Source organism: Bidens hawaiensis, unplaced genomic scaffold (genome assembly GCF_021521415.1).
Source record: "Bidens hawaiensis isolate Kalapana, Puna unplaced genomic scaffold, B.hawaiensis_p1.1 tig00047350_1, whole genome shotgun sequence".
In the NCBI taxonomy this organism is placed as follows: Eukaryota; Viridiplantae; Streptophyta; class Magnoliopsida; order Asterales; family Asteraceae; genus Bidens; species Bidens hawaiensis.
Window position 1 is genome coordinate 1 of NW_027498442.1, and position 67,197 is coordinate 67,197.

General features: G+C 36.1%; 2 protein-coding genes and 3 pseudogenes across 4 annotated transcripts; 4 read left to right on the forward strand and 1 right to left on the reverse strand.

The window, feature by feature from the left end:
* The first annotated feature begins 3,301 nt into the window (after positions 1-3,301).
* On the forward strand, positions 3,302-8,751 carry LOC143596891 (adenosine kinase 2-like). The gene is made up of 11 exons (XM_077075549.1): positions 3,302-3,437; positions 3,585-3,638; positions 3,960-4,006; positions 6,802-6,833; positions 6,919-7,020; positions 7,090-7,234; positions 7,325-7,422; positions 7,513-7,583; positions 8,112-8,178; positions 8,255-8,438; positions 8,510-8,751. Exons 1-11 carry the CDS (start codon positions 3,349-3,351, stop codon positions 8,650-8,652), a joined length of 1,032 nt encoding a protein of 343 aa, XP_076931664.1. The 5' UTR covers positions 3,302-3,348; the 3' UTR covers positions 8,653-8,751.
* A 6,749-nt stretch (positions 8,752-15,500) lies between these two features.
* On the forward strand, positions 15,501-18,748 carry LOC143596892 (adenosine kinase 2-like). The gene is made up of 11 exons (XM_077075550.1): positions 15,501-15,636; positions 15,784-15,837; positions 16,162-16,208; positions 16,799-16,830; positions 16,915-17,016; positions 17,086-17,230; positions 17,322-17,419; positions 17,510-17,580; positions 18,109-18,175; positions 18,252-18,435; positions 18,507-18,748. Exons 1-11 carry the CDS (start codon positions 15,548-15,550, stop codon positions 18,647-18,649), a joined length of 1,032 nt encoding a protein of 343 aa, XP_076931665.1. The 5' UTR covers positions 15,501-15,547; the 3' UTR covers positions 18,650-18,748.
* Positions 18,749-24,590: 5,842 nt separating this feature from the next.
* Positions 24,591-30,191, forward strand: LOC143596894 (AAA-ATPase At3g50940 pseudogene; annotated as a pseudogene).
* A 6,668-nt stretch (positions 30,192-36,859) lies between these two features.
* Positions 36,860-40,091, forward strand: LOC143596893 (AAA-ATPase At3g50940-like; annotated as a pseudogene). The gene is made up of 2 exons (XR_013146805.1): positions 36,860-38,016; positions 39,475-40,091. The product of XR_013146805.1 is annotated as an AAA-ATPase At3g50940-like (transcript).
* Positions 40,092-46,400: 6,309 nt separating this feature from the next.
* LOC143596890 (amino acid transporter AVT1C pseudogene) lies at positions 46,401-48,722 on the reverse strand (annotated as a pseudogene). The gene is made up of 3 exons (XR_013146804.1): positions 48,538-48,722; positions 47,738-48,042; positions 46,401-46,633 (listed from the first exon to the last, which is right to left on the reverse strand). The product of XR_013146804.1 is annotated as an amino acid transporter AVT1C pseudogene (transcript).
* Positions 48,723-67,197: the final 18,475 nt, after the last annotated feature.

Sequence of the window (67,197 nt, forward strand, 5' to 3'; positions counted from 1 at the left end):
GTTTAAACCGAAGTTTTAGGGCTTTTGTTCGGATAAAGGATATGAGTCGACTGATATAAAACTTATCTCGAAACAATGATCCAAACGATAAAACATCTATTGGATAAGTTTGAAACTCCAATTAATAAAACAAGTCACTTGAATCACCGTCTGGATAAGTTTTACATTAGTCGACTCGTATTCTTATTCCAACCAAAAGTCCTAAAACATCGATTTGAAATTCGGGAAAAAACTTAACGACGTTAAGTGTTTTTTTAACGAAGGTCTATTTAGACAAAAAAAATAGCTAAAAGGTTGGACCATTTATAGTGATTTTTAAATGTGAGATTATTATCGGACAATACACAAAATGTGAGATTATCTATATCGATTTTGCCTAATTTATAAAAGCGTTTGAAACCACCTTAATACTCGAGTGAGCCTTTCTAAAACAGGATGCTAACCGTCTATATTGATTTTGACGTTTCTGGCTTGACTTACCCAAAATCACAATAAAGAAGAATCACTCCAATGCTTGAGTGAGTTTTTTATAAGACGACATGTCAACCGTTTATATCGATTATGACGCTTCAAGTATGACACATCCAAGAATATTATCAAAGAGAAACACATCAATGTATAAAAACCCCACCAGTTAGTTTTACACATGAAATAATACGGGCATGTAAGATTAGGGATTCATATCTACTTTATTTTTTTTAGCTTGTTATTATAATAATCTTTTTGTAGTCACTAAGTTTTGGTATTCAAATGTATGTTAGTTAAACTTTCATATCCTTAGTGTCAGTACGAAGTGCAATGATCTAGCATTTAAGGTTTACTAGATCTGGTTCTTTGTGCTTACTAAGCATAATTCTATGGAAAAACAAAAGAAAGCGATTCATAATCAATTAATCACGTATGAACATATTGAATCATGTACTCCCAACTACAGCCTTATAAAATACTTTTTGTGCCACTGCCCCCCCCCCCCCCCCTCCTTTTGGGCCGGGTCTGCTTCATAATTGTCCAAACGGATGGCCTTTGTTGAAAAAGAAAACGAAGCTTCTTAAAGTGATTTTGGTAAATAACATGTTGGTGTCTTTGGCGTGCGGGAAACAAGAAGGTTTTCAATATGGAGTCTCCTTCGACAGTCTTAGAAGATATTAAGCCCTATAGTTTTCTTCGGGTGCAAAATAGAGCGAAAATTTTTGGTAGAATGATGTGGTTGGTATAATTTGAACTTTAACAACTCTTCCTTGTAATGTTTATTTGTTACTAGCTTTTTGCTAAGGTCCGTTTTATAACACATACCCATCCTTCTATAAAACAAATAACAATATTGAATGATAACTAAAAATAATAATTATTTTTTATAACTTTTATAGTTTTCCGATGAAATTTCATCGGGCTAATCTCCGAATAATCAAGTTTTGACCATGGTTTTGGAATCCCCAAAGGCCCAAATACTATCTCAAGATCTTGGGGTTTACACTTCTAAAAGTATAATAACCTTTGGTGAGATTTTGGTAAGGTGGTTAGAATGCAAAATATAAGGTTAAGAGTTTAATTTATATAGATGCTAACATTTAGTCGTTAAAAAAAAAAAGAAATTACCGGTATCAGTTCTTAAAAATATTTGATAATTTTATGTCCTTTGATTATCATTCATATATAAAGTTATCAAAAAATATATATGACTAAATATGTTTTACTGAATTCACATGACACCTTCTAGGCCGTTAAATCATATTTTTACAAGCTCCAAAATACAAGAATGGTTAGGCAAAAAGTATAATGTTAGGTATTACTGTATATAAGTGAACCTTTACCCCTAATTTCCTAGTGTTACTTATGATGTCACATTTAATGATTATGAAGCCACTCCAACAAAGTCAACCCATAACGAAGCATTGTGGGTTCCTACTTCCTACTTCCTCAAACATCACTTAGAGGTTTTGGTGTAATTGTCTAATGGCACTGTGATAGGCCTTAGGTTCGAAATTTAATTCAATGGAGTTTTTTCCCCACAATCAGATGTTTCATTCTTGACGGTGTTTCCGGGCGAGTCAGGTCTGTAGCATCAAAATCAGTATTGACGGTTGATATTCTATCTTAAAAAGGCTGTTAAAGTTTCTTTTGAGGTTTTGGTTGATTTGGCACGCACGTGAGTAACAACCCACACAATTAGTTTAGGATTTAAAAAAGAAATCTATAATGTTTGTCAACTATAATGAAATAAGGGTGGACATAGTGTTTACCAGAGGGTTGCGGTGCCATCGCAGTATTACGAGAACACCGCTCTTGAGCCTCATACTACTGAAATTAAATCCCAAGTGAGATCGTGATGCCGAACATCACAGTGCTCTAATGGTTATATGACCATTATTAACAGTCCTAATTTAAAATAAATAAACAAATAAATAAATTTTATCCTATAAATTAGTAAATCTTTAATTATTATTGTTTATAAGATATTTAATTGCTACATTCGTAGTTATGGGCCAAAGTCAACCTCTTTACCCAGATTTATTATTTAAGCCTATGTAATAAGTTTATACACTAACCGATTTAGCCCAATACAACTTCGAAAATCTATTCTTTCATTTTCACTTCATGTTATTTTAAGTTTTTGATTTTCGAATTGTTATAATATTTTTTTTTCCAAAAATATTACTTTTCCAACTTTAGATTAAATTAATGGACGTTTCACGCCGATAGATGGCGTTGTTAAGAACTTAAATAGATGCGTATGAAATCGCAGTTACTCAGTTTTCAATATCGGAAAACAAATAAAAAAGTACGTCAGAACGGTATATTTGAAAAACACGAAAAATTTGTGTCTTAAAAAGAGCACTAAGAAACACAAAAGTGAAAAATAAAAGAAAAGGAAGTCAAAATACATAAGGCCTTCAAACGCTGAGATGCTTTCTTGATTGGCTTGTTGACTAGCAGAAGTTTTTTTATAGTACTGTTGCGAACATAATCGATACCGACTTAATTTGCGACCACTTGCATGCTTTACCAAAAACATGCCGTTTAATATGTTTCTATTATTATTATTATTATTATTATTATTATTATTTTTGTTTTAAACGTTTTTCCATAAGTTATATGAATGCCGGTACTATTCTCAACATTCAATAATTTATTATTTTGATTTAGTGTCTTTATCATAACAAATAACAAATGTAATCGATATCAACCGAATTCGCGCGATGGTTTTTGACTTTTGATACCTAAAATAAAATGACAAATATATTTGTTACTACTCTTAAGTAAGCGGTGACAATTTTAAGGTGTTTGTTCAAGTCATCATCGTGTGGCTGTTTCATCAGATCGTGACGTAAACCCTGAAAAGATCAGAAAATGGGTGCAGATTATGAAGGAATACTTTTGGGTATGGGAAACCCTCTTCTTGACATCTCAGCAGTAGTCGACCAACACTTCCTCTCTAAGTATTAATCATTTTCTTTTCTTTTTAATGCATAGATAAATTCATAATTACCATTCATTTTGATCTATAAATTATTAATTTGTTCATATTTAATTATGCATGCCTAAATATATTATAATAAAAAAGTTTAATATATATCGATCATTAGGTATGATGTCAAGGTGAACAATGCTATCCTTGCTGAAGACAAGCATTTGCCTATGTAAGTGTTTTAATTCATCTTAATTAATTAATTTTTTTTTACACTAGTTTCTTATATATTATTGTAAAACGATTACAATAAAGTGGCAGACAAACGGGCAACAAGCTGCGCCGCAACCCCCTTTTGAATAGCAAAACCAATCATGCTAATTAATTATCACATAATTAGCTAGGGATAATAATGCTAATCACATTGATTTAGAATTATGGCATTTTTAAACAAAGCCTTTTTGTAACATTACACATGAGGTTAATGATCACATGCTGCATGTTTGTTATATTATTATTATTATTGATTTTGATGTTCTTATTTTGGTTTCAGGTATGATGAAATGTCTTCCAAATACAAAGTAGAGTATATTGCTGGAGGTGACTTTATATATAATTCTTATCATTTATATATAGCTTACACTCTTGTTATAAAATCCAAACCATTTTCGGTATGGATGTTCATGGTCTGGTTTGCCTGGTTATAATGGCAAAAATTGCGGGCTGAACCGCTGACTACGGTTTTAGTAAAAGACAAGCTACAATATATATACATAGTTTTATATTACCTCAATCCTTATCATTTTTAAAAAGTAACAAGGATTGTGATAAGGCTATTGATTTTATCCATACACGATTAACCTGACCTGAACAAACTCGTTACCAGAATACCCAGAAACTGATGGTGTCACACCCGGCCCTGAGCGGCGGAAACAGCCGGGCGCGCGCGAGTGGGGATTGATAATTAAGCACGGGCCATTGCAAACATTCAAAGATTTTCATTGCGCATGAAAAGTTTAATACAAATACATTACATTGTTTAAAAATTATAAAAACATCCAAGTATAAAAACTGTTGATTTCCACGCCATATCCCCTTGCGCGGCGGGAACAACCACGCGCATCGAAGGGATAGAACTAAAATCTTCCAAAAAGCTAGTTTTAGATGTTCAGCGTGAGGTGCTCTAAGTGTGACTCCATGCGCTACCTAGTTATCTCCTGAAAGACACGTAAAAACATTCGAATCAGTATAAACTGAGTGAGTTCACAAGTTTTAGTAACTTGATAAATCGTATTGCATCATAATCTTGATACAAATCATTCTGAAACATAATTCTGATATCATCATTAAAACACATGCTTGGTAAAACGTAGTTCTATCAACATATTCTGATAAAATCGTTCCGCGGTTTACGCGCGAACATTTCTGGGCACTGTGCTCGTCTGTGCAAAGTGGCGCTGCCACTACGAGCTAAAATGAGTAGTACCGTCCCGCGGATTACGCGCGAACGTTTCAGGAAAAATGTGCTCGTCCATGCAAAGTGGCGCTGCCACTACGAGCTAATCAATAATTCCGTCCCGCGGGTTACGCGCGGACGTTGTGCCGGAAAACAAGGCGCTCGTCCATGCAAAGAGGTGCGACCCCTACGAGCGGGCTCAAACCCATAGTACTGCCCCATGACCATACTAGGCACTCGTCCATGCAAAGAGGTGCGACCCCTACGAGTGGGTGGATCAAACCAGCAGTCCCTACCCTTAGAGTTCCAATGGTAAAGTGATCACTTACTCGAGTTCTAGCGCACATACATCGAAAACCTTAGATAACCGTTCGCATTGCTCATCATGAAATATAATTTAAACACATAATCGCTTGTATAGCTTGTAAGTATACCATGATAAAACATTATTTAAGTACGTGTCCCTCGCCCCGAAAACAGTTTAAAAACAGTGAAAACAGCGAGAATAGGGGCTGTGAGACTCACCTGTGGTTCTTGTTAAGGGATTAAATCGAGATTCGGGTTTTCTTGGTGTTGGCCTTGGAATTGAAGGTCTAGAATACGATTAAATAACAAGAAGTATATATATTAAGATCAAGAAATAGGAGAATATAAGGGTTGGAAAGTAGATCTCAAGGTTATATTCTCGGCTTACCTAGTAACAGGATCGGAAATGAAAACAACGGATGCTTGGGAGAGGATTAGTGCAAGTTTGCAGTTCTTTGAAGTGTGTTTTGGGTGATAATTTAGGTTACATATTTATAGGCAAACTCAAGGGAACACAATCCCTTGCTTTAGGGGATTGTAATCTTTTCATATCTAGGGGTAATGATGATAAAGTATGGAAATTATTATTATTTATTTAAGAGTGGAGTAGTGGATAAAAGATTTTGATTTGATTTGGTCAGGACATGCAGGTCTGGGGTTGGTGAGAATAGGGTGGCTGACAGTTGACTTTTCGTGTTACAGTGTGCTTTTTCAGGTACTTTTGTTAGTGTACAGTAAAAAGTGGAAAATCTCTGAAACACGCTACTGTTTCCTTTTGGGCGGGAGTAATCTCCTTACGTCTGGAGAATAGACTAAGTGTTCTGTGCGTATCACTTTGTGCGCATAGCTTTCTGCGTGAAGGACATTTCTTTGCTGCGGGTAGGTGCGTAACCTTCTCGCAGTTAGGACATTGAGTTTCATTTGTAGATTCTCCAGGTGGTCTTGGTATTTCAACATAGTGATCAGTTATGTTGAAGTCAATTCCATCTTGGAGCTTCAGACAAACTAGCTCTCAATGTTCCCGCCATGCGGGGAGGTTAGTTCCCTTCCGCACGCGCATAAACGATTTAGGATGCACCCGCCTTAGCATCATGCGGGATGGTCAACCCATTAGACAACATAACGTTAAGGTGCATGAAAACATAAAGCCAAAACATTCGCGCATGGCGCATATAACATATGCCCACGCTGGTTCTTAACATGGCGCGCTCGCGCAGGGCGCACATAACAAATGCACGCGCTGATTCTAACATAGCGCGTTCGCGCAGGGCGCACATAACATAATTACCTAATATTTAGGTTGATTACTTGGTTTAAGGGATTGGGAATTTACCGGGTGTCACAGATGGTCAAAATGGTTTGTTCTTGTCTTGAGTTGTATTAACTTCCTAAACAAATGGCTAGAATATTTTGGGGCAAAAGTGTAGTATGTAAGCCAAAATTCTATAAAATTTACAAATATGTACAAACCTGGACTACACGGCCCGACGAACCCGAATGAGATACGGGTCAGTTATCGTATACAATATCATACACAAAAAACCTGAATAATCAGAACCGAAACCCAAGTAATAAACCCGATCAACACCCCTAGATTGTGGTACCGGGCTCTAATTATCAGTATTTATTGCAGGCGCTACTCAGAATTCAATCCGAGTTGCGCAGGTAAGTAGTTGAAGTGTTGAACAACTGTTTTATACTTCCATTTGGATTTATATAAATAAAGAACCCTGGCTTATCCTTTTTGTAGTGGCTACTTCAAATACCGGGCGCAACAAGTTTTATTGGTTGTATTGGGAAGGACAAGTATGGGGAGGAGATGAAAAAGAACTCCAAAAGTGCTGGTGTTAATGTATGTACTTAGTAATCTTGTTTTTATTTAAATAAGTTACATGTTTTTCTAATGATTGATATTCTTTAGGTGCACTATTATAAGCATGAAACTGAACCAACGGGTACATGCGCTGTTTGTGTCGTTGGTGGCGAGAGGTCACTTGTTGCCAACCTGTCTGCTGCCAACTGCTACAAGCCCGATCACTTAAAACGTCCAGAAAATTGGGCTCTCGGTACTGATTCTGCACTTGAGTTTTTTTTTCCCTAACTTATTTCATGCATATTTTAAGGTTGCTAATTAAGATCAACTGTTTGATATATAGTTGAGAAGGCTAAGTACATTTATATTGCGGGCTTTTTCCTTACGGTGTCTCCCGAATCAATTCAGCTTGTAGGTCAGCATGTGGCTGCAACCAACAAGGTAACAATAATAATGTTTTCAAACCCGCAAACCAAACATGAAACACCCCTAAGTTTCTTATATTGGTTTTGATTTTTTTTTAACATGTAGGTTTTCATAATGAACTTATCTGCACCGTTCATCTGTGAATTCTTTAAGGATGCTCAAGATAAAGCCTTACCGTGAGTTTTATCTGTTGATTTATCAAGTTATTACTAGGGGTGTAAACTTACCTAGCCAAGCCAGGCCCAAGCTCAAGTTTCGCTCGTCTAACCTGAGCTCGGGCTTGAACTTGGTTCGTGAGTAGTTTACAAGCAAGAGCTTGGCTCGTTTATTTATTACTTTGTATATTTAAAACTATTTTATATATACATATACATGTATAAATTATACTTTTTATTTATACCCTTAATATGTATTATATAATTTTTTAATCATAATTTATATATAATAAGAATTATTGTATAAGTATATATTTATTGTTTTTATTGAAGTTTATATAAATAGTAGGCTCTTTAGGCTCGCGGGCCAGCTCGAGCTTAATAAGTTCAGGTTCTGCTCTGGTTCGTTTCTTAGGCTCGAGCTCGATTTAAGCTTCTAGCAAGACCATATCGATTAGCTCATGGGCAGCTAGGCTAGTTTACTCACCTAGTTATCAGTCCACATTAGAAAATTTCTTTTTAATTTTTTTCTGTTAAATAATAATGCAGGTATGTGGATTATGTTTTTGGAAACGAAACCGAAGCAAGAACATATTCAAAGGTTCATGGTTGGGAGGTTAGAACCATTTGTGGTTTAACACAATAGTATATGATTAAACACGAATATAGATATATAACTGCTCGTTTTTCAGACCGATAATGTGGAGGAGATTGCAATCAAAATCTCTCAATTACCAAAAGCATCCGGGGCCCACAAGCGGATCACTGTGATCACTCAAGGTGCCGATCCTGTTGTAGTTGCACAAGACGGAAAAGTTACAAAATATCCGGTGGTCTTCTTGCCAAAGGAGAAACTTGATGATACCAATGGAGCAGGTTTGAAAATTTTTATTAAATGTTTTACATGTTCACATATGAAACTTGTTGATACCAATGGTTATATTTAGGTGATGCATTTGTTGGGGGATTTTTGTCTCAAATGGTTCTTGAAAAGCCGATCGCGGAATGTGTGAGAGCCGGGTGCTATGCTTCCAATGTGATCATCCAAAGATCAGGATGCACATATCCAGAGAAGCCTGATTTTAACTAGATTTCAAACAGTTGTAGATTTTTAGGTTTTGAATTATGTCGTGTTTGGCCTCACAGCGTACCTTGAAGTTTATTATTTAAATCAATAATTGATTTCGGACTATTTAGTTTTTGTGTAACTGAATTTTTGGATTTGAATTATGTTTGTTAGGGATAACATGATGTTTAATGACTAGTGTTAAAATTTTCTAATTCTTTGGATTTTCTTTTTTGTTTTTCTATACTCTAAATTTTGAATTTTATATACAATATAGTCGGAATATTTTAGACTTGTTCGACTTAACATTAGAAATACGAGTTCAGACAATGATCTGATTTTCAAAATTTGTAGAAAGTTATAAAGACATGTTATATCAAAAAGAATTTAGTACGATAAACACACGTTTTTTTAATCGTACTCTTAAATCTACCTCTATACGATTGTATCGTGTATACCATTGTATAGATAACTTAACACTATTACGCTACAAGTGATTAGCTACTTGTTCAGGGGCGAAGTATAATGAGGGCCAGGGGTGGCCCCGCCCCCCCTGTTTTTTCGCGCTTTAGTGTAAATTTAGCCGTTTTTCGTCCGAAATATTTTATGCGTAGTGTAAATTTGTCGGTTTTCGACCAAAAATTTAAGTCCGCCCTCCCCTCATTTATGAAATTTTTTATACATTTTGAGTTCGCCCCCCCCTCCCCCGGCGTTCACGTCCAAGCTTCGCCACTGTACTTGTTATATCAAATGTCACTCTTTTTTAAACAAATGACTAACATCTATTTATTAATAATCATTCATATCAAATATTAGAACTCTTATCTATGATTCTATTCTACACCTATAAATTTGAGAACTTCTTTTCTCTTTCGAAATCCCCAAATATTCTGTTGTAATTTGGCCCAACTGGCGGGTCCAAACTCACTTATAGGTGGATTTGGTATTGACTTTTGAACACTCCTATATTTATAATTTTTTTCTCATTATTCTTATTTTAAATCTAGGATTTTCATTCAATGACGTGACTTGTCTGTTATTGAATTTTATAATTTTAACATAATCTTGTATTTTAGTTAAATAAGATAAACATAAGTAGTATAAAATGATTTCTTGATCATGACCCAACGCTAGAGAGAGAGTTGAAACCGAAATGAGAGAAAGAGGTATAGCGTATATGTAGTGAATATGTGTAAGTGTGTTCGGATATGCTATGAGAGTTCATTTTAGTTATAACATCACATTATTTATCACTAATGTAATTTTCGTACATGTACAATGCCGATTTTCGAGGAGGGCAAGTACGTGGTTGAGCGACACCGGCCTGACACCCCGCTAAACCCAAAATTTTAAAGAAAAGTTATATATTTCTTTGAAAAAATATGTATTTTTAATGTTTAAATCTAACTATTCAACTCATTTAAACTTATATTTATAAACAAAATTTTTTTACACAATCCAAATTATAAGCAAGTAAGCTTATTTAAAAACTTAATTGTTTAAATCCCCCAGAAAAATACCTTTTACTTAAGACCTAAATTTTTTTTTCACATGCAGCACAAAAAAATTTAACAATCCTCGAAGACGGCTCCTTATGCATGTATTAACACTTTTTATAATAATTTAAGAAAACATTTAAGAAAACGGGGTTAAGTGGTGGCCCAGGTCAACACGCGATATGATGGGTTGACCCATTTTAACCCATCCCACAACTCTACAAGTTTTAATTGTTTTTATCCAAACCCGTCAACCGACCTTTGCCCAACTCTTGCCTATTTTGCCAAGTCAGGTTATTATGCTTGTTGTATTAATATAATATTGACTATGAAATACAATTATACAGCTAAAAGTTTTTATATTTTGTTGTGATGTAGCCAACGTTTGTTTTTTCACGTAAATGTTTAAGATTGCGAGTGAAGTACACGAATCTGATGTTTATATTGGCATCCCAGTAGTCATCTTCAACAAGATGCTGGTGGATTGAAAGCTTGAAACGTACAGTCTCCAAGAAAAATAAATGGCATGGTCCATAGAATGTCTTTTTCAAATAATCTATCCTATATAATAAAGGAATCCATTTACTGTATCCTATATAATAAAGGAATCCATTTACTGTCATGCGTCAATCAAACAGTCCTCTATTTCTATGTTTTCCCATCTAAAATATTAGGATAATATTGTTTCAATATCATCATTTTAACTTTTTTATTTATCTTTTTTTAATCTTTTTACAAGGAATGTATTTATGTAAATTTTTTTTTGCTTAATTTTTTTTCTTTTTAAATTATTCAGACTCGTATAATACACGGGTTCTTAACCTATCTATCTATCCTATATAACAAAAGAATCCAACTTTTGTCAGGTGTCAATCTAGTATTTCTTTATTTCTACCTTTTTCCCAAAAAAAAAAACAAAAAACATTAGGATAATATTGTTATATCATCATTCTAACTTTTTTATTTATCCTTTTACCAGGAAATATACTCATATATACGTGAATTTAACTTTAAGGTATATATGTAATATTTATTTTTTTGATTTATCTTTTTTTCCTTTTAAATTATTCAGACCCGTGTAATACACGGGTTTTTAACCTAGTTAATTAATATAGTAAAACCAACCTCACGTTAATTGTAAATTCACATGTCATTTTCCTAGTTTTTGTGCAGCTATTTCAAAGCAATTGGCTGGTGATGCTAGTAATTTCAAAATTTATATTTTAGTCATGTTGATCTTTCAGCCTCAACTTGTTTTTTAGCTTAATTTCTCAACTTATAAATGTTTTGATACTTTTATCTCTATTTGGTTAGCCTCTTTGTATATAAGGCTATATATAGTGGGCGTGAGTTAGGGGTGAAAAGGGGCGAATTTGGGCGCGAACATCGCCCCCCCTGGCGATATGTGGGCGATTTGGGGCGGGGGCGGGGACGGGGTTTAAATATCGCCTAGAGGATATGAAGGTTATTATTATTATATTATATATTATTATTATTATATTACTATTGTATATATATGTATATGTATATGTATATATGTTGTGTGTGATATATATATATATATATATATATATGTATATGTATGTATTGTGTGTGTGTATATATATATATGTATATGTATATGTATACATGTTGTGTGTGATATATATATATATGTATATGTATATGTATATGTATATATGTTGTGTGTGTGTGTATATATGTATATGCAAAATGAATCCTAGAAACAACCCGAACCACCCATTCCGTCCTTTCGGTCAACACCATGGTTCGCAAAACCAACCGAACGTTACAATGGAACCCGATGAACCTAAACCAACCGAGCTATCCGTTTCAATTTTCCGACCCGAACCTAAACATGTACGCCAACCGAGCTATATGTTTTATTATATTTTTAGTTATGTATTTTTTTTGTATTTCTTTTTAATTTTAATGCATTTTTATTTAATTATTTGAAGAAATTGTTTTTATTTGATTAGTTTAATTATAAAAAGAAAATAATAAAAAAAGATACCATGGGCCCAATTTGTAGCCCCTACACCATTACACCCCAAAAACAAATTCGCCTCTTTTATTGACTGGGTGTCACGTGTCACAATTCGCCCCCCATTTGTATCCTCTCCACTACACATAGCCTAACAGATGACTGGTATTGATATTTATCTTATATTTGTGACTTCGAGAGAATTACCTTTTGACAGATATCTCAACCTTTGAAAGTCCCCAACCTATGGAATAGGTGGAGGACAATAATGTATAATAATGGTATAAACCATTATAAAACCTATTGATGATATAAATGATGTGGGTGATGTTGAGGTCCTGAGGAGCTAATTAATGCGATTAATTAAAAGTCCCTTAAAAATGGATGAACTTCCATCTTAAGAAAGCAGGTTATAAGAAAATTGGAACATACTTATCATCTGCTGTTCATAAACAAAATTTCCTGTCTGATCTCAAGGTAGGTTTCATTAATTAGCTAAGAGTGTGTATTTGTTACATCAGTAGGATGCAAAGCTTATGCTTACATGATTAATGTTCTAGCAACCGAACAGGTCGAACATGCAAGTAAGACCCCCCCCCCCCCGGCGGTATAATAATGTAATTCGCAACTTTATTTATCATTCTTTTATTACAGATCAAGTTGACTTATGTAATTGTTCAACCTGTTGTATACCTATTCGGGCGAGATTAAACGTCAAGAACAACAGGAAAACTTTCTTTTGTTCTGGAATCTATGAAAGTTTATGAACACTATGAATCAAACAGGTACAATCTATTTGTAAAGCAAAGTACAACATGAATGTTCCTTGTGTTCCTCACCCTTTGGTATTCAAATGTATGTTAGTTAAACTTTCATATCCTTAGTGTCAGTACGAAGTGCAATGATCTAGCATTTAAGGTTTACTAGATCTGGTTCTTTGTGCTTACTAAGCATAATTCTATGGAAAAACAAAAGAAAGCGATTCATAATCAATTAATCACGTATGAACATATTGAATCATGTACTCCCAACTACAGCCTTATAAAATACTTTTTGTGCCACTGCCCCCCCCCCCCCTCCTTTTGGGCCGGGTCTGCTTCATAATTGTCCAAACGGATGGCCTTTGTTGAAAAAGAAAACGAAGCTTCTTAAAGTGATTTTGGTAAATAACATGTTGGTGTCTTTGGCGTGCGGGAAACAAGAAGGTTTTCAATATGGAGTCTCCTTCGACAGTCTTAGAAGATATTAAGCCCTATAGTTTTCTTCGGGTGCAAAATAGAGCGAAAATTTTTGGTAGAATGATGTGGTTGGTATAATTTGAACTTTAACAACTCTTCCTTGTAATGTTTATTTGTTACTAGCTTTTTGCTAAGGTCCGTTTTATAACACATACCCATCGTTCTATAAAACAAATAACAATATTGAATGATAACTAAAAATAATAATTATTTTTTATAACTTTTATAGTTTTCCGATGAAATTTCATCGGGCTAATCTCCGAATAATCAAGTTTTGACCATGGTTTTGGAATCCCCAAAGGCCCAAATACTATCTCAAGATCTTGGGGTTTACACTTCTAAAAGTATAATAACCTTTGGTGAGATTTTGGTAAGGCGGTTAGAATGCAAAATATAAGGTTAAGAGTTTAATTTATATAGATGCTAACATTTAGTCGTTAAAAAAAAAAAAGAAATTACCGGTATCAGTTCTTAAAAATATTTGATAATTTTATGTCCTTTGATTATCATTCATATATAAAGTTATCAAAAAATACATATGACTAAATATGTTTTACTGAATTCACATGACACCTTCTAGGCCGTTAAATCATATTTTTACAAACTCCAAAATACAAGAATGGTTAGGCAAAAAGTATAATGTTAGGTATTACTGTATATAAGTGAACCTTTACCCCTAATTTCCTAGTGTTACTTATGATGTCACATTTAATGATTATGAAGCCACTCCAACAAAGTCAACCCATAACGAAGCATTGTGGGTTCCTACTTCCTACTTCCTCAAACATCACTTAGAGGTTTTGGTGTAATTGTCTAATGGCACTGTGATAGGCCTTAGGTTCGAAATTTAATTCAATGGAGTTTTTTCCCCACAATCAGATGTTTCATTCTTGACGGTGTTTCCGGGCGAGTCAGGTCTGTAGCATCAAAATCAGTATTGACGGTTGATATTCTATCTTAAAAAGGCTGTTAAAGTTTCTTTTGAGTTTTTGGTTGATTTGGCACGCACGTGAGTAACAACCCACACAATTAGTTTAGGATTTAAAAAAGAAATCTATAATGTTTGTCAACTATAATGAAATAAGGGTGGACATAGTGTTTACCAGAGGGTTGCGGTGCCATCGCAGTATTACGAGAACACCGCTCTTGAGCCTCATACTACTGAAATTAAATCCCAAGTGAGATCGTGATGCCGAACATCACAGTGCTCTAATGGTTATATGACCATTATTAACAGTCCTAATTTAAAATAAATAAACAAATAAATAAATTTTATCCTATAAATTAGTAAATCTTTAATTATTATTGTTTATAAGATATTTAATTGCTACATTCGTAGTTATGGGCCAAAGTCAACCTCTTTACCCAGATTTATTATTTAAGCCTATGTAATAAGTTTATACACTAACCGATTTAGCCCAATACAACTTCGAAAATCTATTCTTTCATTTTCACTTCATGTTATTTTAAGTTTTTGATTTTCGAATTGTTATAATATTTTTTTTTTCCAAAAATATTACTTTTCCAACTTTAGATTAAATTAATGGACGTTTCACGCCGATAGATGGCGTTGTTAAGAACTTAAAGAGATGCGTATGAAATCGCAGTTACTCAGTTTTCAATATCGGAACACAAATAAAAAAAGTACGTCACAACGGTATATTTGAAAAACACGAAAAATTTGTGTCTTAAAAAGAGCACTAAGAAACACAAAAGTGAAAAATAAAAGAAAAGGAAGTCAAAATACATAAGGCCTTCAAACGCTGAGATGCTTTCTTGATTGGCTTGTTGACTAGCAGAAGTTTTTTTATAGCACTATTGGGAACATAATCGATACCGACTTAATTTGCGACCACTTGCATGCTTTACCAAAAACATGCCGTTTAATATGTTTCTATTATTATTATTATTATTATTTTTGTTTTAAACGTTTTTCCATAAGTTATATGAATGCCGGTACTATTCTCAACATTCAATAATTTATTATTTTGATTTAGTGTCTTTATCATAACAAATAACAAATGTAATCGATATCAACCGAATTCGCGCGATGGTTTTTGACTTTTGATACCTAAAATAAAATGACAAATATATTTGTTACTACTCTTAAGTAAGCGGTGACAATTTTAAGGTGTTTGTTCAAGTCATCATCGTGTGGCTGTTTCATCAGATCGTGACGTAAACCCTGAAAAGATCAGAAAATGGGTGCAGATTATGAAGGAATACTTTTGGGTATGGGAAACCCTCTTCTTGACATCTCAGCAGTAGTCGACCAACACTTCCTCTCTAAGTATTAATCATTTTCTTTTCTTTTTAATGCATAGATAAATTCATAATTACCATTCATTTTGATCTATAAATTATTAATTTGTTCATATTTAATTATGCATGCCTAAATATATTATAATAAAAAAGTTTAATATATATCGATCATTAGGTATGATGTCAAGGTGAACAATGCTATCCTTGCTGAAGACAAGCATTTGCCTATGTAAGTGTTTTAATTCATCTTAATTAATTAATTTTTTTTTACACTAGTTTCTTATATATTATTATAAAACGATTACAATAAAGTGGCAGACAAACGGGCAACAAGCTGCGCCGCAACCCCCTTTTGAATAGCAAAACCAATCATGCTAATTAATTATCACATAATTAGCTAGGGATAATAATGCTAATCACATTGATTTAGAATTATGGCATTTTTAAACAAAGCCTTTTTGTAACATTACACATGAGGTTAATGATCACATGCTGCATGTTTGTTATATTATTATTATTATTATTGATTTTGATGTTCTTATTTTGGTTTCAGGTATGATGAAATGTCTTCCAAATACAAAGTAGAGTATATTGCTGGAGGTGACTTTATATATAATTCTTATCATTTATATATAGCTTACACTCTTGTTATAAAATCCAAACCATTTTCGGTATGGATGTTCATGGTCTGGTTTGCCTGGTTATAATGGCAAAAATTGCGGGCTGAACCGCTGACTACGGTTTTAGTAAAAGACAAGCTACAATATATATACATAGTTTTATATTACCTCAATCCTTATCATTTTTAAAAAGTAACAAGGATTGTGATAAGGCTATTGATTTTATCCATACACGATTAACCTGACCTGAACAAACTCGTTACCAGAATACCCAGAAACTGATGGTCAAAATGGTTTGTTCTTGTCTTGAGTTGTATTAACTTCCTAAACAAATGGCTAGAATATTTTGGGGCAAAAGTGTAGTATGTAAGCCAAAATTCTATAAAATTTACAAATATGTACAAACCTGGACTACATGGCTCGACGAACCCGAATGAGATACGGGTCAGTTATCGTATACAATATCATACACAAAAAACCTGAATAATCAGAACCGAAACCCAAGTAATAAACCCGATCAACACCCCTAGATTGTGGTACCCGGGCTCTAATTATCAGTATTTATTGCAGGCGCTACTCAGAATTCAATCCGAGTTGCGCAGGTAAGTAGTTGAAGTGTTGAACAACTGTTTTATACTTCCATTTGGATTTATATAAATAAGAACCCTGGCTTATCCTTTTTGTAGTGGCTACTTCAAATACCGGGCGCAACAAGTTTTATTGGTTGTATTGGGAAGGACAAGTATGGGGAGGAGATGAAAAAGAACTCCAAAAGTGCTGGTGTTAATGTATGTACTTAGTAATCTTGTTTTTATTTAAATAAGTTACATGTTTTTCTAATGATTGATATTCTTTAGGCGCACTATTATGAGCATGAAACTGCACCAACGGGTACATGCGCTGTTTGTGTCGTTGGTGGCGAGAGGTCACTTGTTGCCAACCTGTCTGCTGCCAACTGCTACAAGCCCGATCACTTAAAACGTCCAGAAAATTGGGCTCTCGGTACTGATTCTGCACTTGAGTTTTTTTTTTCCCTAACTTATTTCATGCATATTTTAAGGTTGCTAATTAAGATCAACTGTTTGATATATAGTTGAGAAGGCTAAGTACATTTATATTGCGGGCTTTTTCCTTACGGTGTCTCCCGAATCAATTCAGCTTGTAGGTCAGCATGTGGCTGCAACCAACAAGGTAACAATAATAATGTTTTCAAACCCGCAAACCAAACACGAAACACCCCTAAGTTTCTTATATTGGTTTTGATTTTTTTTTAACATGTAGGTTTTCATAATGAACTTATCTGCACCGTTCATCTGTGAATTCTTTAAGGATGCTCAAGATAAAGCCTTACCGTGAGTTTTATCTGTTGATTTATCAAGTTTTTACTAGGGGTGTAAACTTACCTAGCCAAGCCAGGCCCAAGCTCAAGTTTCGCTCGTCTAACCTGAGCTCGGGCTTGAACTTGGTTCGTGAGTAGTTTACAAGCAAGAGCTTGGCTCGTTTATTTATTACTTTGTATATTTAAAACTATTTTATATATACATATACATGTATAAATTATACTTTTTATTTATAACCTTAATATGTATTATATAATTTTTTAATCATAATTTATATATAATAAGAATTATTGTATAAGTATATATTTATTGTTTTTATTGAAGTTTATATAAATAGTAGGCTCTTTAGGCTCGCGGGCCAGCTCGAGCTTAATAAGTTCAGGTTCTGCTCTGGTTCGTTTCTTAGGCTCGAGCTCGATTTAAGCTTCTAGCAAGACCATATCGATTAGCTCATGGGCAGCTAGGCTAGTTTACTCACCTAGTTATCAGTCCACATTAGAAAATTTCTTTTTAATTTTTTTCTGTTAAATAATAATGCAGGTATGTGGATTATGTTTTTGGAAACGAAACCGAAGCAAGAACATATTCAAAGGTTCATGGTTGGGAGGTTAGAACCATTTGTGGTTTAACACAATAGTATATGATTAAACACGAATATAGATATATAACTGCTCGTTTTTCAGACCGATAATGTGGAGGAGATTGCAATCAAAATCTCTCAATTACCAAAAGCATCCGGGGCCCACAAGCGGATCACTGTGATCACTCAAGGTGCCGATCCTGTTGTAGTTGCACAAGACGGAAAAGTTACAAAATATCCGGTGGTCTTCTTGCCAAAGGAGAAACTTGATGATACCAATGGAGCAGGTTTGAAAATTTTTATTAAATGTTTTACATGTTCACATATGAAACTTGTTGATACCAATGGTTATATTTAGGTGATGCATTTGTTGGGGGATTTTTGTCTCAAATGGTTCTTGAAAAGCCGATCGCGGAATGTGTGAGAGCCGGGTGCTATGCTTCCAATGTGATCATCCAAAGATCAGGATGCACATATCCAGAGAAGCCTGATTTTAACTAGATTTCAAACAGTTGTAGATTTTTAGGTTTTGAATTATGTCGTGTTTGGCCTCATAGCGTACCTTGAAGTTTATTATTTAAATCAATAATTGATTTCGGACTATTTAGTTTTTGTGTAACTGAATTTTTGGATTTGAATTATGTTTGTTAGGGATAACATGATGTTTAATGACTAGTGTTAAAATTTTCTAATTCTTTGGATTTTCTTTTTTGTTTTTCTATACTCTAAATTTTGAATTTTATATACAATATAGTCGGAATATTTAAGACTTGTTCGACTTAGCATTAGAAATACGAGTTCAGACAATGATCTGATTTTCAAAATTTGTAGAAAGTTATAAAGACATGTTATATCAAAAAGAATTTAGTACGATAAACACACGTTTTTTTAATCGTACTCTTAAATCTACCTCTATACGATTGTATCGTGTATACCATTGTATAGATAACTTAACACTATTACGCTACAAGTGATTAGCTACTTGTTCAGGAGCGAAGTATAATGAGGGCCAGGGGTGGCCCCGCCCCCCCTGTTTTTTCGCGCTTTAGTGTAAATTTAGCCGTTTTTCGTCCGAAATATTTTATGCGTAGTGTAAATTTGTCGGTTTTCGACCAAAAATTTAAGTCCGCCCTCCCCTCATTTATGAAATTTTTTATACATTTTGAGTTCGCCCCCCCCTCCCCCGGCGTTCACGTCCAAGCTTCGCCACTGTACTTGTTATATCAAATGTCACTCTTTTTTAAACAAATGACTAACATCTATTTATTAATAATCATTCATATCAAATATTAGAACTCTTATCTATGATTCTATTCTACACCTATAAATTTGAGAACTTCTTTTCTCTTTCGAAATCCCCAAATATTCTGTTGTAATTTGGCCCAACTGGCGGGTCCAAACTCACTTATAGGTGGATTTGGTATTGACTTTTGAACACTCCTATATTTATAATTTTTTTCTCATTATTCTTATTTTAAATCTAGGATTTTCATTCAATGACGTGACTTGTCTGTTATTGAATTTTATAATTTTAACATAATCTTGTATTTTAGTTAAATAAGATAAACATAAGTAGTATAAAATGATTTCTTGATCATGACCCAACGCTAGAGAGAGAGTTGAAACCGAAATGAGAGAAAGAGGTATAGCGTATATGTAGTGAATATGTGTAAGTGTGTTCGGATATGCTATGAGAGTTCATTTTAGTTATAACATCACATTATTTATCACTAATGTAATTTTCGTACATGTACAATGCCGATTTTCGAGGAGGGCAAGTACGTGGTTGAGCGACACCGGCCTGACACCCCGCTAAACCCAAAATTTTAAAGAAAAGTTATATATTTCTTTGAAAAAATATGTATTTTTAATGTTTAAATCTAACTATTCAACTCATTTAAACTTATATTTATAAACAAAATTTTTTTACACAATCCAAATTATAAGCAAGTAAGCTTATTTAAAAACTTAATTGTTTAAATCCCCCAGAAAAATACCTTTTACTTAAGACCTAAATTTTTTTTTCACATGCAGCACAAAAAAATTTAACAATCCTCGAAGACGGCTCCTTATGCATGTATTAACACTTTTTATAATAATTTAAGAAAACATTTAAGAAAACGGGGTTAAGTGGTGGCCCAGGTCAACACGCGATATGATGGGTTGACCCATTTTAACCCATCCTACAACTCTACAAGTTTTAATTGTTTTTATCCAAACCCGTCAACCGACCTTTGCCCAACTCTTGCCTATTTTGCCAAGTCAGGTTATTATGCTTGTTGTATTAATATAATATTGACTATGAAATACAATTATACAGCTAAAAGTTTTTATATTTTGTTGTGATGTAGCCAACGTTTGTTTTTTCACTTAAATGTTTAAGATTGCGAGTGAAGTACACGAATCTGATGTTTATATTGGCATCCCAGTAGTCATCTTCAACAAGATGCTGGTGAATTGAAAGCTTGAAACGTACAGTCTCCAAGAAAAATAAATGGCATGGTCCATAGAATGTCTTTTTCAAATAATCTATCCTATATAATAAAGGAATCCATTTACTGTCATGCGTCAATCAAACAGTCCTCTATTTCTATATTTTCCCACCTAAAATATTAGGATAATATTGTTTCAATATCATCATTTTAACTTTTTTATTTATTTTTTTTTAATCTTTTTACAAGGAATGTATTTATGTAAATTTTTTTTTTTGCTTAATTTTTTTTCTTTTTAAATTATTCAGACTCGTATAATACACGGGTTCTTAACCTATCTATCTATCCTATATAACAAAAGAATCCAACTTTTGTCATGTGTCAATCTAATATTTCTTTATTTCTACCTTTTTCCGCAAAAAAAAAAACAAAAAACATTAGGATAATATTGTTATATCATCATTCTAACTTTTTTATTTATCCTTTTACCAGGAAATATACTCATATATACGTGAATTTAACTTTAAGGTATATATGTAATATTTATTTTTTTGATTTATCTTTTTTTCCTTTTAAATTATTCAGATCCGTGTAATACACGGGTTTTTAACCTAGTTAATTAATATAGTAAAACCAACCTCACGTTAATTGTAAATTCACATGTCATTTTCCTAGTTTTTGTGCAGCTATTTCAAAGCAATTGGCTGGTGATGCTAGTAATTTCAAAATTTATATTTTAGTCATGTTGATCTTTCAGCCTCAACTTGTTTTTTAGCTTAATTTCTCAACTTATAAATGTTTTGATACTTTTATATCTATTTGGTTAGCCTCTTTGTATACAAGGCTATATATAGTGGGCGTGAGTTAGGGGTGAAAAGGGGCGAATTTGGGCGCGAACATCGCCCCCCCCTGGCGATATGTGGGCGATTTGGGGCGGGGGCGGGGACGGGGTTTAATTATCGCCTAGAGGATATGAAGGTTATTATTATTATATTATATATTATTATTATTATATTACTATTGTATATATATGTATATGTATATGTATATATGTTGTGTGTGATATATATATATATATATGTATATGTATGTATTGTGTGTGTGTATATATATATATGTATATGTATATATGTTGTGTGTGTGTGTATATATGTATATGCAAAATGAATCCTAGAAACAACCCGAACCACCCATTCCGTCCTTTCGGTCAACACCATGGTTCGCAAAACCAACCGAACGTTACAATGGAACCCGATGAACCTAAACCAACCGAGCTATCCGTTTCAATTTCCCGACCCGAACCTAAACATGTACGCCAACCGAGCTATATGTTTTATTATATTTTTAGTTATGTATTTTTTTTGTATTTCTTTTTAATTTTAATGCATTTTTATTTAATTATTTGAAGAAATTGTTTTTATTTGATTAGTTTAATTATAAAAAGAAAATAATAAAAAAAGATACCATGGGCCCAATTTGTAGCCCCTACACCATTACACCCCAAAAACAAATTCGCCTCTTTTATTGACTGGGCGTCACGTGTCACAATTCGCCCCCCATTTGTATCCCCTCCACTACACATAGCCTAACAGATGACTGTTATTGATATTTATCTTATATTTGTGACTTCGAGAGAATTACCTTTTGACAGATATATCTCAACCTTTGAAAGTCCCCAACCTATGGAATAGGTGGAGGACAATAATGTATAATAATGGTATAAACCATTATAAAACCTATTGATGATATAAATGATGTGGGTGATGTTGAGGTCCTGAGGAGCTAATTAATGCGATTAATTAAAAGTCCCTTAAAAATGGATGAACTTCCATCTTAAGAAAGCAGGTTATAAGAAAATTGGAACATACTTATCATCTGCTGTTCATAAACAAAATTTCCTGTCTGATCTCAAGGTAGGTTTCATTAATTAGCTAAGAGTGTGTATTTGTTACATCAGTAGGATGCAAAGCTTATGCTTACATGATTAATGTTCTAGCAACCGAACAGGTCGAACATGCAAGTAAGACCCCCCCCCCCCCGGCGGTATAATAATGTAATTCGCAACTTTATTTATCATTCTTTTATTACAGATCAAGTTGACTTATGTAATTGTTCAACCTGTTGTATACCTATTCGGGCGAGATTAAACGTCAAGAACAACAGGAAAACTTTCTTTTGTTCTGGAATCTATGAAAGTTTATGAACACTATGAATCAAACAGGTACAATCTATTTGTAAAGCAAAGTACAACGTGAATGTTCCTTGTGTTCCTCACCCTTTGTAAACCGATTTTATCCGTCATTGAAATTTCATAGTATACACATCACAAAAACATTAGTAGACCTCGGTTTGTTTATTTCATTTTTTATTTTGTAGAAGCTCATGATTTCATACCAAGATATATACAAGACAGAAAACATTTCTTTTCAAATCGATTTTCCTTTTCTTGTTGTGTGTTCACACTTTGTTTCAAAACCTTGTAAAATACAGAACAAACTTTTTGGTGGTCTCCACATTCCCAACGTATGTCCCATTCCAACTTCCATTAGACCAGGTGTAGTGGCACGTTGTGCCTAGCGTTTTGGGTGAAAACGCAGGGGGTACACCGCCCCCCCTGCGTTATGTTGATTTTTTTTTGTGCGTTTTAGATACAACGCGGATATGGAGGCTTTATAACTCTGGAAACACCGCCCCCCTCCAAGTTATGGAGGCTTTATAACTCTGGGAACACCGCCCCCTCCAAGTTATGACTACACTTGTTTTTTGTACAAAACCATAACTCTGACTGGGCGCCACGTGGCGCGTAACCCCTGGATGTGAAGCTTTACGACTACACATGGTCTTATGGTTTCTGATCTCACTTTTGTCGATTATCAATATTTTCTCAAAACAGAATGTTATTATTTTCTCTTGTTCCAATGCTCATCCTATTTTGATGTAAAAACTTTCTCAGGTCTGGTTGGCAAGTACCCACGTGAAATCATTTCATAGTCCAACCAAATTGACCATTTATATATTTATAAAATTACTAGTGTATATAATTTTATGTCAATTATAAAATATACATAAAGAATCATGTAATGATTCATTTCATATTATTATTTTACACAATAACAATAACTGTGGCACTGGGTTGTATACGTTAATACCGGGTTTAAACGTGTAGTTAGAATATATGTTTAGTGTATAACCTTTTGGGATTGTATATCAATAGCAACGTTGTTATATTTTACATGGGCATATTGTTCAAACAATGATATCATTCTACATTCTTTTGTTGTTTGTGAGATTGTAGATTGTTCATCAATTAAAATGTGATTAGTAAACTTGTAGTTCATTAATTAACTTGTCAGGGTCAGTTTAACTACCATTTTAAAGGCCTAAACCAATATAGAAAATTGGGGCCCTTGTGGTTGAAAAAAAAATCAACCTAGAGTTAGACCATCCATAACGGCAACATTGTGGCGGTGTATTGCCCTCAAAATGCCGGGAACACCACCCCTCTCGGCGTTTTGGGTGTTTTCGGGCATGAAAAAGTCTCCCAACATCGTGGAGAATTTGAAAACGCTGGAGGTGGAAGGTGGGGCCATCACTTTTTTCCACCCAATGAGGAACATGGTGGTGGGCGTTTCACCCACCACCATTACGCTCGGTCTTAAAAGCACATATTGCATACCAGTTTAAGAGACTCTCTATAATACTTAAAAAACCATTAAGTTATCTGTCAGCGGATCACCCCTTTGTATTAATCAAAAAACCGACTGGCCTTTTAAAACCTCTCCATTAGTTTTCAAGCTCAAATCAACCATATTAAAAAATTTATTTAGTAATATTGGTCGTCCTTATCAACTGGAGGCCTTAAGCCTTAGCTTGAGCGGTCTAACCCTAAAGATGCTCATGTAACTTGTCAAATGTAAGGCGAAAATTAATATATTAGGTAGTGATACATATGGTGTAATTTTAACTTTTTTGTGTAATAAAGGGTTTGTATATTTCGGTCTTACAAAACATAAACCGTTAAAAAACCTTAAGGGCTTTATAACCTAAAACCTTAACCCTAACTAACAAACTACAATATAAATACACATATGTAATATATCGTTCCTCATTCACTAACCCACAACATACTTTCTTACAACATGTCTCTACCGTCAACTAAACCCCGATATGGCAAGGCCAAAACATTCCTCTCGACCGTCAGCTCCATCGCAGCGACCGCAATGCTTATCCGAAGCGTCTCTCGCGATCTCTTACCCCGTGACCTTCGAGACTCCGTTTATCTAAACGTTTGTAACTTTATCAACAAGTTCTCCAATGAATTAACAATGATTATTTATGAATACGATGGGTTTACGGACAACGAAATCTACACCGCGACACAAATCTACTTAGCCGATCGAATATCGCCCGATATTCATCGTTTGAAGGTAACAAAAAACCCTAAGGAACAACACATGAATGTTGCTATGGAGATCAATGAGGAGTATGTGGATGTTTATAATGGTGTCAAGTTCACTTGGTCTTTGGTTTCCAAGAGACCAACGAGAGAATATTATATTAGTGATGAAAACGGTCGTTCGACACGGTCTGATCGTAGATTCTTGGAGCTCACGTTTCATTGGAAGCACAAAGATCTTGTGTTGAATGACTACTTTCCGTTTATTATTAACTACGCGAATTCGAAGAAACAAGCGGATAAAACGTTGAAGTTGTTCACGGTCGAGAGAAAGAACAATCCGAGGTACCCTACTTCGTGGATGTCGGTGAATCTTGATTCTTGATCATCCTGCGACGTTTGAGACGGTGGCATTGGATGATGGGATTAAGGAGACGGTGATTAAGGATTTGGATAGGTTTCTGGAGAGGAGAGAGTATTATCGGAAAGTTGAAAAGGCGTGAAAGAGAGGGTATTTGTTGTATGGTCCTCCTGGGACTGGGAAGTCAAGTTTGATTGCGGCCATGGCGAATTATTTAAAGTTTGACATTTATGACTTGGAGTTGACTGACATTAAGTCAAACTCGGAGTTGAGGAGGTTGTTGGTGGCAACGGCAAACCGTTAAATATCGATGGTGGAGGACATTGATTGCTCAATCGAGTTGCATGATCGAGGAAATCGACAACGAGGAGGTAACGATGAAGAATCCAAGGTAAGTATACAACGACGCAAAGTTCAAGAAATATCGGTAACATACACACAGCTAACAAAGTCCTACGGCTTAATTGTATGACCGTTTTTCATTGGTCATGTGGCTCGTATGATTATTTCGGTTTTGTATATAAATAATTTTATAATCAATAAATCATGTAAACAAAATATATAAATAAATACTATATAAGCCTCTTTAGGAATCAAACAAATTTTTGTATATATAAATAAATATACAATCAATATATCATGTAAACAAAATCTGTAAATAGTATATAAAAATAAGAATATAAACAACCATGAAGCTTTTAATTTAGGCATTAAAAAAGGTAAAAAGATAACGAAAGTTCATTATCATTTAATATATCTCTCCTATGTCTTTGAACTATCTTTTTATGAACATGCACTTACTGTAGTGTATTTATTAAAAGTATAGGGGTATGGTACTAAACCCGGTTTTATGACCCTAAATTTATTATGTTTGGCTTATTTTATTATATGGACTAATACAATGTTATTGGGCTGAGGGGGTTTTGTAGAGGTAACCCTAACTGGGCTAGGCCCATTAGGGTACCATGATGGTGGCCATGAGGCTCCCTATATAAGGAGGTCTCCACCTCCTTATTAGGGGTTGGTCATTCTCAATAAGAGCCACCACCATATTTTTGTGTCTGTGAACAAGAGATCCTGGAGATTTCTTAGCGGTCACCTCCACACCCCCAAAAAGTCATTGCAGATCCCAACCAGCCGGAGAAGAAGATCAAGACGTGGTTCGTTCATCTCGAAATCCGTGGAAACATCGTCATGGATCAGGTCATATTCATCTCGTGCTTCGACAATGGCGCCATCCGTGGGACGGCAATGAACCACGCTTCGCTTCTCGTCTCGGCCCTCCGATCTGTTCATCAATATCTCGGGTCTACGGTTTCTTCTTTCAGATATGTTCTATGGAAATCCAAAAATCCGTAGATCTAAAAAATACTTCCAGATCTGGAAATACACAGGAAGAAATACCACCGAACTTTTGGGGAAAACCCTTAGATCTGTGTTTTTTCTAAGTGAAATATACCAAATCTAGTTATGATTTTTTCAGATCTGGGTTCGTTTGAGCAACAGTCACACTTCATATTCATAGATCTATAAATCCTATTAGATCTGTTGGTTTTACATAAAACCTACCTGATGTGGATATTCAAAATCTCTAGATCGTGCGCGCCACCGCGGATCAAAATCGCTCCCTGTGGATCAACTTCAGATTCCGCATGCGCGCTCCCGGCGATCACTCTACGCCACAGCGGGTCGCATGCGCGGTCCCGACGATCACTCTACGCCACAGCGGGTCGCATGCGCGCCCCCGGCGATCACTCTACGCCACAGCGGGTCCCATGCGCGCCCCCGGCGATCACTTTACGCAACAGCGAATTGCATGCGCGCTCCCGGCGATCACTCTACGTCACAGCGGGTCGCATGCGCGCTCCCGGCGATCACTCTACGCCACAGCGGGTCGCATGCGCGCTCCCGGCGATCACTCTACGCCACAGCGGGTCGCATGCGCGCTCCCGGCGATTACTCTACGCCACAGCTCACGCATATCACATGCTCATGAAGACAGCCAAAACCTATGCTCGTGGCGCATATCACATGCTCACGCATCACGCATGCTCACGCGTATCACGTATGCTCACGCATACCACATATGCTCACGCATCACGTATGCTCACGCATATCACATGCTCACGCATCTCATATGCTCACGCATCACATATGTTATTGGGCTTCACGTATGCTCATGCATATTAGATGCTCACGCATCATGCACGCTCACGCACCACATCTGCGCGTGAGAATAAAGGAGACATTGCGCAGGCCGCGCGTAAGCGACATAACAAATGAACAGTCTAATCCAAATCAGGATAAGAACAACCATGATTGTACTCACATGGCTACGCGCCATACTTAAAGGTTGGGAATCCTCATAATATCCCATATGGCTACGCGCCATACTTAAAGGTTGGGAATCCTCATAATATCCCATATGGCTACGCGCCAAACTTAAAGGTTGGGAATCCTCATAATATCCCATATGGCTACGCGCCATACTTAAAGGTTGGGAATCCTCATAATATCCCATATGGCTATGCGCCAAACTTAAAGATTGGGAATCCTCATAAACCCATAGGCCACGCGCCAAGCTTAAAGGTTGGGCACACCTCATAATTTGCCCGAGGATGGGAACCATGCAATACATCCACTTTTAGTTGACATGTTTTTGCAGGTTCGGATACGAGCCGCACAAACACCTATGACATCATTATTATTATCTGGCCATTTGTGCATCCATTATTATTTTGAAAACAGGCCGGGATATTCATCCTGTGCGGAGGAGGCCCTTGTGGGCCAGTCATTATCATCATTTTATAGCTCGTAAGTCGTCTCGCGCGCAAGCTTTTATTATTCTTATAGCTCGTAAGACGCCTCGCGCACAAGCTTTTATTATTCTTATAGCTCGTAAGACGCCACGCGCGCAGGCTTCATTATTCTCATAGATCCGTAAGTCGCCTCGCGCGCAGGCTTCATTATTTTTACAGCTCGTAAGTCGCCTCACGCGCGCAAGCTTTATTATTCATATAGCTCGTAAGACGTCTCGCGCGCAAGCTTTTATTATTCTTATAGCTCGTAAGACGCCTCGCGCGCAAGCTTTTATTATTCTTATAGCTCGTAAGACGCCACGCGCGCAGGCTTCATTATTCTCATAGATCCGTAAGTCGCCTCGCGCTCAGGCTTCATTATTTTTACAGCTCGTAAGTCGCCTCACGTTCGCAAGCTTTATTATTCATATAGCTCGTAAGACGCCTCGCGCGCAAGCTTTTATTATTCTTATAGCTCGTAAGACGCCACGCGCGCAGGCTTCATTATTCTCATAGATCCGTAAGTCGCCTCGCGCGCAGGCTTCATTATTTTTACAGCTCGTAAGTCGTCTCACGCGCGCAAGCTTTATTATTCATATAGCTCGTAAGACGCCTCGCGCGCAAGCTTTTATTATTCTTATAGCTCGTAAGACGCTTCGCGCGCAAGCTTTTATTTTTCTTATAGCTCGTAAGACGCCACGCGCGCAGGCTTCATTATTCTCATAGATCCATAAGTCGCATCGCGCGCAGGCTTCATTATTTTTACAGCTCGTAATTCGCCTCACGCGCGCAAGCTTTATTATTCTTATAGCTCGTAAGTCGCCTCGCGCGCAAGTTTTTATTATTCTCATAGCTCATAAGTCGCCTCGCGCGCAAGCTTTATTATTCTCATAGCTCGTAAGTCGCCTCGCGCGCAGGCTTTTATTATTCGGCGTGCTATATCTTATTCATGCTAGTGCACCATCATTATCATAAAAACCACAACACGTCACCATCATGAAGAAAACCTCCCAAAACTCAAAGACAATAAAGATAAGGCCGAAGAAAAGGGAAAAAAACCGCCTCACGCCCTAACACACCTCATAAAGTCCAGCGCTCCACCTAAACGCTTGCGCGCCCAGGAGCAACGCTGGACTTGGGGGGCTTGTAGGGGTATGGTACTAAACCCGGTTTTACGACCCTAAATTTATTATGTTTGGCTTATTTTATTATATGGACTAATACAATGTTATTGGGCTGAGGGGGTTTTGTGGAGGTAACCCTAACTGGGCTAGGCCCATTAGGGTACCATGATGGTGGCAATGAGGCTCCCTATATAAGGAGGTCTCCACCTCCTTATTAGGGGTTGGTCATTCTCAATAAGAGCCACCACCATATTTTTGTGTCTGTGAACAAGAGATCCTGGAGATTTCTTAGCGGTCATCTCCACACCCCCAAAAAGTCATTGCAGATCCCAACCAGCCGGAGAAGAAGATCAAGACGTGGTTCGTTCATCTCGAAATCCGTGGAAACATCGTCATGGATCAGGTCAGATTCATCTCATGCTTCGACAAAAAGCATTAATCTATACATTATTTTTGTTAAGGTAACATTGTCAGGTTTTCTGAACTTTATTGATGGCCTATGGTCAAGTTGTGGTGACGAGCGAATCATCATATTCACAACAAACACAATGTGCAAACTTGATCCCGCCCTTATTCGTCAGGGGCGTATGGACGTTCACATCAACTTGTCATATTGCACCCCGAGCATCTTCCGAATGTTAGCCTCCAACTACCTTAGTATCACCGAACACAAACATTTTGAAGAAATTGAGAATTTGATATGCGACGTGGCGGTCACCCCTGCTGAAGTAGCCGAACAACTTCTTAAAGACGATGACCCAGACATTGCTCTAGGCAGCCTCATTGAGTTTATTGATGTTAAAAAGAAGAAATTTGAGGAGTTGCAAAGGTTAAAAGAAGAAGAAGAGGCTGCAAAAGAAAATGAAAACAAGCAACAAAAGGATGAAGTGGACAATGAAAAGAAGCAAGGAGTGAATGAAGTGAGTAATTAAGTAGTTTGGTATTTAGTATTTGACTATTATTATATGATAACTAACTAAAACTTTGTGAGCTAATATGTATTATTGATCAACTCGTTGCAAGAGTATATTATTATTAGGTTAATTAAAAAGGAAACATATATATTCAAATCATATCATAATTAATGATATATATAACAATAAACCCTAAGTGATTTATTATCTCTATCAATTAAGTGATTAACTATTACAAGGAACAACAATGTATCATATGCGTGTGTATATATAATGCATTCACATGCATCATGCATTAAGAAAACTGCATATTCATATTTTTAAAAATGTTTATAAACTTCTCTACATAGCCTCGTACCATGCTCCCTTAGGCTATGTGTAGTGGAGAGGCTACAAATGAGGGCGAATTGTGACTTGTGGCGCCCAGTCAGCAAAGGATGGCGAATTTGTTTTTGGGGTGTAATGCTGTAGGGGCTACAAGTTGGGCCCACAGTATTTTTTTATTATTATTTTCTTTTTATAATTAAACTAATCAAATAAAACTAATTTATTTAAATAATAAAATAAAAATGCATTAAAATTAAAAAGAAAGACAAAAAAAACATAACTAAAAAAATATATATAACTAAAAATATAAAAAAACATATAGCTCGGTTGGCGTACAAGTTTAGGTTCGGGTCGGGAAATTGAAACGGATAGCTCGGCTGGTTTAGGTTCATCGGGTTCCATTGTAAGTTCACGTTCGGTTGGTTTTGCGAACCATGGTGTTGACTTCGGTTGTTTCTAGGATTCATTTTGCATATACATATATACACACACACACAACATATATACATATACATATACATATATATATATATATATATCACACACACAACATATACACATATACATATACATATACACACACAACATATACACACACACACGTATATATATATATATGTATATCACACACACAACATATATACATATACATATATACACACACACATACATATAATATAATAATAATAATTCTTCTTCTTTCAGGCGATAATATCACCTTGCCCCTGCCCTAAATCGTCCACTTATCACCTAGGGGGCGGTGTTCGCGCCCCTTCGCGCCCAAAAATCGCCCAAATCCGCGCCCACTACACATAGCGTTATAAACTTCTTATCCAAAATAGATCATGAATTGAATGATGGATCCTTTATTCCTTTACAATTCTCTCCTTACAAGATATAAACACACTATAAATATTAGAAAATGTATATGTCCATCTACCACGTACCCCATCTATCCCCTATCATGTTTTACCATTTAACATAGAAAAAGAAAAGAAAGAAAAAAAAACATGATATACCTAAATTAAGATCTACAAGAAGTTGATGATGCAATATGTCTTTATGCAAATAAAAGAATCTCAAGAGAGAATTAATATAAGAAAATCTTGATTTGATATCAGGTTCTAAACTTGTTTCTCAACCCCTGAAGTGACGAGTTTCTCCACAAGTGAAACAATTTGTTTATCAATAGTGTATCGTTTTGAAACCGCCAAGTGGACCTTTATGCACGATAGGATGAACTCATGGCTTTAGTCATCAGTCATCACACGTTCAATTGTGGATTGTTAATAGGAATATATATATATATATATATATATATATATATATATATATATATATATATATATATATATATATATATGATTGATTTCTTTTGAGAACCACTTTGAGTTTTAAGAACTCGAAAGAAATCAACGTAACAATTTTTTTTTCCGAATTTTTTTACACATGTGTAATACGTAAGTGTAAGTGATGTACAAAAAATTACGGTATTTTTTTACACACCGAATCGACTTTTTACATATGTATAACTAACGTTTAAACTTGTGTAATTATCAAAATTACGTATTCTCTCTCCTGCTTCATTTTTTAATTACATTTAATCTTAGTCAAATGTTTTATATCATTTAATTAAATATGTGGTCCAAAATTGAGTTCTTAAAGTTCTTAAAACTCACCATGGTTCTCAAAATAACTCTCCATAGCAAGGTGGATTCATTGGGGCGACTGTCGCATGTAACCCTTGTCTTTGATTTTGGTCAATCTTTATATATCCTTGTTGAAAAAGAAAAACTAAAAGAAATATATACAGGTTCAGTCAATGGTTTAACTTTTCATAATTAGATGTGTTATATTCATATAGATGCTACTCTTTTTTTTTGAAAAATAAATAACTAATCTATTCATTTATGAGGTGAATCACCCATCTACTAACTGTTAAAACTTAGAAGTATTTTTAGCCTAGTGGTATAGAGTGATCGTTAATAATATCCCTTTCTCTTCAGATGGAGGATTTAAGTCCCAAACAAGATATATAGCAATGTTGATTTAAATCACAAGTGGTGGAATTAAAAAAACTTTTTTTCCTCTGTCTTTGATATTTCTTATTCTTTGGATTTATTACACTTCGACGTCTAAGTTTTAGGGTCGAAACATATCAGGTTCGGGTCTGGATTTATGTATAAAAAAATCAACAATAACCCTTAAATGCACAAATTCAACATAATCAACATATAATTTTGAGCTTAAACATTTAATTCTAATCATGCTTAAAAATATTACAATTATACAAATATCATAAATGATAAAAAATGAACAATAAAACAAAAATTAACATTGATTATTTTACTCATACTTGATTTAAAAATCAAAATATATAAAAGATGGATGTTACTGATGAATTAGGAGGGTCGTAGTGAGGGCTGAAAATCCAACAGATTGGAGGGTTGTCGTCAACGTGGTCTAGTCACCTGGTCCAATGATGTTGGAGTCGACACTTGATAGTCGTAGAAGGGGCTAATGGTAGAACTCAGAAGGCCGGAGGCAAAAATGTTTGGATCAATTGCCATTTTAGTTGTGTAACATCCTACTTTAGGTTATAATAATAAAATAAACTTCGTCTATTTTATAGTGGGTCGTTATCGGTTTAGATAAATAGAATATGAGTTGGGCTAGTGTTGGGTTAAATGGATATGGATTATGGACTTGGGTTATAAAAGAAAGAAGGAGAGACCATGGGCTTAAGCCCATGATTCCTAAATATATAAACCATAATCACCATTAATTCCTCATTTTACACATATTTCATACACCACCAAAACACACACTTAAGCTTTCTCTCTAGTTCTCTCCCTATCTAAACCGAAACTAAGAAAGAATCCGAGCACCGACCCGAGGTAATGATAGTTTTATATTGTATGAGCTTAAACCGTTAGATATAGTCATGAAACGACGAGCCGAAATCGTTAAACCGTTTAAGTCACGAGATCCGGGTGGAATCGGGTAATAACGAACCTATGATGAGCTTAGGGGTCACCCTAGCTCAGATCTGGATCGAACGGGACGAAAAACGGTGAAAAACGGTGAAAAACGAGTTAAAACTCGTTTTTCCGACGTGTTCGCGTTTTTCCGGCGGCGGCGCCGGAAAAGTTAAATACGAGGTAACAGGAATGTCAGGGAATGTTCTGACATTCCCTGACCTAACCCTAGTTCGCTACTGATTAACTAAGGAATTAGAAGTAATTCGCTAGCTAATTCGTTCACGGGAATATAACGAACTAACTTCAGTTCGTTAAAGGAAAATATAGCGAATTACCCTTGATTCGCTGTAGTTAAAGGATAACGAAATGGAAGGTCCAATTCGTTGCATAGACCAATTCGTTAAGGATCAGTTCGTTAAGGTTCAATTCGCTATATGGACCAGTTCGTTATAATGTTTGATTCGTTACAAAGCCAGATTCGTTATAATAGTTAATTCGCTATGAACTCCCATTCGTTAAGGACTGAATAACGAATTAGAAGTTTAATAAGTGACAGAACAGTCCCTGGACTTGAAAAGAATGATTTAAATACGAATAAGCCCTTGAACTTTGAGTTAGCGAATCAAGTAATGATTTAAAATCCTAATGGAAAATGTGTTACGACATTTAATGGAAATAAAATTTTTCCAAGCTGACCTGGCAGCTCGACCCCAGCCAGGGGCTCTGCCTCTTGGACCCCGCTAAGGGCTGCTGCCCCTAGAACCCCGCTGCCAGGGGCGTGAACGATCTTCGGATATTGCATATACCGTTAGGTGGTAGCTAAAGACGTGATTGTTGTGTATGATTTAAGATAAGATGCATGTATGAATATTTATGATGTATGCATAATGTACGTATGATATGTTAATGGTACGTGAACGCTCTTCGGAGATTGCACGTATTGTTAGGAAAAGTATTTAAGAACAGGTATAGTATGAAGCTATGGAAGAAAGGGTATCGGGCCCTAATAATATCCGAGGAGGAAGGGTACCGGACACTAATAATATCCGAGGACGAAGGGTACCGGACCCTAATAATATCCGAGGATGAAGGGTACCGGACCCTAATAATATCCGAGGATGAAGGGTACCGGACCCTAATAATATCCGAGGATGAAGGGTGACCGGACCCTAATAATATCCGAGGATGGAGGGTACCGGACCCTAATAATATCCGAGGTATGTAGGGCAAAACGCCCTTTATGATGTATGGTTAGATATGAATGTGTATGGGCGAATGCTGAACATGATATATATGTACTGTGTACCTTCGGGCACGTATATGTGTATGAAAAGTAAGTTATGTGATTAACTATAACTCACTCAGCGTAGCTGACTTTTAGTATGCACGCAGGCAAATAGGTTGAGGCAGCTCGCGTGACTGAAGACACATGTCATGGAATCGAATATACTGGCATCTCGAAGCAATGTTGTGATGTTTTAAAGACTATGTTTTGTTTTAATTGTCTACGAATGTTTTATAAGACAAGATTTGAAGGTTATGTAATACGTTATGGTTGAAGTTTTATATTTCGCGTAAGATTTTAATTAACTCTGATATTTAGAACTGCGTTTATGAGTAAATCCAACTTAAAAGTAGGGCTACCGGTAACGGGGCCTTACATGTTGGGTTTAATATTTAGTAATTTATATAATTTCTTTAAAGATTTTTTTAAAGTGTGAGCTTACAAGAAAAACCAAAATAAAAGGTTATAGCGGCGCAACTTGTTGCTCGCTTACCCATCATCCAGATTTTTAGTTTAAGAAAAAAATACAAATCTATCATTCTATACTACGTCAATAAAGTTGAGAACGACTTCTTTTATCATTTGAAATCCCAAAATATTCTATAAGAGCATCCACAGCGGGGATGGTTTCCCGAGGTCCGAATACATGTGGCAGGGGGGCGGACGAAGATCCGGCAGACGTTGCCGTTGTGGCGCCCAAGTCTGCTGACAAAGTTTGGTTCTGCAAACGTGAGACGAACGAGTAGATGTGGGCCCTTTAGATCTACTATATTAAAAATATTCTTGATTTCTTACAATCGATCGACGGAAACCTCACCAAAATCTATTTCAACAGCCATGGTTTCAGATCTGATCGATATGAAGTTGCAGAGCGTTCATCTTCGATTGGTTGCGGTAACTGCACTCTCCACTACGATTCGATTTACGGGGAGATCAATTTAATTGCCGGCAACTGTATGCAACCTCAATTTGATTCTCCGGCATATGGTGTTTAAAGAGAAGGGTGGTTCAGATCTAAAACATATAGTAAAATAAAACTGATATATGTGGTTGTTGGGTATAATATATTGATATAGAATTAATATTAATTGATTAACTATAAAAATTAATATGTTGTAAAGTATTTTAAATTGATTAAATATGAAGTGGTAGGTGATGATGTGTTGGTTTGTAGAGGTTTGTTGTTGTTGAAAAAATAGTGATTTTGAAAAAAGTTTGGAATATGATGTGACGATGATGTGTCGATTTGTAGGAGTTTGTTGTTATGAATGCTCTAATAATTTGGGTCTAGCTGGCGGGTCCCAACCCACTCATAGGTGACTTTGGTATTGAATATTGACTTTTGAACCCTCCTACACTTTAAGATTTTTATCGCTAAAACTTATTTTTAAGTATAGAATTTTCATTCGTTGACGTCATGTTGTCTGTTATTTAATTTTACAAATTTAACCTAATCTTGTATTTCAGTTATATAAAAAACACATTTAAGTATAATTATTATGCAAACGAATAGTAATTAAAGAACCATAAAGTCATTTGAGTTGTCGTCTAGTGGTAAGAGCCTAAATGGTTTTTGGATAAAGACCCAAGTTCAAAGGTAAGCAAAAAATATAATAAAAAAAAGATGTATGTTTCGTTGTTAAAAATATCAGTATTCAGTAGTCATCACCACGTAAATTTGTGTTATGTGGATCTTGTAGTTGTAGTTGTTTATAGCTAGATTGGCTGCCTAATAACGACAAGTTATTGTCCCATGAGATTTTCAAAACTCGGTTAGAAAAGTTTTTTCTAAACATATTGTATTTGAAAACACAAAGTAAAAGAATAAAAAAAAGTATTGAAGTCTGAAGAACTCCAGTTAATTTTTATATGATTACCGATCTAAGTTTTGACGGTTAAAACTTCAACCCGGCCAACTCAAATCGAACACACACCTGTCGAGTTAAAAAACATTTAGAAAAAAAAAATATATCCTATAGACAAAATCTTAAAACCATAGTTACTTTTCCTTATCTTTAAGTTGATGTCTAGATGCAGACAAGACATCCTACGTAACAAGTATTCAATAATGATACAACTTTTTCTTGAAAATAATCTAAGGAAATAGTATGTTTACTTTCGCAACATGCAAGGGGCAAATATTGATTTATAAATTGTAACAACTAATAATAATATTAGTATTCCTCGTTTCCTAACCAACACCTTCATTTTCAATATGCCCCGGTCTACTAAATCCCGATATGGCTCAGCCAAAACAGTGATCTCCACCGTCGGTTTCATCGCAGCAACCGCAATGGTAGTCCGCAGCATCTCCCGCGATCTCTTACCCCGTGAACTCCGAGACTATGTTTATCTCAACTTCCGTAACTTCCTCAACAAGTTCTCCACACACTTGACCATGGTTATATATGAATTCGAAGGGTTTACCGACAACGAAATCTACACCGCGACACAAATTTACCTAGCCGACCGAATATCCTCGGACATCCATCGTTTGAAGGTCACCAAAAACCCTAGTGAACAACATATTAATGTTGCTATGGAAATAGACGAGGAGTATGTTGATGTTTATGAAGGAGTTAAGTTCACTTGGTCTTTGGTTTCCAAGAGGAGTCCAACGAGAGAATATTTTATTCATGATGAGAATGGTCGATCGACATGATCTGATCTTCGATCATTGGAGCTCACGTTTCATTGGAAACACAAAGATCGCGCGTTGAATGATTATCTTCCGTTTATTGTTAACTACGCAAAATCGAAGAAACAAGTTGTGAAGACATTGAAGTTGTTCACGGTTGAGAAAAAGACGAATTACACGAGGTATCCAACGACGTGGACCTCAGTGAGTCTTGATCATCCTGCGACGTTTGAGACGGTGGCATTGGATGATGGGATTAAAGACACGGTGATGAAGGATTTGGATAGGTTTTTGGAGAGGAGAGAGTATTATCGGAAAGTTGGAAAGGCGTGGAAGAGAGGGTACTTGTTGTATGGTCCTCCTGGGACTGGGAAATCAAGTTTGATTGCGGCCATGGCGAATTATTTGAACTTTGACATTTATGACTTGGAGTTGACTGACATTAAGTCAAACTCGGAGCTCCGGAGGTTGTTGGTGGCAACGGCTAACCGTTCGATACTGGTGGTAGAGGACATTGATTGTTCGAAGGAGTTGCATGATCGGGTGAATGTGGAAGCAGAGAAAGCTGCAGTTCGAAAAAATCCACGAGGTGGTTACGATGAAGAATCCAAGGTTAGCATACAACTAATTTAATCACACAGAACTAGAGAAACACCACTGACATGTCATATGAGCCAATTAACACATCATATTGATAATATTGTGTATACATGTCATATTATGTGCTAGACTAACACATAAGTGACTTATTTGACGATGCTCATCATTAGCAACGTCATACGATTTGTATAACTGTTTTTCGTCGGTCATACGACTCGTATGATGATTTCAGTGTACGCATAGAAACACCTCTTTAGAAATCAAGCAATTTTTATTGCAAATATTATAAAAAAATCAACATGCCTTCTATTTTTATTTTATTGTAAAATCCCATTGATAACGTTTTGCATTTTATAAAAAACAAACATATTTTTCTATTCTTTTTTATAAAAGTCCTTAACAATATTTTTCACATAAAAAGTCAACATTTATTTTTCTTTTATCATAAAAGTCTTTTAAAATGTTAGATTGAAAATATATATCACTTTATTATAATTGAATTGAATTTTGCAAACATTACTTGACAATTTATTTGAAAATTAATATTGTTGGTTGTTGTATAGGGGATCTAAAATCTAAATTTATGAGTCATAACATGCTAAAGTCTCACTCTTTTAACACTATGCTGTGGTTTAACATCCCTTTATGACCACTTCAAAGTTCCACCTCTTTAGCATTTGGGTCTCACCATGTATTAAAATATGTCTTTGTCACCTAGTAAGTAATGGTAACATGCATGTTGATGCCCTTTACTTACCGCCCTCGCGCGGTATGTCGGGCTTTACAGCTATGCCACATTAGTTTATGAAGTCCCTTTTGCAGCCTACAACAATAAGCCTAAAAAGTATTTCTTCATAACTTTTTTAAAAAATTATTAAATTTATACAAATCATTATAAATTTGTTAAGTATTCTCTACAAGGAAAACACAAATTAAGTACATAGGTGTTTTGTCTTTCGTATTTGCTGTTCAAAAGAGGGTTGCGACGCAGCTTGTTGCCCGTTTGCCTGCCACTTTATTGTAATCGTTTTATAGTAAATTATATAAAACTTCGATTGTGATGGATTCAGAAAGAAATTAAACAATCAATCAATCATGTAACTTTTTGCTTGACAATGGTATAATTAACATAAAGGATACAAAAATACAAGTTAACATAAAAAATCAAGAAACTTTTAATTAAGGCATTAAACAAAGTGAAATGATAACGAAGTTTCTGTGTCATTCAATTCATCTCTCTAAGTGTTTGAACTTTAAACTATCTATATTTTATAGGAAAATATGTATAACTATTTTTAGACTTGTGTATTAAACGGGTAATTGATGAAAATTTAAAACGTTCAACAAATAAGTGTTTTGTTATATGTAGTGAGTAATACGATAAATGCATATATATTAATAACATGAGCTTAATGTAGTGTAACAATTAAAAGCATGAATCAAACTACTAACAACAATTATTTTGTTAAGGTAACGTTGTCAGGTTTTCTGAACTTCATAGACGGCCTATGGTCAAGTTGTGGCGACGAGCGAATCATAATATTCACAACAAATAGAAAGGACAAACTTGATCCTGCCCTTATTCGTCCGGGGCGTATGGACGTTCACATCCACATGTCATATTGCACCCCGAGCAGCTTTCGACTGTTAGCCTCCAACTACCTTAGTATAACCGAGCACAATCATTTTGAAGAAATTGAGAATTTTATATGCAACGTGGAGGTCACCCCTGCTGAAGTAGCCGAACAACTTCTCAAAGACGATAACCATGACATTGCTCTCCGCGGCCTCATTGAGTTTTTTGATGTAAAAAAGAAGGAAATTGAAGCCATGCAAAGGTTAAAAGAAGAAGAGGCAGCAAAAGAAAATGAAAAGATGCAACAAGTGGATGAAGTGAATAATGAGAAGAAGCAAGAAGTGGATGAAGTGATTAATAATTAAGAAGTTGGGTTATTTATTATTTGACTATTATATGACTGTTATATAATAATGAAAACCGTGTGTGGTAATGTGTATTATTGATTTGAGAATTTCATGAGACAACTAATATGAGAAAATCTTGATTTGATATTGTGGATATTGTGTTTAGAACTTGTTTCTCACCTCTAGAAGTGACAAGTTTCTTCACATGTGAAACAATTTTAACAAAATGTGTATCGTTTTAAAGCGGCCAAGTGAACATTTATGCGCAAGAGGATGAATTCGCGGCTTGGGTCATCACGTGTCTAGAACCCTCTGCATGACATAATTCCCGAAAGGGTCTTTCATCATTGCCTGCTTTTGACAAAAAAACATGCTTAGAAAATGATCTAAAGAAGTTACCGAAGAGTAATATGGGAAATGAAAAGGAACAAACTTCTCACTTGTAGCGGCTCATTTTCATCACTTAAGCTGAGCATCTCTTTCACGAGAAGTTGGCGTTTGAAGACTAAGATGAAATGTGCAAGCTGTTGATATTTTCTGTTAGCTCTTTAGTTAAAGGTTACTCAGTATCATTTTTGTATAATGTGATAAATTGAACAATAACGATGTATTCTATCTTATTGAACAATATTATATATTACTAAAACTATATCTGACTTCTCATCACATCTAAAATAAGGTTTGATACTTGATACCATTACCATACCAACAACTATTACAAAGTATATATAAAATAGTTGTTCAATAATAGGCAGAGAGCAACAATGAAGCTTAAATAAACAAATAAGGGTACAAGGTAAAATTAACATGATCAAAACAACTGTTGGATAATCTCCATTACGGATGTATATGTCCCAATAATCGAAGACATGATTCCAACCACGATGATCAATGCACAGAGTGATCCCTACCAACAAATTAAGCAAAACACAAGAACTAGTTAACATATAAATTAACATGTCACACAGTGTTTATTAATCATTAATGTTATTTTATACCTGAAACCGGGTTATCTTTCCCTTTAGGATGCTCAAAAAGCAAACACAAGGAAGTATTAACGTCTGAAACAATAATATATAGTCATTAGTCAATCACCACCGTTTGACCCATTAAACCCGTTTGTTTTCTAAAATTTTTAAAAAGTTTAGCCACGATATAAATAGGCCGGTATTTTATATCAAATTTAAACTGGAGGATATTTTATAGCTTAATAATCAGGATTAATTTCATATTATCCTTACAAACTTGAAAATTTTTATATACACCCAAAAAAAAGAAAGCTAAACATATCATATATACCCAACTTTTACTTAATGATCATTCTACCCCTTTCCATTATACCCTACTTTTATTTGGATTTTGATCGTCATCGACGATAAACAAGCGAACAATCGAATGGGTGTTTCTATGAAGCTCAACCCTTCGACGCCTAAAGGAAGTAAACATGAAGCTCAACCCGAGCAAATGCACATTCGGCGTGGAAGAAGGGAAATTTCTCGGCGTAATGGTCACCAAGGATGGTTTCAATGTGAACCCAGAGAAGGTGGAGGCTATCCTCGGCATGCCCTCACCATCCACCATGAAGGAAGTTCAAAAGTTGAATGGTAGATTGGTATCAATTAACAAGTTCCTAGCAAACCATGCAAGCAAATCTACCCCATTCATTAACACATTGAGAAATTGCTTAAAGAAAAACCAATTCAAGTGGACTCCTGAGGCCGAGCAAGCTTTCAGTGAGATAAAAGAATGTCTGATAAATCTGTCTGCGCTCACAGTTCCACTACCTGGTGAAACTTTAACGTTGTACCTGTCAGCAGGAGAGCGCGCCATTGGCGCAGTATTATTGGTGGATCGCAAGGGAATCCAAACACCAATTTATTATGTAAGTCGGGTGCTGACAGATCCTGAGACGCGCTACACCATCATAGAAAAGTTAGTTTTATCACTAACGCATGCGTCGCGCAAGCTTCACAGATATTTCAATGGTCATCCTATTGAAGTCCTGACTGATTACAACATCCAGCAAGTCTTGCGACGTCCCGCGCTCTCAGGAAGGCTGACAAAATGGGCGCTGGAATTAGGGGAGCACACGATCACCTATAAGCCTCGTCCAGCAATCAAGGGACAAGTCTTAGCTGATTTCATCGCAGAAATCCCTGAAGGAAAAGTCGAAGAGGCTCAGCGCGAAGTGGACCCTCCGCAAGCCAATAATGAAGAAAACGTTTGGAGATTATTCACTGATGGAGCTTCAAACAACGAAGGGTCCGGCGCAGGCCTCAAACTGCTGGATCCAGAAAATCATTAGTATACTTATGCAATCAGGTTGGATTTCAAGAGCACCAACAATGAAGCTGAGTATGAAGCCCTGCTGGCTGGTTTGCGCATCGCGCACAAGTTCGGAGTTAAAAAGCTAGAGGCTCATGTAGATTCATACCTGGTAGCAGCACAAGTCAATGGCCTTTATGATGCCAAGGAGAACACCATGCCCCTGTATCTAGAGCAGGCGAAGAAACTCACCGAACAATTTGACTTTTTCATAATCATACACATTCCGCGCAGTGAAAATAAGTCTGCCGACGCGCTAAGCAAGATGGCATCAACCAGCTTCGATCATTTTGGCAAAGATGTCAGGGTGGAAGTAATGAGCAACCCGTCAGTGGGAGCGAAGTCTGTTCTTGTAATTCATACAACACCTTAATCATGGATAACTCCAATAATGGAATTCTTGAAGGAGGGAAAGGTACCAGACGATCGCGCACAGGCGAGGAAGATAAGACACAAGTCGCAGAACTACGAAATGCTCGATGGCACGTTATATCGACGCTCTTATCTTGGACCACTCATGAAATGCCTAGACGCTGAGGAAGCAAGATATGTGATCAGAGAGATACACGAAGGAATCTGTGGAATACATGCTGGCCCGCGCATGGTGACCGCCAAGGCAATGAACGCAGGTTACTATTGGCCAGGCATGTACTTGGACGCGTTAAAAGAGATCCAAAAATGCAAAGCGTGTCAGAGCTATGCGCCAAATACCATGCGGCCAAAGAACAACTTGATTCTGGTGACCTCTGCATGGCCTTTCTACAAGTGGGCAATCGATATTGTGGGTCCCTTACCACAAGCGCCAGGGCGAGTAAAGTTTTTGGTAGTGGCAGTAGACTATTTCACAAAATGGGTTGAAGCCAAGCCACTGGCAAAAATCACAGCCGAGGCAATGAAGCAATTTATTTGGAGCCACATCGTATGCCGTTTTGGCCTGCCCATGAAAATCGTGAGCGACAATGGCAAACAATTCACTGACAGGAAGATATCCAGTTGGTTCAAGGAATTGCACATCAATCAGGTCTTCACTTCAGTATACCACCCTCAAGGGAATGGCCAAGTGGAACGCGCGAACCAAAGCTTGCTGAATGGGCTGAAGAAAAGGTTGGAGGGAGAGTCCCATGCATGGGTCGAGGAGTTACCTAATGTCCTGTGGGCGCACAGGACATTAAGCAAAACCAGCAATGGCGAGTCCCCGTTCAGCCTAACCTATGGAACGGAGGCTATGATTCCAGCAGAGATTGGATGCCCATCCTATAGAGTGCTCATGATGAGTAAGACGGATAACGAGCAAGAAAGGAGGTTGGATCTCAATTTACTTGAGGGACGCAGAGAGGCGGCTATCATCAGTGAAGCCAAATACAAGAAAAAGCTAGAAAAATACTACAATCAGCGCGTGAAAGAATGCCACTTCAAGAAGAATGATTTTGTCCTTCGGAACAATGAAGCTAGTCGCGCAATACCCCCGGGAAAGATGTCTCCCAACTGGGAGGGACCTTATCAAGTCTCGGAAGAATTGGGAAAAGGCGCATACGCTTTAAAAGATTTAAATGGAAAAAAGATCCCGCGCACATGGAACGCAGCACAACTTAGAAAATGTTTCATGTAAAAGTTGTCAAGTTTGTAATCAAGGCTTTTTAAGCCATTATGAATAATGATACGCTCTATTTTTTCTTAATATGCGTTCTATTACCTTTTGCATACATGTTTCACACTTCCCTTTATTAATTTTGAGCAATACGACAACATTGTATTGACAACAAACTAAAAATAAAACGAAGTAAAACATACATGCGCGAGCTTCAAGCTCAGACGCGTTAACGAGTCTTAACTCTAAAACGTCAGGGCCTTAGCCCAATAATATGAGCCTTAGCTCAAATTACTCATAACATCCATCCTACGTATTGCGCAGCTGGACCATAAAAATACCTAAGCACAACTAAGGCAAAGCACATGCCAAAGTATAGTTGTTAAGGTCTCAGGTCGGGGCCGCGCATGGGATTATAATGGATATAGGCAGAGTAACACATACTGACACGTAAAGGCTAAAAAACTCATTCATAATTCCCTATAATAAATGCACGATAACGTCACGCAAAAGAGGAATAATGAAATGCCAAGGCACGTGTCAGCATATTCAGAATATCGCAAAATAACTTGAAATATGACAACTGTTAAGGATTAAGTAAAAATGATTTCCTTACAACCTTGTTCAAGTTTCAATGTGTAAGCATACCTTATATTCAACAAGCACACACATGCAATATAAAGAGATGAATTGGGAATGCGCAAGATGCGAATAAGGGAAAAACAAAATTTCATTCCGAAACATAGAAGTTTACAAATTTACAAATGATGAGGTAAAAACTACAAACACAAAAAAAAAAACAACAAGAAAGGCTTTTCAAGTCTCTATGTTAATATCAGCCTCTTCATCTTCCTCATCATTATTTCCTCCCACAGCATCTGGCGCAGCCCGCTCCTCGTCATCTCCAAACTTACCATAATCAAGCTGTTCGTCTTGAATATAGTAGTCTTCTGTCATGATAGCGTCAGGAGTAGGTCCTTTGGCCACGCCAGAGCCGCTGGCAGAGGTAGCGTTGCCCGCGCCATCATCATTGCCACCAGTCCCTACACATTCATCAAGTAATTTCTTTAAAGCGCCAAAATCGGGCTGGTCAGCAAGCGCGGCTATCTGCAAGTCACAAGGAACAGTATAAGTACAAAAGATTATGAAAATAAGTCAAGTAAACTCATTAAGGTTAAAATTGTGGTGTCTGGGTTATCAGACATACAATTGCGAATCGAACAATATGGTTACTTTAAGCACGGAATTCAGGGATAAAGACGAAAGCTCGGAATCGGAATGTAAATGATAGGCAAAAGCTCTGAAAATGACAGTGGAGATGAAGAAAAAACCGTTCAAAAGGTTTGGTTTTATAGGCCTAGGAGAGAGAGAGAGAAACAAGTAATAATCAGATCTACGCTCACGCGCCCCCACTCGCAGGCGTAGGTCAACATAAGCGCGACACGTGTTCCTGACACTATATGAGGATACGTGAAAAGCCACTGTAGCACCTCGAGCACACGAAAGGTCTGACACATAACGTCTCCATCTCTAATGCATGTCAACACCAACCAACCACGTGCATTGACGATTTGTTTTAATCAAAGGGATGGAATTTCGCGCAACGCGCGTACAAGAAAAGAAAAAGAAAAAACAAGCCCTATTAAAAAAACAAACTATTAAGTCTAATATCTGTCTTACCTCGCTCGCGCGAGACAAGGCACACATTAGACTGGGGGGGCTTGAAGGGGTATGCACCCGCCTTAACATCGAGCGGGGCGGGTCAACCCACAAGATATAAACAAGAGGCTTGAAATCAGGATGTCATGAAGACACAAAGCCAAAACCTATGCGCAAGCGCATGAAACATCTGCGCGTGACGCATATCACATATGCACACAACACACACATTTAGTGTGAGAATAAAGAGAAGACCTTGCGCATCCCCGGGATAGGCGCATAAAGGCCGCGCGTAAGCGACACACAACAAATGAGACAATAGTCTAATCCAAATCAGGATAAGGACAACCATGATTGTACTCATCAGACAACCTTCCAGAAGGTATCTTTTAAGGAATAAAGAATGTGCTGATGTTGACAGCTGCCAATGAAAGGTGGACAACTCAGCAAAGCCCATGTGCTACCACGTGATGGCACATGGGTCAGGTGAAATACCTTGGTCAGAGAATAATCAATGAAAAAGCACCAGGTGTCCTAAGTACACGTGGCGCGAAGCAATAGGAGGAGGCCAAAAAGGCCCTAATTGGGTCTGAGCCCAATCATTGGAAACCCTAATACTATAAATACCACACCACCTCCACAGTTGGAGCCAGGCAAGAAAATATATTCTAAGTCCTTTACTCATTTTCACATCCTGATTATTCTCTCCTACAATATCTGATTCTCACACCGGAGGGTTACCCCAAAGAGGACCCCTCTGTCCCTTTCTGAGGGGTAAGCTCACGGTGCTGTTCGTTTTGTAGGTGGAAGAACTCGTATCTCGGGAAACCATCGGTGATATAGCACACTCGTACCCGAGGAACGTTGATCGTATACAAGTAAGTCGATCCACGCTTCTTCATTAATGAAATGAACTTACAGAAATGATTAATCGGCCCCGTGTGCCAAAGGCAGCCTGGCCAATATCTGGATAAGTCTCAAGGCCCAGTTGACTATCCAAACAGTTTCGAAGGAGGATACCCGTGTAGAAAGAGAGAGCACCAAAGACAAACAATAATATTAATCCAATCCATCCTCCTTCTTTGACTGCATATGGAGTTGAAAGAATTCCTACTCCACAAAGAACATTTATGCCTGCACAAAATTATTATATTAAAGATTATAAACATTATGCGCAATGCCACGTGAGTAAATATGTATGAGGAGTAAAGATAGTCAAGTTTCAGAAATCATATTCTTTACTAAAATGAAAGATGCATCTGTAACTATAAACTCTTTTTAACCAAAACGGCTCACTAAAAACTCAAACCAAGCCAAGCTTAAACGAGCTCTAGCTTGAATATAATATTGTTCAATAAACGAGCCCGAGCTTGAATATAATATTGTTTAATAAACGAGCCCAAGTTTCGCCTACCGAGCCTAAAGAAGCGTATTATTTATACGATTTTTATATAATATATCAAATATATATTTATAATAGCTATTATTTTATAAAAAAATATAATAAAATAACAAAAGTAATTTGTACTGTGTTATATATAAAAAATTAAAATCAAAATATAGGTAAAAGATTACCGTAAACGTACATAATCTATTTAATAAATAATAAGTGAGCCTAGCTCAAGCTTGAAAAACTACTCACGGTCTGAGTTTGAGCTTCAAAATTCGATCTCGAAATGAGAGGAGCTTGGGCTCGAGTTCTCGTAAGATAAACGAGCCGAGCTCGAGCTCGAGCCTAAACAAGACCGGGCTCAGCTCCACTGGTTCACATCCCTAAATTCAAATAATGACTACATTGACCATTTGACCTATATGTTGTGAGAATTTAAATGTGTAGGCCAACAAGTATGGTAGGAGAGAGAGAGAGTAGACCAAATTATGGCCAAGCTTGCCTTGGTTAAATGCTCTACTGGGGACCAAAAATTAAAGGGACCATCAAACCAATTTTAGTCAAATGGTAAAGGAAACAAATTGTAGCAATCAGAAATTGGGCTCTTAAAACACAACTAGCATACTTTTAAGCATGCACATACTCCAAGCTCCAATCTTGAAGCATGCAACACCAGAAAAAGTAACAGCACATGAAAATTAAAGTTGACTCCACAAATATCTTTAGAGCTACAAGAACTCATACTTTATATGCAAAGTTGTGTAAACACTGGTACTCTTACAATAATTGGTTTTAATTTTTTAATATAACCAAAACAGCAAACAATAACATATGTTCATATTGCATACCATTAATCACGGATTGACCAAACGAGCTCTGCCTCGAAAGAGGAAGCTCATGTACAGCCTTAGAAGATTTCTGATAATGTGACAACCTCTTGGCGGATGATCCGCGTGGAGGAAGGGAATGAGAACTAAGTCTTTCTTGTGACTGCTGTGGCAAAAAAGGTTTGCTCAAACTTGGTAGTATCTCGGGCGTATGTCTTTTCGTTATCGATGATAGAAGGAACGAACTGCCTAATCGAGATAGCGTAGGAGTCCCCAAAAAGTTCAAAGTTGGTGACGGTACACTACTGTACATATCAATCGATTGCCTGAAACATCAAACATGAAAAAATCTTTAACTACTTTCATTCTTATAAAAACTGTACAATTAGCCCTTTAACTACATATTATTAGCATCTTGTTTAGAGGTGCAAACGAGCCGAGCTGCTAGTCACAAGCTACTCAAGACTAGATTGATAAAAAACTTAAACCGAGCCGAGCATTTTTGAAGCTCGGGCCTCAAATAAAACTCATTTAGTTATCAAGCCAGAGCTCGAGCCTTGTGTATTATCAAGTTTTACTTCTCTTGGAATGTAATAATTTCACACTACATGTCAGCTCAGGCACGTTTAAGGTTTTTCTCAAAATATATAAATATAATTAAAACATATATAATATAATTAATGAATAATAAAGTTATCAAGCCACAGCCTGACAAAAACAACTAACCAGCCGAGCTCGACCTCTCGTAAGTCAAAACGAGCCGAGCCGAGCTCGTTGACACCTCTAATCTAGAAATTAAGAATGGATGATAAACCCTATACCTGTAACTTTGAGGCCATGAAGGGTTTAATGAATTAGGTTTACTCTGTTGCCGAGTATTATTATCATCTGAGTAATTAGAAAACTCTGAATCATTACCATCATCTTCTCCTACAATCGAATCATTATTATCTTCATCTTCATCACTCTCAATATAAAACGCTTGTTCTGACTCCGAATTCCTCATACTATCTCAAAACCTTCACAACTACACCAACACGAGTTTTAAATTTTAAATCAATTTGTGTGTAATTACGTAAATCAAGCCGTACACAAATTACACAATCAAACACGAGTACATAAGGAAACATGCATTGATAGCAGAAGCAAAATACGTTGAAACTGATACGCAGATATATCAGGATGATATTATATATATTCAAATATTGACTCCGATATATAAGGATCAACCTAATCTAATCCAATTATTATGTAACCGAAATTCTTAATTACTATATTCACATCAATTAGCATATTTTAGCTAATAATGGTACCGACACTGTACCGGCTGTTACTACTAGAGGTACTTGATTTTTATGTTTTCGGTATTCGTATACCGTGTAATTTACCGGTACCTACCTAACATTATTGGTAACAGTACACGTACTTGATTTTCATTTTTTCGGTATTGGTAATTTGGTATACTGTACTAGTACCAACTAGTACCGAACACAATCGGTACCGCCACCTGTACATGTACTTGATTTTCATGTTTTTGGGTATCGGTACCATTCAGTTTCGGTATTTTTTATGGTGTTGATACTGAAATGTACCAAACAGCAAAAAATCGGTACATTATTCGATATATGGAACCACTTGTTTTCGGTACAGTGTCGGTTTTACGGTACCGATCTCATTCCTAACACGAACAAATCGCGATTAAGGCCTCAAATCATGACGATTAACATGTGCACTGCTATATACAAACTTTTATATCAATTTAAACAACTAAAAACATGAATCTAGAGAGACAATACATAGACATTGATGTTTACCGTATGAATTAGAGATCCAGAACAGATTCTTGTGTTAATTTGTTTCTTCTATGTGTTGATAATATTATTATTAGTATCTGGTGGGTGCAATTTATAGTGACACAGGCAAATGTTGCACCATAAGTCTCTCTCATACAATACATAGAGGTGTGGGTTCACTTATCTATCTCATGCAGTTGTTGTAGGACATCAACAACAAGACAAGATGCCTACCTTTTATCTGATTGGTGAGTGTTTTGTTTTCCAGTGTACATTTTGACTCGTATTCGAGTGGCCACGTTACAAGTTTATTCATTTCATGATTCAAAAAGTAAAATAATTAATATAATATAATATTATAAAGTTGTTATTTTAGTTTATTTGATATATTGACCGAGTCTATATATTTATTTTTACACCAAAAGTTAGCTTTACCTAAATGATTAGATTGCTAGAAACTTCACGAGTTTGATTTTTGTTAAGAGAAATATTGAATGACGACTAATTTGGTATTTTAATAACTTTATTGTAATTAATTAATTATATAATCAAGTTAAATGTTTATATTACTAAAACTCGTAATAACATGTTAACGAGTAGAGTCAAGCTCATGCTCCGTCTTTTATGAGCTCAGGAACCTAAAAGTTTTGTTTTGTTCATTTATATCATAATCATACATTCCCAAAGAATCAAACTACAAGTGTTGATCTACATAAAAAGCATTGTTTTTTTTTTCATTCTTTCGGTTTCATTGATAGTAGAATATCCTGACTCTATAGGCGCACTAGTACTAGATAATAGAATATAGTAGAAAATGAATCTTAGTACGTAATAGGCTGCGCTGCTACTCTAGGCTTAGGCTTGTAATGTGAGCTCTTTGAGAAGATGGACCCTCAAGCTTGATTTTTAAGAAAATATTAAAGCTAGATCTTAGCTCATCAATAACTAATTATTTTATTTATAAACATATATTAATTTTATACGTATTTATAGCAATAACTATATCTCTCACTTATGTTCTAGTGGTAGGAGACTTGTGTTCCTCAGTGGAGATCCAAGATCGAATTTCACTTGTGACACTTTTAGATGAATGTTGACAATGAAGTATTTGAGTTAGGCCTTATGCAAAGGTTATCAGTTCGAACCCAGAGTCCACCCGGGTTTTCATCCCACCGTGTGTTACGCTAGAGAATTTTGCTCTCGTGGTGGCATAACGACTGTCCAGTGGCAGTCTGTGGTATGGTTTCCCGAGAGAACGTCCAAGCCAAACTATGAAGTCAGCGTGAGCCCAGTTAAGAAAACATAATCTGGCCAGAGTGGGGCATCGGGGCTCTCTAAATATGGAGAGTGCGATAGCCTAAATACAAGTAAATCGCCGTTCTAAAAAATAGTATTTATAGTTATATATAATACATTATTAATCTTTTATAAACAAACGGCTCGATAAGGCTCGCTAGCCTAGTAAGTTTGGAATATAAAGTTGGGGCTCGGGTTTGAATTTTTTAAGCTTGGTTCGATTCATAGTGTTAATAAATTGATTTCGAATAGTTTACGGTACGTAAATCTAATCTGTTACGTGCTCTTTACTTATTAAAAACTTTACAAAATGATAAATTGACGAGTCATTTCGATCAGAGTGACCGATTATCAAACTAAAGAAGACGAAATTTCTTTGTCCATGGAATGTTTTCTCGTACGAATATGTTGTCAACTTGAAAACAATTAGGTGGTGAGAAATGGATCGAGATTAAATGTGAAAGAGACAGATAATGGGATGTGTCACATTCTTGAAATCTCTAGGATTTTGCTTACCACTGTTGATTCTCCTCTTCACATGCCCGTCATTTTAGCATTAAATTATTATCTTCATCATTAATTCAATGTAAAATTAAAAAAATAATACATTTTAGATATATTTCTAAAGCCGTTAAATTATATAATATATCATTCTATTTTTTATTTTTAATTGGTAAGGTGATTAGGGTGTAAAATTGGACGTCATGGGTTTAATCTTCATGTTATATGTGGTGGGGCTATAAATGTGAATGACAAGGGCAAGACACCCCCCCCCCCCCCCGATAAGGGGGGCGACATGTATTTGTCACGGTGCTTGTGTATAAGGCTGATGATGTGGCGATCAAGGATTGGGGGTTGGGCGATATTTGGGCTACGACACCACCTCCTTGGCTACATATCGCCCCTCTTGTCACGTGTCAAAAATCTTCTCTATTTTGCAATCACCTCACTACATATAGTCTTATAGAATGTAACATTTAATCATTCAAAAAATTGTATACTTCTAAAACTCATTTTACAATAACTATATTTTGATATCAATCCTAGTAAAATTTTGAAACTGCCCCATAAAAATTAACCAACCATTGAAAAATACGTACTCAGGCTAAGGGGTATATAAACAACCCCCCCTCCTCACGCGTGACCTGAGTCCACTGAGGGCGCTCAGTCACGTCAATGAGGACGAAGGTGGGTCCCATTTGACATGTGAATGGTGATTTTGAAGTATATGTGTGAAGGGTTTATTTTTAAAATAAAAATAAAAAATGACAGAGAGTGATGCATTTCCTTGATTGAATGGTGTTGAAGGAATGATCGGGGGAAGCTGATGTACGAATGGTGTTGAGAGGCCCTTAGCCTTAAAATTTTAAAATTTAACAAATATAACTATACAAACCTATAACTACTTAACAAATATTAAACAACAAAGCTCATACAATTAAAATATAAGAACATTTCAAACTAAACTCAATAACCATTAAAGCCAGCCATTTATATATGCGTGTGTATATATATACCCACACAATTAGGAACTTTGTTGTGTAGCTTGTACAGCGTGCTATGCATATTGTATCTTACATTGCTACTTGTACATAATGTTTTTATGTGTGTACCCTCTCTAACAAAGAACAACTTATTCATCATTTAGTAAGAAAGTTTATGACCAACGTATCTTTAAGTAAACACTAATTGTACTTTGTATATTTTTTACTTTGAAGTTTGAACCATACATATACTTTTCACTTTTCATCTTTTACTTTAACTATATAGTTTTCGTCTTTTGTAAGTTTGTCACAAAGCATTTCTCATTTTTAACCCCAACATTTTTCCGCTTCCAATTTTGATTACAATACTTCCATTTTTTTATCGCTTCCAGTTAACACGCTGCAACGTGCACGTGTGATTCCAAAGCTTTGTTTTTAAAATCAAACAATTGATTTATTGATCTTTAATTCCAAACCCTCTCTTTTAATTTTGTTTTTCCAACAACAATCATCAAAGATATAGACTTTGATAACGGATCTACCATTAAGCCATAAAGATTGGTGTGAGCTAAGTTCTAAACGTGGAAGAGATGTATGATGCATTTTCTCAACATCATTATGAAGTTATTTCATCAACAAACCACGCATCTCAAGCATTCCTTTTTCTCATCTGACTCAAGAATCAAGTTTATTGATGAACATATTTGTAAATATAACGCTATGTTTCTGAGTTTACTTGAGAAAATAAGAGAAAATAAAGACTCATTTTCCTTTTCTCCGATTTCTCTCCTATTCTCTTCTCTTCTTTTATTTCCATTTAGTTTAGCCCTAAACTCTTTTCGTTTTGGGTGCTAAATTCATACTTTTAAATTTGAAAGAAAAGAAAAGAAAATTCTCTTCTTTTCTTTCCTAATTAAATGGGAGTTGGAAGAATAAAGGTTCTTTATTGAGTATTAGATAAATAATACATAATGATGGTGTACAAAATTATTTTGCTTATCTTATTGCTATACAGGTATAACTTAATATTAAAATAGACATTTTCATGAGTTTTACAATAAATAATAATACTAAAAATAATATAAAGCTTAACAGAAATATCAACCCACCTCATCTCCCCAGCTCGCGGACGATGGTGACAAAGTAATCTAGATGAGATCAGTGGGCCCAGCCGTGGTCAATCTTACGTGTATATTAATCAATTAACAATCAGATAAACTTTATCCCTGGCTCCGAATCATAACTTATACAATATTATCCTGTTTTTTATATATATTGTTTTCTTCATTTTGATAGAAAACATGTGAAGAAAGAAAAATAGACTTGAATTAAAAATATAACTATAACCAAAAGAAAGCGATTCTAAGGTACCAACAGGGTAATTACCTTAGGTTTGCAAGATATGATATCAACAATTCAACATCGTATGTGTTACAGAATATTTATTATTTCTTAACGAGTAACATAATTAGATAAAAAAAACTAAATATTGAACTCCAATTTGGTTTTTTTAACCGGATTAGCATTATTTTGAACTCAGTTTTTGAATCGATATCAAATTTGTGATTTGCGCCCATGATATCTGAATTTAAGTTGCATAAAATGGTTATTTCTATAATAAAGAAATACATTAATATATTATTGTCTTTAGTTCATATATATAGTTTTGACGTAGTTTGTTTATTCAGAATTTCAGATTAAACTAAATCAAAATCAGTTTTTCATTTTTAATACAAATCGAGTTTGAATTGAAATTCACCTTCAAAATGTCAAAATCCGAATAACCCTTATATATGTTATTTTTGAATTCTTTATAATATTATAAAAATAGTAAAACACTTATGGTAAAAAAAAAACTATAAATGAACACTAAAGGTATATGATCGTATTAGAATAAAAGTAATACTTAATATTTAAGGGCATATAATCATAATATGCCAATGAGCTTTAGCTCTGTTGGTATGAAGAGGAAAGTGAAGATTTGATATAGATACCGTAAGGTCTTAGGTTTAAATCTGATCTCAACCGTGTTTTATTGAAGTAGGCTTTCTGGTAGCAGGTTTTTCTGCGAACAAGAGATGGTGGATTTGGATCACTCTAAGGTTGTCTACGATCGTCAATGTATGTGGTTGTCTGCTGTCACTAGGTTACCCTAGATGGCTGGACTATATTGGCATGTTAATAACAAATAATTTTTCAATGTAGTGACAATAGAGCCTCTAATTTGTTTTTTGTTTTTTTGTTTTTACTTGAATTAGAAAACCAAGCCTTGATAAATGATAACTTAATCTCTTAGACCGGTTGCTATGGGGCTCCAAAGGCTGAGCTGGCGGGCGCCGAACACCGCAGTGGGGCGCGATTCTTCGTTGGCGCCGATGATTTGGTGGTTCAAACGGCTGCACGGAAGTGTGAATTGTGTGGGCCTCTCCCCTTTCCAACGGCTCTTTTTACCGTTTGATATATATATATATATATATATATATATATATATATATAGGTATTGGATCATTTCAGAAGTTTTTTTACAGCGAGAAGTGAAGGTGTAACTCCACTAATCCCTAATTTCACTCTCTTTTTTATGTGTAGGTGCGTTGTGTAGGTGCATATGTATGTGTGTAAGTACGTATGTTTGTATATGTGTACGTATGTTTGTATGTGTGTAGGTACATAGGTTTGAATGTGGCTCAATACTTTTATATGTTTTTAGGTAGGTTATATATATATATCAAACTAAACCATTTACAATCTCAAACTTTTTACAATTTTCTCCTAAAAATGTCTTCTGATTCATCTTCGACACCCGACTACTACCCTGATCCCGACGTTATTTCAGACTCCGATTCAGGGGATGAGGTAATATTTAGTGTTATTCTAGATGCTGCCTGAGTCTTAGTCGAGCATTGCGAAAGCTCACAACCGCTAACAAGACGTCCTCATCGACAACAGGATCGTGTCGGTGCTCATGAAAGGTTGATGCAAGATTATTTTTCGCCAGACGCGACTTTTGATGCGGAACAATTCCGGCGGCGTTTTCGGCTGAGTCACCAACTTTTTTTTACGAATTGTTGGTAATTTAGAACGCGATTATGATTTTTTCCAATAACGGGATGACGCGAGAGGTAAGCCCGGTTATTCTCCATTGCAAAAATGCACGGCGGCGATTCGTCAACTCGCGTACGGGACCACGAGTGACGCCGTGGAAGAGTATTTACAAATGTCAGAGACAATGGCTCGTGAAGTCCCTCACACGTTCTGCGAATGTGAGTATTATCATTTTTTAATATGTATTTATAAATCCTCTCATTTTAAATGCAAAGTTAATAAACTGACATTAAAAATTTAATATTAGGTATTCCTCAACTATATCATAAAAAATATTTGAGGAAACCGACTCAAACCGACATACAAAAAATATACGGTGAATAAACAGAGGCACGGTTTTCCTAGGATGCTTGGTAGTCTTGATTGCACACATTGGGCTTGCCCAGTTGCTTGGCAAGGTCAATATCACCGGGGTGATCATGATGGACCAACAGTTATCCTTGAGGCTGCTGCATCATTTGATCTTTGGATATGACATGCTTTCTTTGGGATGCCCGGTGCAAACAATGATATAGCTGTGATAAATGCGTCTCCTCTTTTCGACCGTCTCGTAAACGGGGTTGGACCCGACACCTCATTTTCCACTAATGGTGTAAACTACGAATACGGATATTATTTAGTCGATGACATTTATCCGGATTGGGCAACGTTGGTTCATAGCTTTACGTGCCCCACTGATGATAAACGAAAATATTACAAGACAAAACACGAGTCGGCCAGAAAGGACATCGAAAGGGCATTCGGGGTATTAAAGAAACGTTGGTCTATAGTTAGACATCCGGTTCGTATTCTGTACACGGATAAGTTAAGAAATGTAATGTACACCTGTATATCTTGCATAATATGATATTGGAGGACTCAGGTAGAGCAATATGTCAAGGCGAGTACGACGATGCGCCAGATCCGATGACAACACTAAACAAAGATGAGAGATTTGCTATTTTATTAAGAACACGAAAAAAAGAAACGAATTTCAATCTTCGAGCGGATTTGGTTGAACATATTTGGAGAAACAAACAACAAAACGGCGACGCCGCCTCCGACGACTAAAATTATTTGATTTTCTTATGTATGTGTTTTTAATTTTTATTTAGTTTGTATTTAATAAATTTGTTAGTTTAAGGGGTTTCGAAGCCCCCCTCACCATTGATGGGCATCTTTGCATTGAGGCTTTGAAGCCTCCAGTGCCCACGTGACGCTGACGTGGCACTGGGGAGGGGCTTCGAAGCCCCTCACCATAGAGGACAGCCTTAAGGCTCTTATACGTTTCAATAGATTTCAAAACTTTTTCACTTACATAAATACAAATAAACAATTTTAATCTAAATACGCCAAAAAGTTAAAGATTCGTTATGCCTTCGTCTACGTCTTAAATACGAAATTTACAAAATTTGGTATGTACTTTATTTTATTTATAAATACATACTTTTGTGTTAAACTAAGTAGTTGAACTGAAACATAAACGTGTACCTTTGATTTTTATGTATGTGCAATTTTTTTAACATCAATGATTCATCATAAAATGGTTAAAGATGTTTTAAATGTTTTGTTAAATAAGATTACTGACTCAAGCTACCGATTTAAATGATTTCTTTATCTATTTTAAACTAGGTTAGGTACCCGTATTTAACACGGGCTGAATAATTTTAAAACAAAATATACAAATACGAGAAAAAAAACATTTAATTTTTTATTGCATTAATAATATATAATATAAAGTTAAAATTCACAAGTCTCTAACTGCTAATACCACCCTGTATGTAACATTTGATATAAAAATAAACACAGGAACGTTCCAAGTCAAAGCAAAGTTAAGAATATGGAGTATTTTGATTGGGCTCTAATATGGAACATGTCTAAGTAAAGAGAAGAACAACCCTAACAGTTGAGACTTGAGACAGACATCTAGACATCTGAGATATTTAACTAAATAAAGCCCCTATCATTTGAGACAAGAGTTGACAATATTCTATCTGGAGTACCCAATCCGTTCAACATTTAACATCTATGCAAAAAATAATCAAACACCTCAAGTAAATTAAATCCAGTTTAATACGAATCAATCCTTTCAATTTTGAACTTTCACCTATTCTAAAAACACATGTGATTTTATAGAGCATGATTCCAAAGAGTTCATGCTTCTAAATAGAAATCAAGATTTTATAGAATAAATTATAAAATACAAATCAATATTTTATATATCTCCAAACATATATATAAATTATAAAATACAAATCAAGATTTTATAGAATAAATGATTACCATCCTCCAAGTTCACGGCCGTAACGGTTCAAGTTTTTTCCCACCCCATGGAGCTTGAGAGAACCATGGCTGTGAACAGTTGACCCACACAATACATGCCTCAAAAGCCTGCACAAAATAAACAAAATTTTAAACTATTTTGCCACAATGACCCCAAACACGACATAAAAACAATTATGTATTTGTTGTGTCATCTAACCTGTACAATAAACATATCGTGTTTGGGTTGATCTAGCTAATGAAACAGATTGTATTTGGGTTGACCTCTTTAACCCATTTACTTAGACATGGTGACCCATTAAAGAGTCGTGTTTGGGCTGATATTTTTAAATCATAACTGAATTAGAGCATAGTTCAATTTGACATAACAGCAAACTACAATATAGAAATAACTCAATAAGTGAAATTAGGGACGGACAGTCGGAATATAGAAATAACTCAATATGATTTGACTGTCACATAACTGTAAGGACTTTTGATAATGTTATTAAAGAAACTGTCATTTTCTTAATCTCCTCACAGAGTCGGAATGACATTGGTTCATATAACAAATATAACTCCAAGTTATTATAAATCATAATTAAGACTTATATGTGCTGATCAAGTTAAAAAAAATTCCTAAAATTTCATGTTAAGTTCAAAGTCAAAACCAAATTTCATGTTAAGTTCAAAGTCAAAACACTTATACGACTCTAAAAGTAAAACTACAATATACAAGCTTAGAGTTGAACTTACAAGTAATTCGGCCATTAATAGGGTTATATGCAGCTCCCAAGGTTTTCTAGTTATTTGAGACGTCTTTGTTACTCTTCTTTGATCCATCGTTCATGTCAAATCTTTTCTCAAAACCAGTTAATGACGGTTGATTTGTCTTTTGACTCCATGATCCCTTCCTGCATATTGTCACAAGTGACGTAAATTCTCAAAGCAATTATATAATACAATTAATATACACTCCAACAAACTATAAAAAATTGCTACTTTAATTTTTAATAATTCCTAATTTTGACAAATAAATATTGTTTAAAATCATTCAAAATACATATACCATCTTCACTTGGTGACTAATATGTAGTGTTAGCTTACTTTAATCATAATCTACATCATAATATACAATCATAACAGCTGAAATCATAATATGAAATCAGAATCATAACAATCATAATAACATACAAAAACTTATAAATAAAAAATCAATTCAGAGAATAAATTAGCTTACTTTAATCGTCAAATCTGAACGGCATTCATGCCGGAATTGTCGACCATATAGGCCTGATTCGTAATAGTTGGATTCCATATTGTCAATCATTCCCTGGTTATCATTCATTACCACTAACAGATTACTGTGAATTAGGGTTCGTTCTGAAATTGTTGACTTAGGAAACATAAAATTGCAACTTAAATAACATACCTTCCATATTGTGAATCGTAAGATGATGGGCGGGCGTTCATCGATTGAATTGAATCATATATGCAGCCTGCTCTAGGCGCATTGAAAATTCGTTCGGACCAAACTAATTTATGCTTCAAGAATCAGATCTAACTTGATATATATTAAGTAGCTCTCTATGAACATATGTCTGCATATACACACACACATGGGTATGGATGTATGTGTAGTTATTAGATATAGCATATATCAGTTAAAGATATATAATTGTAATAAACTTTAACTAACATATTTTCACTAATAGTTTTGTATAAAGCAAATCAGATGTTTATGAATATTGAATACCCTATCAAAATGGTTTCTTTAACTTAAGAAAACAGAAGAGTTTACATTGGTCCGGCCGTGCACAAGATCTGGAACTTAAGAAAACAGAAGGTTTGACTTTGACCCATACATATCGATATCAACAACTCCATCAAAGGACTTAAACTTGATGTCCTTTGATCACTGTTTTCTTTCAGCAGATCTTGTAAATGAATATATCTTTGTTTCTATATCGATATCTCTTTAACTAAACTGTATAACCTAAGATCTAATCTTTTTAATTACACACATCAATATATAAATTAAGAACATATGTTCAAAACACCAAATAATAGCAAGAGATATATAGATCAACCACATATGAATATTAATAATCAAGATTACCTATATATATATTTTTGCATATATATGATTTTTGAAGCAGTCAATTGATTACCGATGCAGCATCATCAAGATTCTCATGACCCAGAAACTGTAGAGTTGAACGGCATGTGAATCTTGAAGACACCGCATCAGTAAGCAATGACATTAGAAGCTGAGTTGTCAGATTATGAGTGGCTTAGTCTTAGAGATATAAAACCCTAGTTTAGTGAAACATATATAGGGTTTTTAAGGAGGTGGGTGTGAAAGGATGGGGTGGAGGGTTACGGTTGGGGGAAGAAACTTAGGCTAAGGGGTGTGGGGGGCTCTAATGGGGGCTCCAGTGGGGGCTCCAGCCAATAATATTATGACGTGTGGCAGAGAGAGAAACTGGATAAGGGGGGTGTTGGAGCCCCCGTTGGAGCCCCTGGCCCTGGTGTGGAGGGGTTCCAGCAGGGGCTCCAGCGGATTTTTTTTTAAGGTTTTTAAGGTTTTTTTTTTTTATTAATTCTGAGCTCAACGGCTCTTTTGGGCATCCACACCAGCTTTTTCTCTCTCTTCTCCCGCGACCACACACACGCCTGCCTGGGGGCTCGTGCTCGCGCCCCGTTCGCGCCCCGGTGGTGTGGGGTTAGCGCCTGGGGGCGCGAGCGGAGGGGCTCTCGCGCCCAGGTTAGCGCCCCACACCCCTCAGCCTTATATAGTGGAAAACTTGAAAGAAAAAGTGTTTGGATGGTGGGCCCCACATATTATATATATTTGAAGCCAAATTCAATTTTATATTTTCAAGTAAACTTTTTTTTTTTTTTTTTTTTTTTGGTGTGAAAGGCCAGCAAATTATATTAAAAATCATAAGATTCAAACCAAGTACACATTTTCATGTGACTGAAATTGAAAATTCATAAGATTCAATTTTAGTTTTTCATGTGACCGGTTTTATAAATCATATTACATCATAAATAAATTAAAACATCTACAATATATTCTATTACTATATTGGATATAACCAAAATAATAATAATAATAAGTTATAATTAAACGCTTTTTATAAAGAGAGAGTTTTTCAAATAATAAGAGATATATGGTGAACGTAAAAAAGAAATCAGAAAAGAAAGACATTATGTATCAAGTTTTTACTATTATTATTAAAATATTAGTATTTGTTAAATACCAGTTGATCCGTACGATCTGACGTGGAAGTGGCAAACAATTTCAGGTGAAAGTTAGTCGAGAAATTATATATTTAAATTAACCTTTTTATTTATCCACAGCTTTTTTATGAAAAAGATAATTATAACATCTCACAATATCTTATAGATATTGATTTAAAATTTTCCTGTCTTGTAATATCTTCTAGATATTTATAATATCTTCTGGATATTTAACCTCGCAGTAAGATGTAATAATAAATTACTAGTTTTTAAACTAAATCTATACACGAGAGGCTACGAAAAAAAATATAGATTATGTTGAAATTAAAAATTAATCAAAATAGAAAAAAAAATAAGAGAGGAAAATTACATGTGAAAGAGTTTTAATTAAGTTATATATGTTATATCTCATGGTCGGTATCATCTTAACTTGAACTTTTTTATTTATTATCTTGAAACAAAAACATGATTTACACCCTCTAAAACAATTTATTTATTTTAATTTACATGCTATGATCATATAATAATTGTAGGCATGCTTATATATAAACCTTTACACATAAATTATTGATCAATTGAAAAGTGACAGTGAATACGAGGCTTAAATGTAACACTTTAAACGACCGAAAAGGAAACACTAGCTTTAGGTGATACAATCTACTCCTCTAGTTGTGGCCAACAACCTTGTACCTCTTTGACGTGTCCCTCTTCTTATGAAGATATTAGTTTTACAAATCGTGACATCTATGTTTGGGTTTCCTTTCAATTAAGTCATGAGGTGTTATAAAATATTTTGTATTTTGAATCATATAAAAGGGGTCAAGCTGACTTTGTCGTTTTAGTTGCGGTGCCATACAACATAAATTGACCCAAGAATATTGGATATCAACACACGCCTCAAACAATCAAATATAGTGAAAACAAATACTTCCAACAAAAAGGTTAACGAATATGATTGCTATCGAATAACTTGATAGAGTAATAAACACATAATGATAACCGGTTAATCAACCATTTAACGTCTGTTATTGAACAACCACTTTTAACTGTCTTAACTAGGTAGAGGTCAATGATAACGATAATAAATATAATAATAACAAATAACAATTAGGGTATGTTTTGTATGTGATAATGAAATAAACGATTGATGAAATAAACAAGAAAGCGAAATAGATCATTATCATTCATTGTATTATTTGGTAGTCAGGATAAGACTAATAAATGAAATACATATGATAAAAATACCACTGTCTTTAAAAAGAGGAAATTTACAAACATAAAAATACTGAAATGGCGATGGTAATTGGCGGCGGCGACGGTAGCCAGGTGGTGGTGAAAATATGTAAAAGAAAAAACAAGTGGATGCGAATGACTGCTTTGATGTATTTAGAGGGGATGTGGTTTTCTTAAATAATAAGTGATTCAATTTCATGAACTAATCTAACACCATCCTTTTGTGCATTTCCTTATAGTGGTTCACTCCATTTCACTTGCCCTTTCTACATACCAAATAGTATCTTATACCATTAAATTTAATCTTAATCAACATAACCCCCTAAACTTAACGTTCAAGGGTATCTTTGGTAGTGAAACCTCAACCTATGCACAACTTTTATAGCTTTGTTAAACACAAAGCGTCTTCTTTTTGTAAAGTGCTAAGCTTGAATCTGCATCAATTTGCTAGCTTGTAAATTTCATTCATGCTCTTAGTTCCCTTTAATTTGGCCCTGGTTTCTTGTGTCAGCAACCAGCCTCATAAGCCCTCTTAACATTGATTGCAACGCGTTGAACATTGTAGTTCCATATCAATACATCCAGATAATGGATGTATATAGTTCAAAGCATGATTCCATAATCAGCCTCTAATGCTAATTTGGATGTTATCCTCCCACCCCGCGAATATTAAACTCACTCACATGCTTATATATAACCGCTTCCTACTTTCACCATGAGATACAAACCATAGACTGTAACACCCCGACCAAAGGCGGATTATACATCGGGGCGCCACATATTGTTTCATTACTCGTGACACTATTGGTGTCAATATTTATTAATACACATTTTATCGCGCACGCGCAGCGGGGAAAATAAAGAACATAAATCAAACATAATTCAATATATTATAAATTATAACATTCAAACATCATTAACTTGTCCTGATACATTTTAATTCTAGGTCCAAAAGTAAAAACGTCCTACGTGTCCACAAGCTCCAAAACAGCTACTGCAAACCTGAACATGTGTTAAAATAAACGTCAAACACTTGCGTGTTGGTGAGAAATCAAGTTTAGTACAATACATAGATAACAATAAATCTGCGCGCAACATGTGTATGTCTGGTTTTCAACAAGGGTGTAATCTGATCGGGACCAACTCTAAGAGACAAGACTGCCAGTGCTCACAATTGAGCTCACAAACAAGACTAACTGTGCAAGTGTAACAAAAGAGAAAATCATAAACGATAGTTCTCCCGTGTTCATCTAATGGTACCATGAAAACTGCGGAATAGACCGTCCATACGGTTAATGATCCACACATACAAATAAACAGCCAAGTCTACGTCCTCAACACATGGGATACTGCGCGACTAAAGTTCATAAACAAGTTTAAGACTCTAAGTTGTATGAACACATGAACATCCCAAAACATTAAAAGCAAAAAGGGATTAGATACGAGATAACTCACTTGAAAAACGATGCGGTGAAAGATATGCAAGAATCAACTCTTAAACAAGCAAAGTTAACCTATAATTAAGATTATTGTTTTAACGATCTGTTTTAAGTCTTGATAATAAGTTAGCATAATTAATAAGTAAATTATTATATAATATATATATATATTACCGGAAAAGCAGGGCAGAACAGGGAGGAAGACGGAGGCAGAGAGGAAGACGGCAGAGAGAGCAAGGAGCAAGAGAACAGGAGAGATTAAGTGTTTGTGTGTGATGTGTTATGAAAATATTATTATTATATATAGGAAGACCCTAGGAGACACAAACCCTAGAAAAAGGGGAAAAGATCTCAAAAAGTAAAAGAAAAGATATCAACGGTAAAAAGTTCTGAAAAGTAAAGATATCAAAAGATATGGCAGCTGCAGGGGGCAAGATAAAGCTGACAGGGAACAGTAAAAAGCATGGGCGGATCAGATAAAGGTATTGGTCAAGCATGGCAAAAGCAGATCTCAAAAGATTATGTCAGTCACTTTATCTGTCAACCAATGGGGTTGGTGCGCATGCTGCGCCAAAAGTGGCTTTTCAGACATTAGATGGGTTAGGTCAACGGCTCAAAAGATAAGACAACACAAAAGCAAACGGCTAGATTTAAACAGAAGATACAAGGGTTAAGCGCGGGAAGGCTGAGTGCGCGAGCGCGAAGGCTGGCACAACAATCCTTAGCGCACTGCGGGAAGAATCGCATCCTTAGCGTGCTGCGTGAACTAGAATTCTAAGCGCATCGCGGGAAGAACATACATTCTTAGCGCATTGCGGGAAGAACATGCATTCTTAGCGCGCTGCGAGAAGAGTTCTCTTCACGCATCGCAGGAACAAGATGTCTTCACGCAGGCTTCCATGTAAGGAGTCTGGCGCGTGGAGCTGCAGACATCCTTAGGCGGGAAGAACCAAAGGACAAGCAGAGTTAGAGGGAAACAAGGCTTAAGGGCGGGACGGCGACAAGAGGGAAAAGAAGGCGGAATGAGAGAAGGAAGAGGGAGGGGACGGCGGAAAGAAAGAGAGAAAGAGGCGGGAAGGAAAATATATATTATTATTAAAAGTAAAATATAAGTATAAATATTAAATAATAAAAGAGAGATCGGGTCAGAGAAACGGGTACCTGGGTCGGGTCGGATCAGGGCAGATGTCACAGTCTCCCCTACTTTAAGAAATTTCGTCCCGAAATTTATCTCGAAGTAGGTTGCGCAGAGAACAGGTGCGGGTACTTGATCTTCATTTGATCTTCCCTTTCCCATGTAAACTCGGCTCCGCGCTTGGACTCCCAACGAACTTTCACGATAGGGATACGACTGCGCTTGGTTTGCTTAACCTCGCGATCCATAATCTCAACAGGCTTCTCAACGAAATGCATAGTTTCATCAACTTGAACTTCATCAAGTGGAATGTGAAGGTTCTCGTCAGCTAAACACTTCTTGAGATTGGATACATGGAACGTTGGATGCACATTACTGAGCGCGGGCGGCAGGTCAAGTCTGTAGGCAACTTTTCCCACACGCGCGAGAATCTTGAATGGACCAACATAACGAGGAGCAAGCTTACCCTTCTTCCCAAAGCGGACAACACCTTTCCAGGGCGACACTTTGAGGAGAACAAGATCACCAACTTGAAATTCGAGAGGCTTTCGCCTACGATCTGCGTAACTCTTCTGTCGGCTTCTGGCAGTCAGCAGATGATCACGGATCTTGGCGATTTTATCGGTTGTCTCTTGAACAAGTTCGGGTCCTGTGATTTGAGCTTCACCCACTTCGCTCCAACAAATCGGGGGAGCGGCACTTACGACCGTAAAGTGCTTCAAATGGGGCCATACCGATACTGGAATGATAGCTGTTATTATAAGAGAACTCAATCAAAGGCAGGTGCGAATCCCAATTACCTCCAAAATCAAGAACACAAGATCGGAGCATGTCCTCAAGAGTTTGAATAGTTCGCTCAGACTGACCGTCAGTCTGAGGATGATATGCCGTACTCATGTCCAAGCGAGTTCCTAGCGCAGATTGGAGAGATTTCCAAAAGCGAGATATAAAACGGCCATCGCGATCGGATATGATGCTCAAAGGAGTACCATGGCGGCAGACAATTTCCTTGACATAAAGCTGCGCGAGTTGCTCAACACGGTAGTTTTCACGAATGGGCAGAAAGTGAGCAGATTTAGTCAATCGATCCACTATTACCCAAATGCTATCATGTTTGCTTGCTGTCAAAGGTAACTTGGTAATAAAGTCCATCGCTACACATTCCCATTTCCACGTAGGAATTTCTGGTTGTTCGAGCAAACCAGATGGGCGTTGGTGTTCAGCTTTCACTTTAGAACAAGTCAGGCATTTAGCTACGAACACAGCAATATCCTTTTTCATACCGGGCCACCAATAAGTTATGCGCAAATCCTTGTACATCTTATCAGCGCCCGGATGAATAGAATACCGAGATTTGTGCGCTTCACTCAGGATATCAGCGCGAAGATTCTCATCAAAGGGGATCCAGATGCGATTAAGATAGCAGAGAATTCCACTCAGATTAGGGACAAAATGTGCTTCCGCGCCACACGCTAACTCTGCGCGAAGGTTACCATTACTGATGGATGCGCGCTGCGCGTCACGAATACGCGATTCAAGGTTGCTTTGAATCGGCGCGAAGTGAAGCTGGGTGCGCGGCAAGATACAGTTAAGCTGGCAGGGTTTTCGGCTGAGCGCATCGGCTACCACATTAGCCTTACCAGGATGATACCGGATCTCACAATCGTAATCGCTGATGAGTTCGTTCCATCGGCGTTGCCTCATGTTAAGTTCCTTTTGATCAAAGATATGCTGAAGGCTTTTATGGTCAGTGTAAAGGATACACTTAGTACCATAAAGGTAATGTCTCCAGATCTTCAAGGCAAAAACAACTGCACCAAGTTCGAGATCGTGAGTTGTATAATTCTTTTCATGAACCTTAAGTTGCCTCGATGCGTAAGCGATAACCTTGCCTCGTTGCATAAGAACACAACCAAGACCTTGGTTGGATGCATCGCAATACACGACAAAATCATCATTACCCTCAGGTAGCGCAAGAACAGGAGCTTTACACAACAAACGCTTGAGCGTCAGAAAGGCTTCTTCTTGCTTCGAGCCCCAAATATACGGTTTACCTTTGTGCGTCAGAGCTGTTAAAGGCAAAGCGATCTTCGAGAAGTTCGAAATAAAGCGCCGGTAATAACCAGCTAAGCCTAGAAAGGAACGGATCTCAGAAGGAGAGGATGGCGTAATCCAGTTCTTGATTGCTTCAATCTTGGATGGGTCGACATGAATACCCATCTTGTTTACAACATGACCAAGAAACTGTACTTCATCAGACCAAAATTCACACTTGGAAAGCTTAGCATAGAGCTGCTCGGTTCGAAGCTTCTGCAACACTAACCGAAGATGTTGCTCATGCTCGGCCTTGGTCTTAGAATACACCAGAACATCATCGATAAACACGATCACGAATTTATCCAAGAAAGGCCTACACACCCGATTCATAAGATCCATGAAAACGGCGGGTGCGTTGGTTAGACCGAAGGACATGACCAAGAATTCAAAATGGCCATAACGAGTTCGAAAAGCA

What these genes read in the sequence shown, in the direction of transcription:
- LOC143596891 (XM_077075549.1), top strand. Translation starts at nt 3,349, where the DNA reads ATGGGTGCAGATTATGAAGGAATACTTTTGGGTATGGGAAACCCTCTT. An exon ending in GCTCAAGATAAAGCCTTACC is followed by an intron (nt 7,584 to 8,111) that starts GTGAGTTTTATC and finishes ATAATAATGCAG; the next exon opens with GTATGTGGATTATGTTTTTG. An exon ending in CAAAGGTTCATGGTTGGGAG is followed by an intron (nt 8,179 to 8,254) that starts GTTAGAACCATT and finishes CTCGTTTTTCAG; the next exon opens with ACCGATAATGTGGAGGAGAT.
- LOC143596892 (XM_077075550.1), top strand. Translation starts at nt 15,548, where the DNA reads ATGGGTGCAGATTATGAAGGAATACTTTTGGGTATGGGAAACCCTCTT. An exon ending in GACCAACACTTCCTCTCTAA is followed by an intron (nt 15,637 to 15,783) that starts GTATTAATCATT and finishes ATCGATCATTAG; the next exon opens with GTATGATGTCAAGGTGAACA. An exon ending in TGATGATACCAATGGAGCAG is followed by an intron (nt 18,436 to 18,506) that starts GTTTGAAAATTT and finishes GGTTATATTTAG; the next exon opens with GTGATGCATTTGTTGGGGGA.